The 65,675-nt window shown below is 44.4% G+C and overlaps 2 protein-coding genes and 1 non-coding gene across 9 annotated transcripts; all 3 read left to right on the top strand.

Annotated features, from left to right (window-relative positions):
• Nucleotides 1-7,758: 7,758 nt before the first annotated feature.
• On the top strand, nucleotides 7,759-7,831 carry TRNAR-CCU (transfer RNA arginine (anticodon CCU)). The gene has a single exon. It is a non-coding gene; the product is annotated as a tRNA-Arg (tRNA).
• Nucleotides 7,832-8,302: 471 nt separating this feature from the next.
• Nucleotides 8,303-12,535, top strand: FMC1 (formation of mitochondrial complex V assembly factor 1 homolog). Its single transcript, XM_012929618.2, has 2 exons — nucleotides 8,303-8,509; nucleotides 12,238-12,535. The coding sequence occupies exons 1-2, from the start codon at nucleotides 8,372-8,374 to the stop codon at nucleotides 12,439-12,441; spliced, it is 342 nt and encodes a 113-aa protein (XP_012785072.1). The 5' UTR covers nucleotides 8,303-8,371; the 3' UTR covers nucleotides 12,442-12,535.
• Nucleotides 12,536-18,425: 5,890 nt separating this feature from the next.
• Nucleotides 18,426-60,274, top strand: LUC7L2 (LUC7 like 2, pre-mRNA splicing factor). Of its 7 annotated transcripts, XM_058655070.1 has the most exons (13): nucleotides 18,426-18,849; nucleotides 21,537-21,620; nucleotides 29,403-29,479; nucleotides 31,956-32,026; nucleotides 33,560-33,654; nucleotides 38,094-38,192; nucleotides 42,186-42,296; nucleotides 46,823-46,966; nucleotides 50,993-51,169; nucleotides 51,480-51,571; nucleotides 53,744-53,773; nucleotides 55,305-55,496; nucleotides 59,035-60,274. In XM_058655070.1, exons 4-13 carry the CDS (start codon nucleotides 31,969-31,971, stop codon nucleotides 59,174-59,176), a joined length of 1,140 nt encoding a protein of 379 aa, XP_058511053.1. In that variant the 5' UTR covers nucleotides 18,426-18,849; nucleotides 21,537-21,620; nucleotides 29,403-29,479; nucleotides 31,956-31,968; the 3' UTR covers nucleotides 59,177-60,274. The 7 variants fall into 7 exon arrangements, with proteins under 7 accessions (XP_058511053.1, XP_058511055.1, XP_058511054.1 ...); XM_058655072.1 differs by lacking the exon at nucleotides 31,956-32,026; XM_058655071.1 differs by lacking the exons at nucleotides 21,537-21,620; nucleotides 29,403-29,479.
• Nucleotides 60,275-65,675: the final 5,401 nt, after the last annotated feature.

Genomic DNA, 65,675 nt, shown 5'->3' with positions numbered 1-65,675 from the left:
ACCAGTTTCTGTCACTTGGAAATACAGCCTAGTTACTCTCCCTCCACCCCCCAGATCTCTTTTAAGATCAATGTCAACGTCCTTCTTTGGACTATGTTCCTTCTGTCAGGATTTTTGGAATTCTTTGTCTTTGATGTTCTTACATTTCACTATAATTTTGTCAAAGAATAGTTTTGTTCTGCATGAGACTTTTGACATAGACTCTTTTTTTTAAGATTTTTTTTTTTTTTCGAAAGCCAGATTTACAGAGAGAGAAGGAGAAACAGAAAGACCATCCATCCACTGATTAACTCCCCCACATGGCTGCAATGACCAGAGCTGGGCCAGTCTGAAGCTAGCAGCCAGGAGCCTCTCACCTGGGTGTAGGGTCCCAAGAACTTAGGCCATCCTCTTATGCTTTCCCAGGCCATAAGCAGGGAAATGGATCAGAACTGGAGCAGCTCAGACTCCAACCAGCACCCATATGGGACATTGGTGCCACAAGAGGAAAGTTAGCTGACCATGCCATGCATTGGTCCCAACTTGGAATTCTTTTTAAGTTGAAATTTGCTCACTTGTTTCTCTTTTTCTCTCTTCTTGGGAGACTTGTGTTGTACAGTGCTGACACACTTGTATCACTTGCGTTCTTCCTATGTCTTCTTTTTTTGCCTAAAGATGATTTGTTATTATTATTCTTCTTATTATTATTTCTATTTGAAAGGCACAGTAACGGGGAAGGAGAGGAAGAGGAAGAGAGAGAAAGACAAACAGCAAACACTTCCATTTGCTGGTTTCCTCAGCAGGTGTTCACAGTATCCCAGGCTGTCCTAGGCTGAATAAGGAGGCAGGAACTCCACCCAGGACCCCACGTGGGGGCAGGATCCAAGTACTTAGACCATATTCTGGTGTCTTCTCGGGTGCAGTGGCAGGGAGGTGGATCGGAAGTGGAACAGCTAAGACTCAAACTGGTGCTCAGATGCAGTGTCGGCTTCACAGGCTGTGACTTAACTTGCCACAACACAAGCCCCATATTTTCTATGTGTATCAAATACTTTTGGATTTTCTTTATTCTCCTTATCACTTCCCAGTGTCATCCAGAAAAATTCCTTCAGCTGATCTAGACCATAATCCATTTTACAGCTCCTCCAACAATACCCACTCTTGTTTTTATCTAACCTGTTGGATTTGTTCGACTGTTAATCTCTCTTATACCTCATTTTCGATTTAGTTCAGTAAAACTTCTTGTTCCTTCATGACTTCCCTCTTCTCTCTCTAAGGATTCTGGTAATCTTATTTTAGAGTCTTACTTGGTCTCGTTCCATTCTGGTTTGTCTAGCACAGTTTGTTCAATTCTTTGTCTTTTTCTGTGATTATTCTCTTGAAATATAGTTATTTTAACCTGTGAGCTTGATTTTCCCCAGGGCTTGTCAGTTTTCAGAGCTGATGATTTTCTGCAAAAGGTTAAGGTCAAGGTCCAGGCTGCAGCCTGTGTGCTGGGAGCACCAGTGACCTTTCCCAGAGCAAAGTGCCAGGCAGCAAAACCAAACCTTGAGTCAGTCTGTGGAGCTGCTCGGGCACGTTGTTGTGTTCTACTAACCTCTATGTTCATGTGGCTTTTTTCTGTTTGTGTTTGGTGGGTTGTTATTATATATCCCTGCCTGTTGGAATCTTCACATGGAGCATTCTTTGAGGCCTACCTTTAAAATAAGTCCTTCCAAAGAGTATTGGAGTCTTCAAGATACTGCCAACCCACACCCACTTCAGACAGGATTCATTGCAGCCGCAAATCCAAGCAAATTGCAGCCACAAAGCAATAAGCTTATTACTGATGGCTGAGAACTCCTGTAAGAGGGGCCACCTACCCAAAGATTCAGTTGAGACTGAAAAATCTTATTGGCAAGGTTAGAAGTTTTACTTTCACTCCCAGGCATGAGGTCACTCTGTGGACTTGGCACTGCACCACGGCCTGTGGTGTGACCTCCTACCGTGGTGACAGGCAGCCTCCTGCACTCTGCTGGCAGCTCAGTCAAGCTGTCAGCAAGCATTTTTGTGTATTCTGAGATTTCACCCAACACTTTAAGGTATTCTTTATTGAGAGATTTTGCTACACTGTTGATTATCAATGTCAAAAACAACATGTGTTTTATTTTAAAATAATAGTGACTATGAATATGCAATACTTGCACATTAACTGTGCCTTCACACAGCCCAGTCCGTAAGTCCAAGTGTCCCCAGTGCGGTACAGTGAGTGTCCTGATGCAAGAGCAGATGTTCCCCAAGGAGAAAGTGGTAATGATGTCATTTCACTCACTAAACTGGGACTCTTTCTGTGTCAGTTTCACCAGAGACCCCAAAGGCTGAGAACAAAACCATAGGTGCCAAGTTCTTCCACAGTCTAAAGGGAGGAGGAGCTAGCTCATCCTTGCAGCCTATGCTAAGAGATGGTGAAACCCATAGCGCCAGCTCCGTGTTGGGAAGGAGTGGCTTGGCATCTGCAGCGGGGCTGTGTTGGAGCGTGTGGAAGTGCTTGTCCAGGTACTGGCTGTCTGCCCTTCTCACCAGGCAGGATGGGAGGGCAAGGATCTCTCTTCCTCTTGTTCCAAGCGAGGGGCTCCGCCTACGGACCATCTAGATGGCACTGCACATCTCCCGAAGTCTGGGAGGACCAGGGGACAGTATCTGACTTGCTCCAAATATTCCTGAATACAAGGCACAATTGCCCCACTCTCCAACCCCAGGAGCGGACAGAGGTGGACCAAGGCTGCCTATCCTTCCAGAGGCCCGGGGCCTGGTGCAGTCATTTTAAGAAGGCATACCAAGAGGGATGGGATGAGTTCTCTGAAGCAGGGAACCCCCAGAAGCTCAGGGGCTGGGCCGGAAGCCACGCATGTATCTGGAGGAGGTCTGCCCTTGTGGGATCGGCTGGTGAGAGCGTTTCACTGGTGGGCGAAGTCACAGAAACACCTGCAACAGTTCTGAGAGCGGGACAGGAACATCAGTGTCCAGCTCGGCTCCTGCAGCGACATTGGGCACCTGCTTCCCCCTGCCTCCACAGAGAGCAGGCCCAGAACTGCACCTGGCAAGTGGGGGAGACGGGACTGCAAGAACCGGAAACAGTGCTGACCCAGACCCCTTCTCCACAGAACACCCAGGCTGGAACAGGGGTGATGACTTGTCAAATTGTGTTAGGACACTGGAAAGGACTAGGAATACCTTGAAAAACAGGCTCTTCTTCAAGTAATAACAGTTATGATAATAAACCCTTGATCCTGTGTTATCTGAAAGCAATTGGAAAAGCTGTCAGGTTTCTGCGGGCCTAGAAAAGAACCTGTCCATCACAAGCAATTTGTAGGGACACTTGAGGGAACATGAAAGTCGCCTTCATCAGGTTGCTCGCTCAATGAAAGGTTGCATGGGAGAACAGGTCAGGCTGCTGCTGCCCTGACGCCCTCACAGCCCACTTGGCTGCCAGTTTGGCAATATGGAGAAGTGGAGATGAACTTGGGAATTTTAATGTGATGCAAGCTGGGCAAGTTTCAAACCAAAGACGACTGCCCTGCCATGTCCTGGACAAGCGTTGTGGGCCAGCCCTAGCTTCAGGCAGGAGAGGAAGCAGTTCCCTGAGAAAGTACCTGCTGGCACACTGAGAAGGAACCCCTGGCTATCTAGTCACATCTGGCAGGTGCAGCTTGCTTGTTCATGGTTATATTTATGTTGATCACAATATCTGCTATTTCTAGGCTATGGATGTTACCAGTGAAGCCGACTTGATTCAAAGTAAAACCTTCAAATAGTGGAGACTACTGCACAGTGGGAAGTGGCCATTAACACCTCGTATATCAGAGCTGCCAAATACGAAGGTGTTTGGATTTTCTGTATTCCTGGTGTGCAGATCTTTCCTTTGTGGGCCGGAGGACGTTGCTGCAGAGTGTTTCCGGCGCCTTTCTTTTCCCACGTCCCTCTGGGCTATTCTGAACTGCAGAGGAACTAGAATGGAAGAAGCAGCAACCTTTCCCAAATTCCCTTGCCTTCACGGCTCTTCAAGACAGGATGACGTGCTGCCAGTGTGCTCCTGCAGGTGGGGAGGAAGAAGAGGAGTTCCTTTGTGGTGACACCTAGCAAATGTGGAAGTGGGGCCTGGCAGCCCTGCTTCCATTACATTGGAGCTGTCAAGTACAGGAGTTTTCTAGATTTTCCTGACCTGAGTGGCCACTGCAGCCAGCCTCCTGTGCTCGGAGAGCACATGTATAGTGGTGGCAAGCTATGCCTGGCTCCCAGATCCCGCAGCCCTTCTGAAAGTGTTGGGAGCATCTAAGTGCCCTGTATTTTCTTTTTGATGAAAGGCCTGTGATGGTTTCCTGTATGCTTACTGGGCCCTGCCTAGCTGACGTTGAAAGACATGAACATGCTTCATAGGTCTCTTCAGTTAAAAGTATTTTTTCTTTAGCTATAAGTGACACATGAATTTCATGCTATGAAGAGAGAAATTTGAAAACTGATGTTTCGAAATCGTTATCACTATGTGATTTTGTTGCCTGAACTAAAGTGTTAAAGATTTTTTTTCATAATGGAACATATTGAGTTACATTGTTTTAAATAAAATAAACTGTTCTTTACTGAAATTAAAATTTTTTACTGTTAATAAATAAAATATTTTCAAAGCATTGTTTAGTTCCTTTTCAAAAACCTTGATTTGTATTTTGTGCATGTTTTATGATGTATGTACTAAATTGGTGTAGTGATAAATGTCTATAAATTTAAAATAAATAAAAGATATATAGGGCACAAGATTTTTACTGATATGGATACACACTCAAAGTTTGGCAGTTATATTTTAGGACACACAGCTGCAGCATGGAAGGTCATGCCGGTACACACATGCGCCTCTTTCATGGGAACTAACATATTCTGTGATTGCAGCGAGAGATTAGCTCCTACAGTGTCCGCCCCCACAGTTTCATTGGGCACAGAAAACTCATTGGGCATCAACACAGAGCTTCAAGGATGGGATAGAGGTGACCGAGGGGGATGCAGTTAGGGTCTCCCTTGTGAACAATCTGGCCATTGCCCTGCCCCATAAATCTGCTGATGCCTCAGCTCACTTGGTTGTGTGCTCACCTGTCACCTTGTCACTAGGGACCTCCTTGAACATGCTCTCCAGGGACCAGCTCCCAGCCCTGACTTTCATTTTTCACTCCCACCCCCACCCATGGCACATGTCACCATTGGACACACTAGTTCATTGCATAATTAGCTGTGTTTTCTAGCATCTAGACTTATGTCTGGCTCATAGCAGGTGCTCAGTAAAACTGAATAGTAAAATATTTGCTTTCCCAACTGCCCTTGAAGCCATGGCATGTGACCCAGGCCATGCCAATTGGACACTTCCTGCCATGGAATGTGATTCTTGGGTACTGATGTAAATGTATTCTGGCACAGCAATGTAAACAAGCCAGCCCCAGCAGGTATGTATGTCTGTACAATCCATGCCCAGTGGCCCTGGATCAGTACTGCAAGCTATGGTGACTGTGCCTGTAATATTTTCACGTTACCAGATTTATCGTAGGATTTGGGGAGAACTTCTTGGCTGTATGGCTTCCAAACTCGGTTTCTAATCTGACCAGAAAATTTGAATAGCATTTAACATTTTTAAAAAATATTTATTTTTATTAAAAAGTCAGATTTATAGTGAAGAGAGAAAGATCTTCCATCCACTGGTTCACTCCTCAACTGGCCGCAATGGCCGGGGCTGAGCTGATTTGAACCCAGGAGCTGGGAGCTTCTTTTGGGTCTCCACTTGGTTGCAAGGTTCCTTGGCAGCAGCAGGCTGGCAGGAATGCTTGGTTAGACAGTGCTGGGTTTTTGTTTAATCTTTTACTATTATTATTAATGTTGTCTACATAGTTGAGAGGAATGCAATCCATGTGGGCCGTTGGAGGGTCCAGTATAGAGAAAGGTTGGTGGGACAAATATTTTAATGTTTTTTTCCTACTGTATCTCATAGGGGAGGAAGGGGAGAAGGCTACTCCTACTTCAGCACTCAGGAATAGTGGGTGGTCCTTTAATGACGCCTGAGAGACCCCTAGCTGGGGAAGAGTGTTCCAAGGGTGTTACTTGAGCCCATGTGATGGTTCTGAGTTGTCGATCTCACTCATTGCCCCCAGGATTCAGTAAAACTTTTCAGGGTCTACTGATTGATGATGCCCACCTTACTGCCTCCACAGACCCAGACACTTGCGTCAAAGCTGGCCAGGAGAGCCACCTATCTTGTTCTGCTTTCCATCTTCTGACAAGGTACTGGGTATCCACTGCTAGCCTAGATGAGCTGGCTGTCATGTCCCCTTTGTCAATCTGGGCATGCTGTCCACTGCACAGGCCTCAAAAACTGAGGTACAGTCCAAAGTCAGACTACACTGTGGCCCAGGTTTGAGTTCAGCAGGGAATCCCACAGAAATCTCACCTTGGGGCAGGGCATGGTAGCCTAGCAGCTAAAGACCTCGCCTTGCATGCACCAGGATCCCATCTGGGTGCCGGTTCCAATCCCAGCAGCCCCGCTTCCCATCCAGCTCCCTGCTTGTGCCTGGGAAAGCAGTAGAGATGTCCTAAAGCTTTGGGACCCTGCACTCGCATGGAAGACCCGGAAGAAGGTCCTGACTTCTGGCTTCAAAATGAACTCAGCTCCAGCCAGTGCGGCCACTTGGAGAGTGAACCAGTGGACGAAAGATCTTTCGCTCCTGTTAATTTGCCTTTGCAAAAAAAAAAATCTTTAAAAAAAGAAAAAAAATGTTCTTTAAAACAAACAAACAGACAAACAAACAAAAAGCCTCTACTTGCAAAGCCAGCATCCCTTGTGGGTATTGGTTCGAGTCCCAAGTGCTGCGTTTCGGATCCGGTTCCCTATGGAGGTACCTGGGAAAGCCAAAGCTAGCCCCAGTGCTTGGGGACTGGGATGGAACTGCAAGCTCCTCGTTTTGATTTAACAAACTATATTATTAAACAAAAAAGATACAGCAAGGGTCTATTTAGGCAAAGTATGCGCTAATGTGTCTCCTGTCAACTGGGCTCCCTCCGACCCGAGGCCCCAATTCGCAATAACCACCGGAAGACTCCGGGGGGTTCCTGGCAATGCGGTCACTGGGCGCAGGGGCCAAGCCAGTCTCCCCCGCCCGCGGCTCCTCCTGGGCTGCACCTGCTGCCGGGGGGACCGGGCCACGGCTAGGGCATCCGCGCAGGTCAAGGGCGCTGACTCCCACCCTCACTCGCTCACGGCCAAATCGCAGACTCAACAAGACACGACCCCGGGGGCCCTGTGCCGGCGAGGCCGCGGAAATAGCCTCAGCATCTCCACCGGAAACAGAAGCTGACCGCCGGCGCCCCCTAGCGGAAGGTCGGAGCTCAGCCTCACTGCCAAAGCCGCACGACCGGAAGGGGCCGGCCGTTTCCGGTATGAGCTCGCCGGCGCCGGATCTCCTCGGAGGGCGAGGCTGGAGGGTCGGGACGCTCCGCCGCCACTTCGCATCCCGCCTTTGTGCGCAGGCGCAGGGCTACGCGGTTTGCCGAGCGTGCGCGTGCACGCGTCGCGGCGGCCTGTCAACGCGGCGTCGAGCAGACGCCTCAGCAGCGGTATTGTGGCCGTAGGTTTGAAAAACTACAACTCCCGGCATGCTCCCCGCTCCCGCCAGGACTGGGTGTGGTCAAACCGGATAGGGTAGATACTTGGGTGTGACGTACCAACGATAAAATAATTGAATACGATACTTCAGTACGGCACTTCTAGAAGCCCCAGTGGCCTAATGGATAAGGCATTGGCCTCCTAAGCCAGGGATTGTGGGTTCGAGTCCCATCTGGGGTGGCTTTAATTTTTGCTGTGTTAATTTCCGAAAATGCACTGACATTCTTGTGTCTTCAAGGTTGTGGATCTGTGTGGTTCTTCTAGATGTTCGACTTGCTTACGAGAATTAGCATGCTTCCTCCTAGCCGCAGGTCTCTTAAGCTTTCTTTGAAGTCGGCCATTACGATGAAATTTTGTAGGCCTTTTAGAAATCGTTAAGTATGTTCTCTGCGCGTTCCGTACCGAGCCCACAGCCCTGATGTGGGTGTTTCTCCCTGATACTCGGCGCTCGGCCCTGTAACAGCGTGTTAAGATAATAAGCTATGGAAAGGATTTTCCTGCGGCGGTTACCCTCGGCTTTCGTTTGCTTTTCTCTTTACTCGTTGGGACGCTGCTCGGCGTTCGACTCACATGGCTGCCTTCTTGAGGGAAGGCTGGTCATCGATAGGGAGAGAGCCCGCGGTGGGTCGGAACGTACCACTGGGCGGCCGGAAAAGGGGCGCGCGGAGGGTTGCGCCGGCCGAGGGACGCCCTGGCGCCGCAGGCCCAGAGGACAGGAACATGGCGGCCTTGGGGTCTCCGTCGCGCACGCTGCGAGGCCTTCTGCGGGAGTTACGTTACCTGAACGCGGCCACCGGTCGACCCTATCGCGACACCGCGGCCTATCGGTACCTACTGAAGGCTTTCCGTGCACATCGGGTACGGACGCCGCGGCCCCAAGTGCTCCACGTCCCACACAAGGACGGGGACCTGGCATCGGGGCGTTAGTTAGCCTTTTGAGGCCGGCCGTCCCCCGAGCCCCTGTCCGAACCAGACTGACAGGGTTTCTGGTGTCGGACCAGCGAGGCAGCACCGTGGCCCTGGTCCGTCGTTTCAGGCCCGCGGAGCCGTCCGGGGGCATTTCATCGGGTGGTCGGCTGCCCTCGCTGAGACGTCGGGGCAGGGAGCGGGTGCGAGGGATAGCTGGGACGACTTGCAGAAATTGGCAGGCCGACGACTGAGCTGCTGGCCAAGGGGGAACTTGTTGGAGAGCAGGAACTGCTGTGTGTGCGCTGTAGCCGTATGATAACCTGTGAGGAAGTGGCGCTGCCAGTTACATTAGCTGGGTGGGTGGCATAAATAACAGGACGTATGTGGGAGATCGGTGGTGAAATCCTTTGCCAGGGGTGTTAATATGGAGCTGTAGAACAGCTAGAAGCTGCCTCGCCAGGCTGTCGTTTAGTTATACAGTCCTCGCCCATCCACTGCTGCCTTTGGAATTCTGGAGCTGGCTTAGACAGAAAGATGGTGCAGTCTACATCAAATCGAGTAGGTTGGCAAGGCAGCCCAAGCTTTAGGGATTGGAAGTTACTATCCTTGATCAATGAAGGGAAAGGCCGCGTTTCTGAGCCTTGGAAGTTACAACGCAAAATCTTGGAACTAAAGGGCACCTAGTTTATATTTGAAATACAGCAATTCAAGAGGGAGAAACGGATCTTACATCTGCTGGTTACGTGGCCACAGTGGGGCCGTCCGGACGAGGTAGAAGCCAGCAGGCTGAGTTCCCTCTTGGTCTCCCTAATGGGGCAAAGCATGGGGCTCTCCTTGGCTGCTGGAACAAACTGAACTGGCGCCAGAGGGGACGCATGCGGGAACTGCTGGGGTGGCTTCACCTACTGCACCGTAACACCAGCCCTGGTATGTTTTTTTTTTTTAACTTGAGAGGCAGAGTTACATAAAGAGAAGCAACAGAGGCAGAGAGGTCTTGCATCTGCTGGTTCACAACATGTGCGGCTACCAGGAGCCCTGAGCTCCACTGGGGTCTCCCTGCTGATGGCAGGGACCCAAGTAAACTGGCGGTCTTCCCGCTCTCCCAGGCGCATGAGCAGGGAGCTGTGAGGAATGCTAAGGCTGGGGTGGGCAGCATTGCAAGTGGCCATAAAGCTTGAGTAAGAAGATGTGCTTGATCCTGTCTCTTAAGCTTAATCATCTGAAGGCCTGTACAGTGAAGCTCTTAGGATAAGTGCGAAGCGTATAGACAACGGGCCTGTTATGAACACGAGGTCGTCAGAGGAGGCTTTCACAAGGCGAACGTAGCTGAGACATGTGGGATCAATTGGAGTTACCGAGTAAGTGGGAGTGAGGGAAGGTGGGGATCCCCATGAAGATGCTGTCGGGCAGAAAACCCTGAGTGACAAATCTCCAACAGTGGTGTGTGGGTGGAGGAAGCGGTAGTGGTGGTAGGTAGGAATTAAACTTCAGTGGAAGTGTAGTGGAAGGTCGTGGTAAGATTTTGAAGGCAACACGATTGTAGTTGTATCTGCTGGAGTTTTTCATGGTCCTGGAGAGCATGACTGGAATTCACGGTAACAATTCCAGGAACACCACCGTGTCCGTCACCCTTGAGGACAGGAATAGTTGCTTTTCACTTCTGGCTCAGAGCTAGCTTGGAAGTGACTGCTGCATTGTATCGTCCTGTCTCCTGTCGTCTCCGGGGCCACGGCTGGCATCTCCTTTGGGAGCTGTGGTGCACAGGCTGGCCCTTTCTTGACACCTTGTGCTTCAGGCACCAGTGACGTCAGGATCACAATCCTATCTAACAGTGAATTCCTGTCTCACATCCTACAAATGTGGCCTTATCTAAATGGACGAGACCCCTCAGTAATGCTTGGCGTTCATCTCCTTTTTTTTTTAAATTTTTATTAGAAAGTCAGATATACAGGAGAAAGGAGGAGAGACAGAGAGGAAGATCTTCCGTCCACTGATTCACTCCCCAAGTGGTTGCAACAGCCAGGGCTGCACTGATCCAAAGCCAGGAGCCAGGAGCTTCTTATGGGTCTCCCACGCGAGTGCAGGGTCCCAAGGCTTTGGGCTGTCCTCAACTGCTTTCCCAGGCCACAAGCAGGGAGCTGAATGGAAAGCAGAGCCGCTGGGGTTAGAACTAGTACCCATATAGGGTCCCAGCACATACAAGGCAGGGACTTTAACCACTAGGCTACTGCACTGGGCCCTTTTTAAAATTATTATTTAAGATTTATTTGTTTGTTTGAAAGGCAAAGTTACAGAAAGAGAGAAATCTTCTATATGCTGATTCACTCCCCAAATGACCAGAGCCAGGAACCAGGAGCTTCTGGGTCTCCCACATGAGTGTAGGGACCAAAGACTTGAGCCATCCTCTGTTGCTTTCCCAGGCCATTAGCAGGGAGCTGGGTCAGAAATGGAGCCACCAGGGCTAGAACTAGTACCCATATGAGACGCTGGCATTGCAGATGGGAGCTTAATGTACCATCCCACAACACTGGCCAGTGGACATTAATTTCTCATAAATTTTCAATTATTATTTTTTAAAGATTTTGTTTTTTATTACAAAGTCAGATATTCAGAGAGGAAGATCTTCCATCCAATGATTCACTCCCCAGGTGACCACAACATCCGGTGCTGCACCGATCTGAAGCCAAGAACCAGGAGCCTCTTCCAGGTCTCCCACGCGGGTGCAGGGTCCCAAGGCTTTAGGCCATCCCTGACTGCTTTCCCAGGCCACAAGCAGGGAGCTGGATGGGAAGCGGGGCTGCTGGGATTGAACCGGCGCCCATATGGGATCCCAGTGCATTCAAGGCGAGGACTTTAGCCACTAGGCCATCGTACCTGGCCCAATTTTCAATTATTAAATAATTGTTTTTTCATTACTCAGTTGAAGGAATTACAGATAGAGAGGGGGGAGAGAGAGATCTTCTGTCCACTTGTTCACTCCCCAAATGGCTGCAGCTGCCGAGGCTGGGCCGAGCAGAAGCCGATAGCTTCGTCCAGGTCTCCCAGGTGGACACAGGGGCCCAGGCATCTGAGCTGCCCTCTGCAGCTCTCCCAGGTGCATTAGCAGGGAGGTGCACTGTACTATGAGCAGCTTGAATTGACTCCCGTACGGGGCGCTGGCACTGCTGACAGTGGCGTCACGTGCTCCTGATTGCTCAAGGTCGTTTTACTGAAACAGGTGAATTCCATTTTTGAACAGCTAACGAGTACCACTTTACATACATCATGTGCAGATCTTGGGTTTTCAGAATCTCACCCTAGACATTCAAGTAGAGAAAGGGGACTCTGTGGGCAGTCAGAGGTGCTGAGGACCTGAGCCACACTTGGATGAGGCTCCCTGGAGCGTTCAAGGCAGTGCACCTGTCAGTATCACCATCACCAGACAACAGTGTACACCTGTGAGAGTACTCTGGAAAAATTGGGATTATGAGAAAAAAAACTGGATCTCAAATTTTTTGCTTCAAAATAAGCATTTTAATTTCATTTTCGACCAATGGTTTGAAGTACCCTGGTATACATGTGTGTGTCTCCTTTGTGCGATGTGTTTCCTCCAGGGTGCTGCTTTGCTCCGTCTTTCTCGGAAGGTCTGTCTGGGTGGCCGAGGGGTTAACAGAGGGTCTGACTTTGCTGCCCTCTAGGTCACCAGCGAGAAGCTGTGCAGAGCCCAGCATCAGCTTCATTTCCAAGCCGCCACCTACCTCTGCCTGCTGCGCAGCGTCCGGGAACACGTGGCTCTGCACCAGGAGTTCCACGGCAAGGGGGAGCGCTCCGTGGAGGAGTTAGCTGGCCTGGTGGGCCTCAAGTTGCCCCAGCAGCCTGGCGGGAAGGGCTGGGAGCCGTGACCATGGAGACGCTCCTTGGATGCTGCCTTCCTGCATGGATTGAATCACCTCTATCCACATGTATTTATCACTATAAAAATAATTTTCTAAAAAAAAGTCTTTGTGATTTTGTTGACTACTTTGTTCTTGGAATGAACTGGAAAAAGTTTTATCTGAGTATGTTTCATTAGGTTGATGTTCAAGTTTTTTTTTAGAGAGGAGGAGAGACAGGAAGATCTTCCGTTCGATGATTCACTCCCCAAGTGAGTGCAACGGCCAGTGCTGCGCTGAAGCCAGGAGCCAGGAGCCAGGAACCTCCTCCAGGTCTCCCACACGGGTGCAGGGTCCCAAGGCTTTGGGCTGTCCTCGACTGCTTTCCCAGGCCACAAGCAGGAAGCTGGAGCTGCCGGCATTAGAACCGGCGTCCATATGGGATCCCGGTGCGTTCAAGGCAAGGCCTTTAGCTGCTAGGCCACAGCACTGGCCCACATTTTATTTTTGATAATATTTACATATTTGATTAGGGTGCAGAGGGTCAAGGGTTAGAGGAAAGTGGGTGAGACCATGGTTTGCACATTCTCTTTGTTTTCCTTCCTGTATCTGGGGAAGGGGAGATACAAGGGGAGAAGCCATATCCAGCCTCCCACCCATCCCAGGGTCCCCGACGTGGGGCCTGCTCTGAGGGTCCTGCTCAAGTGGTTTTGATAATTCAACAGTTCTTAATTGCTGCCAGTCTTGCCACTCTGGTCACGACGGAAGCTCCAGACTGCACTGGCTCACGGTCTACCTCCATTTGCCCAGATTTTCACTGCCAACATATAGCTGGGGTAGGTGATCAATTTCTTCTGTTCCCTGTTGTGGTACTAGGTGTCCTCTGCAGGTTTTGATGGACTGCCATATCCTCTGTGTGCATCTGGATATGCTGACCACTGCTCCATCTAAGCTACACTGAGGACGCCCAGCTCTAACATAAGCACTCCACTGTCAGAACATGGAACGTGCAATTCTCTTCATGGCCTGAATTCTAAGTCCAGCAATTCAGTTGGAAGGATTCCCAAAGAAACTTCATCTAAGGTGATCCCAGACCTGATTTTTTGTTAAAGATTTATTTTTATTTTAAAGTCAGATATGCAGAGAGGAGGAAAGATACAGAGGAAGATCCTCCATCCATTAATTCACTCCCCAAGTGACCACATCGGTCGGTGCTGCACCGATCCAAAGCCGGAAACTTCCTCTAGATCTCCCATGTGACTGCAGGGTCCCAAGGCTTTGGGCCGTCCTCAACTGTTTCCCCAGGCCACAAGCAGGCAGCCAGTTGGGAAGCGTGGCTGCTGGGATTAGAACTGACGCCCATATGGGATCCCGGCATGTTCAAGGTGAGGCCCACGCTGGGCCCAGACTTGATTCTTCTGTGTACTTGCCAATACAGGGTCCAGCACAGTCCGTCACCCAAATTGGCCTACATGCACACTGTTAATTGCAATTCCTGGGTCAGTTCTGTCTCTAGCCCTGTCTTCTATGCAAACTAATGGATGTTGCAGTCTAGCCTGATCACACACAGATATTTTATTAGAAAGTAAGAGTCAGAAGAAAGGAGAGACAAATACCTTTCTTCTGCTGGTTCACTCCTCAAGTGGACATATCGGCTGGAGCTGAGCTGATCTGAAGCCAGGAGCCAGGAGCCTCTTCTAGGTCTGCCATGCGGGTGCAGGGTCCCAAGACTGGGCTGTCCTTGACTCCTTTCCCAGGCCACAAGCAGAGACCTGGATGGGAAGTGGAGCAGCCAGGACATGAACTGGTGCCCATATGGGATCCCAGCTTAGTCTGCTACTCCAAGGGGAGCCCCTCAGTGTAGCTGTTGCTTTGGTGGGTAAGAGAAACAGGCTTTCTTTACAGCAATAGCCGATTAATAATGTCCTCAGTTTCCTAACAGAAAAATTAAATTTTCTTTGTAGGAAGTTAGCATTATATCCTAAAATTAGGGTTTATATCATTCCTATATATCTTTTTCTCAAATACATGCTCAGGAGCTTGCGTTATAGTCTAGGGTAGAGTGGCCTATGCTACTGACATCCACATGGACCCTGGTTCATATCCTGGCTGCTGTACTTCCCATGTAGCTACCTGTTCTGGCCTGGGAAAACAGCGGAGGATGGCCCAAGGCTTTAGGCTCCTGTACCTGCGGGGGAAACCTAGAGGAAGCTCCTGGCTTTAGCCTGGACCAGCCTCTCCTTCCCTCTGTAATTCTGCCTTTCAAATAAAACAAATAAACCTTTTAAAAGAATGTTCAGGGCCCAGCGTGTTGGCTGAGTGGCTAAAGTCCTTGCCTTGAACATGCTGGAATCCCATATGGGCACCGGTTTTAATCCTGGCAGCCCTGCTTCCCATCTAGCTCCCTGCTTGTGGCCTGGGAAAGCAGTCAAGGACGGCCCAAAGCCTTGAGACCCTGCACCCTGTGGGAGACCTGGAGGAGGTTCCTGTCTCCTGTCTCCTGACTCCTGCTTCTGGCGCAGCATCGGCTGTTGCGCTCACTTGGGGAGTGAATCATTGGACGGAAGATCTTCCTGCCTCTCCTCCTCTCTGTATATGACTTTGCAATAAAAATAAATAAATGTTTAAAAAAATGTTCAGTAATAAAGGTAAGTAGATACATACATATCCACGGTCACAAATGGGACCTCCTCAAACCTGAGAAAAACAGAAACTTCCCTAATCACCATGCTAGACTGGAACTGGGACACTAGACCAGATCTTTGCTTTCAAGGGGCAAAGAACAGCTAAACTTGGACATTTTATAAAGAAACCAAAATTTATAAAATGTGGTCCTGGCACGGTAGCCTAGCAGCTAATGTCCTCATCCTGCACATGCCAGGATCCCATATGGATGCAGTTCTAATCCTAGGTGTTGTTGTGGGCTGAGGAGCTGATTTACATTGCTTTAGCTGAGCACTCAGGAATCAGGCCTAAGGCAGTAGCACCTGGCCTCTGCAGACTCATTGACGTCCTATTGTCCTGTTAATGGACTTGGGGGGAAGAGGAGATAATATGTAATAAGGAGGCTTAGGAGCAGACGGCTCCCAGCACTTCTACCACCACCATGGTCTCCGTGTGCTTTTCGCTTGGACATTCGCCGTGCCTACTATACCAGCTCAGCGGAAGAATTCTAATCTGTCCAGGCATTTTTGCTACTGTGAGACTGGCTTTTTACACAATGTGAGCTTGGAGGTTAATGTCAATAATAATGTCTTACAAAAGGGCCTTCTATTATTCCTACTGTTTTGGGTGTCCCCATTGACCTTATGCTAATCAAGGGACCTGTGTTTAGGGTTTCCTCCTTTCCTTAATCTTTAGGTTCTCCTTTTTCTTTGATACAAGATTAGGTTGTAGGATAAGAATTGTAGCAGGAATTTCTATTGTTTTTGGATAAAGCAGATGGCATGGCTGTCCTTAGAAACACCCACTTGACCATGACGTGGAAAGTCTGAGCCAGAGTTTAACTGATTCTGTATAAATAAAGCGGACGGCTTTATTGCCGTGTCCACTATCATCATGGAATCCTAGTGGTCCGTCTCTTTCTTTCTGCGCCTCATCCACGCACCCTTCCCGAGTTCCGAAACCCAGGCTGGAGCTGGACTCCGGCAAGGTGTTCCACTTCCCATCCAGTTCCCTGCTTGTGGCCTGGGAAAGCAGTCGAGGACAGCCCAAAGCTTTGGGACCCTGCACTCGCATGGGAGACCCGGAAGAGGTTCCTGGCTCCTGGCTTCCGATCGGCGCAGCTCCAGCTGTCGCAGCCACTTGGAAATTAAAGCAAGAAACGGGAGATCTTCCTCTCTCTTTCCTCCTCTTGGTATACCTGACTTTGCAATGAAAATAAATCTTTAAAAAAGAAAAGCTAAGCTTATGCTGGTGCAGACTTTTTTTTTTAAAGATTTTATTTTTATTACAAAGTCAGATATATAGAGAGGAGGAGAGACATAGAGGAAGATCTTCCGTCCGATGAATCACTCCCCAAGTGAGCCGCAACGGGCTGGTGCGTGCCGATCCGATGCCGGGAACCTGGAAGCTCTTCCAGGTCTCCCACGCGGGTGCAGGGTCCCAATGCATTGGGCCGTCCTCGACTGCTTTCCCAAGCCACAAGCAGGGAGCTGGATGGGAAGTGGAGCTGCCGGGATTATTAGAACCAGCGCCCACATGGGATCCCGGGGTGTTCAAGGCGAGGACTTTAGCTGCTAGGCCATCATGCCGGGCCCTGGTGCAGACATTTTTAAAACCCATGCGCATGGTTTTCATAATTTGTATTTCCCATGTATATCTAAAATAATTCCTCATATATAAATAAGAATGATTATCACACAAGTAAACCTCAGCTGTGTGTTATTTATGTGACGCATTTCAGATGCTAGCAACAAGGTAATTAGAGTAAAAGATAACTACCTTTATTAAAATGTGTTACAATTTAGTGTATTTTTGTGTCTTCTTTTTATATTAAGGATGTATTTACTTTTATTGGAAAGGCAGATATACAGAGAGGAGGAGAGACAGAGAGGAAGATCTTCCATCTGATGGTTCACTCCCCAAGTGGCCGCAAAGGCTGGAGCTGAGCCAGTCCGAAGCCTGGAGCCCTTCCAGTTCTCCCTATGGGTGCAGGGTCCCAAGGCTTTGGTTCATACTCGACTGCTTTCCCACCAGGTCAGAAGCAGGGAGCTGGATGGGAAGTGGGGCTGCTGGGAATAGAACCAGCACCCATATGGGATCACGGCATGTGCAAGGCAAGGACTTTAACCACTACGCTATGGTGCCGGGCCTGTTATTGTTTTTCAGGAGATCCCCTATGTTTAGCAGTGCACACACCTCTAACAGATTCATTTGTACTTTTCTATTGTGAATCAGTTTTTAAAGGATGATATTGCTGGTATTTGCAGTTGTTGGGAATTTTGAGTTTTCTTAATAACTCAAGGGAAACTTTGTAATTCCCTGAATATTAAAAGGGGATGTGATTCTAAAACTACTACTGTTCATTGTGCATGTAAAAGGACCTGGAGCCATTATTGTTTTCATGTTAGTGTTTGATTTTGCGAATGTATTTTTAAGTCTCAGGATGCTGTAAAAAGAACCTAGGGAAAAAAAGACGTCTATGATTTCCTTCCAACATTCTTGCATGATCTATCTCACTGTAAAAAATTTAATATCTTATTCCTGAGAAAGTGCGTAAAAACACCATAGAAAGGTTCTGCGCTAGCAACGTTGTTCTAGCTTTTTGTCCTCACAATAGCGCTGTACAGACATGGGAAGTTAGACGTTCACTGCTTTACGACCCCAGGACGCGGCGGGCCGGCCGAGCTCGGGCAGCCACAGGCTTTCGCGTGGCCTCAGGGGTCAGGATAACGCCCTGCGGAACCCCTCCCGCGTGCCTCCAAACACCACAGGACGGGAGCGATGGCTTCACCTTAACAGCTTTCGGCTGCCGCTCCCTGAGCTCCACCCGGCCCCGACGTCAGCAGCCCAGGCCCGCTCGCGGAGAGGACGAGGCCGGGGGAAGAGCGCGTCTATGGGGTCCGGGAGGGCCCCACGGTAACACCTCAGCTCCCCACACGGCTGGCCGACCGCCGAGGTCTCCACTACTTACTGTCCACTCGGGCTCACTGTGTAATGGGGTGGGGCAGGAAGCCTACCGGCCGTCACCGCAGGCCGAGCGGTGGCCATCACCCGACGGCCAGCGTGCGCCTTGGCGCCTTGGGTGGGTGCGGGGTGGGGAGGGGGAGCGGATAGATCCGGCTCCAGAATGGCTTCCGAGAGCCTCCCTCTCGCGAGATCTGAGGGCCCGGGTCGGGAGCTGCGCGCGGGCACGCGCCGCAGAGCCGTTAGGGCGGTCCACGTCGCCGGCGGGGCGGGCCGAGCGCACACAGTTGGACGCCCGTTGGTGGAGGCTCCGCGGGAAACGGCCGTGCGCGCAGAGCGTGCGCGCTCCCGGCGCGTCGACGGTGGCGGCGAGCGGCGTCAGAGCTCGGCGTGGGGGGGGGTCGGAGGCTTCTGGCGGGTGGCTGTGTCGGAGGCGAGAGCTCGCTCGGGCCGCGTCGCCGCCGTGTCCCCCCCGAAGCGGACGGAGAGCCAGGGCGCAGCGGGGGGGGAGAGAGACAGGGCTGCCGTCTTGCACACGTTCACGTCGTCGTGAGGAGTGCAGCCCGGACTCTCCCGCAGCCTCTCTCCGGCTCCCTTTCTCGCACGCCTCGAGGCGGCGACGCCGGCGGCGGCCAGCGAGACAACATCGCACCTTCCCTTGACCCCTTTCCCGCGTCCCCCCAGACCCCAAGCCCCAGAGGGCCCAGGCAGCGCCCCACCCCCGCCCGTCCGCTCGCTCCGCCGCCGCCATGTCGGCGCAGGCCCAGATGCGCGCAATGCTGGACCAGTTGATGGGCACCTCCCGGGACGGTAAGTCTCAGCCGGAGCCCCGGGGGTGGGGGAGGGGACGGGGACGAGGCCGGGGCCGGCCCCAGGATGGGGGGTTCGGGGGCGCACCTGGGCGCGCGCGTGGGACTGAGGAAGGGGCTCCCAGATTGGTAACACGAGGTCCCCGGCTCCCGTCCAGTCCAATCAGGACCCTGCAGGCGGGCTCGGGGGGTGGTTCCCGTGCGGATTGGCGGGAACTGCTGCCAATGGGATTGAGGCGGGGCCTGAAGGCAGAAAGGAGAGTTTGTGCTGCTGCTGTTGACTTGGCTGGGGTGACGGGGCCCACGTCTTGTCTTACGCTAGTCGGGCGGCCCGCTAAGTCGCCCGTCAGGTTCCTGCAGACCACTCCCTCATCTTCACTTCTCCTTGACTTCGGACTGTGGGATCGCCCCCTCGCCGCCGTCCTTCGGGGCCCAGGGCCAAGCTTCTCCACCCCCTGTGACTAACCCCGTCCTAGAGATGCTCCTTCGAGCAGCCCCACACCAACAGCTATTTTGATGGAAGATCTGACCCAAACCATGTTTCTTGAAATGGGTGTATTTGGCCCCATTTTGTAAGGGGACTGGCCGGGGGAGGTGCTGTTATGGCTTGTTCTTTGGAGACCACCATTTTGTTAAGACAATCTGATAGAGGCTTTGTTCATTAAATATTTACCTATTTTGCATGTGCCCCACGTAGAACCATTTATCAGATTTGGCCCCAGTGAAGAAAGAGCTTTTTAATCACTTAAAACGTTAGTTTAGAATCTGTGTAGAAACCCACCAAATGCTGGGGTAACCTTTATCATAAAGAGAATTGAAAGTGACGAATTGTGATTGCTTTGGTCATAATTAGTACGCAAAGTCAGTGATATGGAGGAGAGGTATAGGTAGGGACCTTCAGGAGCAAAGCAAAACCGGGGCTTGTTTTTAATAGGCCACTTGTTTAGGCAAATAGTGGATTTCCCAAGTGCTTTTTCCTCGTAATTAAAATTGCTTGAGTTAAGAGAAAGGACAGTTCATTAGCAGTCATTCTTATAATTTACTTGAGTACTTTGCAGCACGATTTATGAATAGTTAATTGTATTCAAATTGCTAACATTTCAGTGGTTACAGTTCAGCTTTTAGCAGGCACCTCCTTAGGATGGGCGTTGTAGCTTGTGATGGCAAACTACTTGTGATTGTGTAATGTGGAGGGAAAGATTGGAAGAAAGTGAGGTTTTTGATTAGTAAACCCTTAAAAGTTAATAAATTAAAATTCCACCAGGAAAAACTTTTAATCATTTTTAATATTGAGGTGAGAAGGGTTACTTTATAACTCAAACTAACCCCGTCTTAATCTTGCTGCTTTTCCATCATGAAAGAGGTATTGGGGAGGGGATTCATCAAGGGTCTAGACCAGTCTAATTATAGAAGTCATTGAAGGCTTATGAGACATGAGCCTTTTAACCCTTGTGGAGACCATTGGTGTCTTCTGCATATGCCAGATTTCACAGTTTTCACCTAGTGTCTTAATTGGACCAAGACAAGTATCAGCTGATACAATTTCTAAATCAAGCAGCCCATCTAGTATTGTAAGGCTAAATTAAAAGGAAAACGGAATGTTCCTGTGTATGTAGTCAGCAAACCTGGGTTTCTTAAAACCCACTCTGCATGGTATGCAAATGAATAAATGTATTTATATGTCTGTTCCTGGATTTTTTTCCTTCCATACTTAGAGGATCTATGAATGAACTAATGTTTGCAAATCCACGATATTATTTAGCTGAAATGACTGGATTGTCACTGTTGTATTGGGTTAGGAGTAAGAAACATACCTCTTTTCAAGGAAAAGAATTGAATGATTTTTTTTTTTTTTTGGAAAGCCAACTTAGTTCTTTTATGTATACAAAATAGGAATTAAAGCCTTTTGCTTCTTGCCAGTATTTAATGAGTTTACATACTTCCTTTTCTGCTTCAGCACCTTTAAATAATTAGGATTGTTCTTTTTTAGAATACAGTCAACTTCAAGTTACCCAGGGACAGGGGAACATGGATACAGCCCTGAGTAGCATCATGTAATTTGAAACGAAATAATGGGAAGGCTTGTATTGGACACAAAAACAGCTTACCAGGAATGCTGTTGGGTGTCTTTGGCACTAAGAGGTGGAATTGGGGATCCAGGAAGTGGGAGAGAGATGGAGCAGGTAGGTAGGAGGCTTTTTGTGTTTTGAACCCTGGAGCCGGGCTGTCCTCACAGCGCTCTTCAGCGCTCAGGGCCACTCCTGGGTGGGAAGAGTCTCAACTGGCCCAGGAGTCCAGAGTCTGGAGGAGAAATCCTGCCCCTTCCAGAAGATTTCTTCCCTCTTTTTTTTTCCCCCAACACTTAATAGCTCCGTTTTCAACTCCTTGGAGATGTCAATCTTTTAGATACACTTACTTTGTCTTTGAATTATTTGATTCAGTAAATCATTTAGATTAGAATTCTCAGGAATAGGGATTTTGGTAGCAGGGAAATAGGTAATTTTGGGTCACTGGGCACTCAGGACAGTTGGATGAGTGGTGGAAGCGGAGGGCGGAGGGCTTTGGACAGAGGGCAGTGTGGTGGCTCTGGGAGGCCGGGTAGGGGGATTACAAGGAGGTGGGAGAGGAATGCATAAGGGAAGTGGGAGGGCCAAAGACAAACTTTGCCTTCTTTGCAATTTTGCCTAGGGCCCTGGTGGTGGCAACCGCCTGTGTGCCACTGAAAATCGTGCCGATGCCTGGCATACTGCATAAATGGAAGCAGGGTACCGCGTGAGTTGAAACATTGGTCACACTATATAAAGTTTGTATATGTGAATCAGTGTAACTCATACCCATATAACTGGGGGTCTGACTGTATTTGGCTTTTTCTGATAAGGCATCATGGGCTAAGGAAAAGATCACTGGGCTGGGACTCAGGAGACCTGGTTTCTAGCCCCAGCTGTACCTCTAATTGTATTCTTGGGTAAGTCACTTCACCTTTTTTGCCTCAAGTTAAATCTCTAATTTGTTATATGGGGAAACCAAATAATTTCCTATGTCAGTCAAATAATGTTAAAAAACATACATAAATCTTTTCAGAAAGGAGGACCCATAAGTAGATCTCAGTTATTAGTATGTTATCTAGAGATTGAATGCATTTTCTAAGTTCTTTTTTGTTAGTTCTTACTTAGTAGAAGGGGGAGTGTGTCCCATCCAGCCACTAGCAGGGGCAGCTGCACAGGAGGGTTGAAAGAGCAGTTTGAGACTCCAGGGTGATTGTAGAGGAACCCCGTGTCCTCACACAGACCATGGTTATTAGTGTTAGGTCAGATTCAAAAAGCCTTTCTGCTGCACAACAGTTCTGAGTTTATTGCCCCAGTCTCAGGAAGGGCTGAGAAGTGTGTTGAATAGCAGTTGAACGGAATCTGAGGTTGGATTTCCATCACATCCTAGTTTTAGAATTGGAGAAGTTCCAGAAGGTAGTTTGGAGGGTTCCATTTCTCTTGATTGATTAAATCTTTAAATGGGAGCAGATAACATCTCTAAAAGGTTAAATCAAACTAGGATTGCCTGCTCTCAATCAACAGGTTGTGAAATATGGCATTCTGTAGTCTTATAATTAGAAGATGTTTTGGAAAAGTTAAGCCTTCAGGTAATTAAATATTTTTTTATGATAATTATCCTAAATATATGCTCTCTCAATTAGAAGTTGTATAACTCAGTATTTCTGCTGATTAGTTTATTTAATCATAGCTGTAATAGATGAGATGTAAAAGTTGAATGGCGATTTCAGAAACTGTCAATTATGTTGAATTCTGGAAGTATAGTCTTTAGTTCAGGATGCCATTTTGCCTTGCTTCAGAACTGTTGAATCTAAGCTTGGAGTAGTGTTTCCTTCAGTGAATTTTCTTTATACTTCACTGTAATCTGTGTTCCTTAACTTGTCATTGATTGACATTGAAAGCATCTTAATTTTCTCTCACTGTTGTAATGAGCCTTATTTCTTGATTAGTTAAATCATTGTTTTGTTCTTGTTAGATTACTCATTTTTAAGTAAAGGTGGCATGACCTTTAATGTATGGGCACACACACTTGAAATAAGAATGAGATTTTAGTTCAGAGCTTGTAAATTCAGAGCTTTAATATTAAACTTTAGGAAACATAAATGGTTGTGCTTCATTTTCAGTGATTTTTAAAAACCTTATCTTGAGTTCTGCATGTGTCCAAAATCCTGGAAGTTCTGGTATTTTCATAGTGAATCAGTTTAAGAAACTGTCTTAGCTTTGTATTTTGAACTCTTGAATAAAATTTCTATCCATGTAGCAGCCTAGAAAACCATAAAATTAGCTCATGTAACCCTGCACTGTTTCTATTCTGTGTAGTTATTTAGCTCTCAAGTAATCCCGTGTGTTAGGTATTTTATGTCAGGGAAAAAATACTGAGACCAAAGAAAAAATACTTGGCTTTATCTCTTTCTAAGCTCTATAAATACCAAACAAATGCAATTTGGGTAGAATGTTGTGTAAGAAAAGGTAGTAGGAGAGCTGCAGGTTTAAGATGGGTAGCAGGAATTCAAAGGCAAGTGGGTATATTGGGTCAAGGTCAGTTTTAGCAAGGTGATGTTGAATGATAGTAACATTGAACTTTGAAGTTGGTAAGGGTTCAGGCCAGCAGACATGGAAAAGATAGGCAGTGTTGGGGCCCTGCTCAACCTCTGCCCACGGTGCCAGCCTCAGAGGAGGGTGCCCTTCCTGTCCCAGCTGCTCTGCTTCGTTCCAACTCCCTGCTACTGTGTCTGGGAAAGTGGCAGAAGATAGCCCAAGTGCCTGAGCCCTGCACCCACGTGGGAGACCCTTAAGAAGCTCCTGGCTTTCAGCTTCAGATCAGACCAGTTCTGGCCATTGTGGCCCTTGGGGAGTGAACCAGTAAACAGAAGATCTGTCTCCTCTTTCTTCTGTAAATCTGCCTTTCAAATTTAAAAAAATGACAAGTTTTTTTATAAGACTAAATAAGGAAAGCAGATTCTGTTCAAGAATGGAATTCCAGAAAGATGCATCAATCTCTATGCTCTTAAGACAGTTCTTGAGGGAACATGTACAGTTCATCCAAGAGAATGAGTCTGTTGGGGATTGTAGATGAAGAAGTTGGAGAAAGGACAGCCTGGTGGGGAAGGAAGGAATTATAAAGGGTGACTTTCTGATGGCAATCTTGTGGCTTTAGCATCTGGAGAAAAAGGTCATAGTACTTTTTTTGGTTTAAATTCTTGTTCAACAGCAGCTACTAGAAAGTAAATTGGAAGAAATGACCAAAGTAGATCAGTTATCCAATTTCATAAGATTATCGAGGTTACAGAGAAAAGTCACTCTGGAAAAGTGGAACTGTCTGTGGCTGCTTGTGCTTGCGCACTGACTTGCTTAGGCCTGTGAGAAGTTGAAAACATCAGGGAGTAAAACAGTTCAGTTAGCTGAATGGGTCACATTTTGCCACTTAGCGTAGGCCACGGAACAAATCTTTCTAGCTTGCTTTAAAAGCCATTCATTATTGACCCACGTGTTCTAATTTACTTGTGAACCGTGTACAATTGATGTTTGACCTGTTTGGCCGAACATGAAAAAGCTTTAACCAGCTGCCTTTGTTGACTCTTTGGTCATGTCTCTCTTCTTAAGACCTCAGGAACTTTTTTTCCCCCGGTTTTCTCTTTTATAGTTAACTTTCTGAAACCGCTTTTTTAATAGAAGAGATTGAATATTTATTGGCGAGTGTGTAGTTGTATACCTAGCCATTCCGTTCTGTATCCTACCCTGTTAGTTTACATGGTATATTCTGTTGCCTAAGGATATACTTTGGATTAGGAGTTGGCACTGGTGGCCTGCTTGTTTGTTTGTTTTGTTTTTGTTTTTGTTTTTTTTTAAGTAAGTTTTATTGCAACACAATACTCCTTCATAGCATGTATATGGCTGTCTTGCTTTACAGGAGGTGAATTACATGATTTCCATAAAGTCATATGGCTAGCAAACCTAAAATCTTTACAATCTGGCTCTTTTAAAGATTTATTTATTTTTATTGGAAAACCAGATTTACGGAAAGAAGGAAAAACAGATCTTCCATCCACTGGTTCACTCCCCAAGTGGCTGCAATGGCTGGGGCTGCACTGATCCGAAGCCAGGAGCCACAAGCTTGTTCCTGGTATCCCATGTGGGTGCAGGGTCCCAAGGCTTTGGGCCGTCCTCGGCTGCTTTCTCAGGCCACAAAGCAGAGAGCTGGATGGGAAATGGAGCAGCCTGGACACTGGCACCCAGATGGGATCCAGCCACCAGGCTACTGCTCCAGATGTCAAAAAAGGTTGTTGATCACTGTTACAAATCAGTGATTCTCAAAATGTGGAACTTAGACAAGCAAACTCAGCATCACCTATGAACTTGTTAGAAATGCAGATTTTCGGACTCTCCTACTGAAGAGAATCTTGGGGATGAGAATCCACAGTCTGTGTGTTAAGGCTCTGGCACAATGGCTGAATGACTCAATCCTTGCCTTTCAAGCACTGGGATCCCATATGGGTGCCACTTCCTGCTCCAGCTGTTCCACTTCCCATCCAGCTCCCTGCTGTGGCCTGGGAAAGCAGTCGAGGACGGCCCAAAGCTTTGGGACCCTGTTCTCTTGTGGGAGACCTGGAAGAAGCTCCTGGTTTCAGATCAGCTCAGCTCAGCTCTGAGTATTGTGGCCATTTGGGGAGCGAATCAGTGAATGGAAGATCTTTGTCTTTCCTCTCGGTAAATCTGATCTGCCTTTCCAATAAAAATAAATAAAAAATGTTAAAAAATTAAAACTATCTGAATATTGCGATACATAATTTAGCAAATTGAGAAACTTCTAGATAAAGGATTCCCATTTATTAATCATATTACTATTGTTAATTTTAATTAACAATTAACAGTGAATGGCATTACTATTTTTAACCTTTGTTTGGTTGTTTTTGTTTTTCTTATGTGACCTCACCAAGTTAGTCCTTTTAGAAAGCTTATATCACTATTCGAGTGAAAACAAAATGACACATAGAAAGATGGAACCTAGACACTGATATGATTTAGGGTTTCCTATGCTGAAAATTTGAGCTTGTCGGGTGTTATGGGTACTTTTTCACATGGAAACCTTTGACTTAATCATGATCAGTAACTTTTCTGTTAAATGACTGAGTGAAGTTTGAAATGTGAATTTGATGTAGCGAGTGTGGTATCTAAAGCCAGCTTTTCTACCAGTCCAGCACTTGGCACTGTTCTAGGTCTTCATATGGAAGGAAAGCTTGGTCTCTCTGCATGTTAGTAGAAGTAGAACCCTGGAGATGGAGAGCATTTATGTCTCCTGAGAGGTCTTTCTAGCCAGGGTGGGAATGACTGACGTTAGCTTTATTTCTCATCTGTCTGTGTATTCTGTTGAGTGGAGATCAACAGTTCTGTAGGATGTTACTGGTTGGTTTCACAGAGAGAGAGAGAGAGAGAGAGAGAGAAAATGCTTGGCAGTGGGAAAACTGCTTCATCAGGGAGTTCTGGAATAGCAACCCTGAAAGGTGGAGGGGAGGGAAAAGAAAGGAAGAAATGAATCAATCTAGATACCATGTATGAATAGTTTTGCAAATTCTTATGTTAAGATTTAGCTTACTTCATGCTGTTAGAAAGGACATTGCCCTCCACATAGTGACCGGTGGTCTGTCCTGGTTGACAGGCCTAGGATTAGTCATTGTTGATGGCAGGAGACACTCTGTCACTGAATTATGTGTGGCTTTAATGATTTGTTCCTTTCCTCTTTGACTCTAATGATCCACAAGTGCCCCAAAGCGGAACATTTTAATAATTATTTTTCAGTTATGCAGTCTGTGATATTGATGATAAAAATAGGCAACTGATTGAAAATTTGCAAATGACAAACACCTGTATGAATGTATAGGTTTTCTCTTTTGTATTTCATCACATTTTAAAAAACAAAGCTTTGCAAGTGAAGTCCCCATGTTCCTCACATTAGCAGTCCATTCTCCAAAATTAAGGCTTGTTTTGAATTTGGTGTGTATCCGGTGGGACAGCGTATTGCTACTGAGTTTTCAATAGTTACAAGACTCACATCTCCTTCATGATGCTCTGCATTTCAACTTTCTTTATCATTGAGTTGTCTGCCACTTCTGTTCTTTGTTCTCATTTCTTTTCCCTTATTTCCTTTGTTGATTTTAGATTTGACACGGTTGTCTGGTTGGCTGATAGCTATCGTCAACCGATGAAAACTTGTCTTACTGTTTTTTTTTTTTTTCTTTATTTGAAAGGCACATTTACCTAGGGCGTGAGAGACACCACAAGAAGAGATTTTGTCTGCTGGTTCGCTCCCCAGATGGTTGCAACTGCTGCAACTGGGCTGGTCAGAAGCCAGGAGCCTGGAGCTCCTCTGAGTCTCTTATGTGATTGTACAGGGTTCCAAGGTTTAGGGCCATCCTCCTGTGCTTTCCCAGGGAGCTGGATGGGAAGTTGAACAGCTGGGACACAAACCAGTGCCCATATGGGGTGCCAGTGCTTGTGGATGAAGGATTAGAGTATTGAGCCACTGTGCCGCCCTGTGAACTTGTCATTTTTGATAGGTAAATTTGTCATTTTTTCTTTTTTTTTTCCCCAACTATTAGCTTTTGTTTTCATAGCTTTTGTTACTTTACTTTTGTGTACAGTAAGTTCTGAATAATAAGGGGTGCCATCTACCCAGGTTGTGGGCTATTGGGTCAGAATGGCCCCTCTATGAATATGTATCCAAATTATAAAATTTGGGACAATACCATCTCATTTTGTACTGCCTGGGTTTGAAGTCCAGTATCTGGAGGCAGCAGATGATGGGTCAAGAGGGTGAGTTCCTTCTGGCTGTGTAGGAAACCTGGGTGGAGTTGGGCCTCCTACCTGTAGCCTGTCCTGTTCTGATTATTGCAGGCATTTGGGACGTAGACTAGTGGGTGGAATATCTCTCCTCCTCCCTTCCTGTGACTTGCTAATGTTTTATTTGAATCCCCAAACAGATGCTCTTTGATCTCCCCTTCCCCTGACCCACCATGTGATGGCATTGATCCCAATCAGCTGCTGAAGAATCTGCTTGTATGATAGGTGTAAAACAGCCCTCTGAGCCCTCGTAGTATCATGTAGCTACTTTGCTAATTCTGCTTTTATAGGTGCTCCATGCTTTTTCTCTTACTATCAAGTCTTCTCCAGTCTCATGCTTTATACTCTTGTTATATAGATTTTCATTAATATGTAGACTAGATGTAAAATTTTAAAAAGCAGTGTCATACACAGCAAGTATAAACTTGTTTCAGAAATTTCTAATACATTGAGCATTGCATTAAAAAATGTGAGTGTTTCATGTGGATTATGGTGGGGGTGGTAATAGTATATAGTCTAACTCTTAGAGGTTCTAGGTCACGTGACCCAGAGGACTGACAGGGATGTCCTGTTTCAGCTGTGAGGTATTATTACCATCTTTTGGAAGAAGGAGAAGCTTCTGTTACTGAGCGTGACTTTCTAAGTTCTGTTAGAAATAATTGTTACATTTCGAAAATAGACTGGGATATTTTTCTTTCCGATGCGATGTCTAGTATTTCCTTCCTTTAACATGTCATTAAAGTTTTTATAAAGCATCTATAATATTAAGATATGGTAGTGTTTTCTTTTGTAAAATGAACTCCATACTTGAACTTCTTACATATACAGTGAATTAAGCTGGGTAAATTAACTAACAAGGGAACATAGAATAAACAAGTGATGTGAAAATTGATAATTAAAAAGGTTAATTACAAGAGACTTTAGACTGAATTTTAAAGGTACACAAAGGTAGGTAGAGGTGGTTAGGGTTGATTGGAAAGTGTGAGGCAAGCGTAATAGTGCTGAGGTCAGCTTCTAAGTGTGCTAGCCATGTAGCACTAGTCCGCTTCCTTGGTCTTGGCTCTGAAGGAGCACACGGGGTTTGTGTACTGCAGAAGGTTCCTTCCTGCCCTGGACTAGACTAGAATCGGTCATGGATCTTTACATGTTTTCTGCATGTGAACATGGCAGCTTGTACTGGAAGAAACAGTAAATGGAAAGGTCATATCTCTACATATGAGGATTCAAGAGGTCAGGGAAGCAAACTTCAGTTTTTTTGATTCTACAGCTTTCTAACTCTAGCTTTTTTTTTTTCCCACGTAAGGGAGAATGGATCCTGTTTTAGAAGTTAGGGACCTGTCTTCTAGCCATTGGTGCTATGTGGCCCCTAAAAGTGGTGTGTGTGTGTGTGTGTATGTGCGCGTGGGGGCTTTCACTCCCTATTCCCATTTATAAACATGAGGATGTGCCCACTGTTTTGTATGCTGTTGTGTTTTCCCTCTGTTTTCCCTAAGCTAAACTCTATGCTAGTTCTGTACAAAAGAAATACTGGTTGCTTTTATGAATTGCTTGCCATTAATACCTAATAATATGCAGTAAAATTAGATTCTGCATATCATGAAATATGTCAAATATTACAAACGTTAAGATTCTTTTGAAATTACAATACTAAACTCAGTTCACTTTTGCTTAGCCTTCACAGTTGTTGATCACATAACATGGTCATCCACTCACAGCTTATAAAAATACAGGGAGCATCGGAGAGAATGGGTAAAGTAAAATTTTGATGTTTTTAAAATAGTACCTAAATCTGTGAAAGTTCATTTGGTTTATTGTTTGTATGGGAGGGAAAGGGTGGGCAACACAGGGGTGGGAGGGGTGGATGATTGGGAAAACAGCATGTTCCACGTGCAGTGGTGTAGGATAACCCCAGGCTAAGGTTTAAGTGTTCACACTACTAAAATTGAAGTATGTCAGTTTCAGAAGAGACAGGATCATAAAATGACAGGTGTTTTTTAAGTGGTCTGTCCAAGTGGGACTGACTGCCTCAGACTTTGTTGCCTTGGAGAAGCAAATGGCTAGGAATGTGTTCCAGTTGTGGTTATCTGCCTGTGACTCAAGTGTTCTCAAAGTTTATAATTCATGAAGAGATTGGACAAGAGGGAGGTAAGAGAATTCTTGCTTTGAAGATAAATTGATCAGTAGGAAATTACTAAAATGTTGGAGCTTCCATTCACATGAAAAATATTTTGCAGGAGTTGCAACTCAGGTTTCTGATTCTAAAAACTTGGCATTGTAGTTATGTACAAAGCCTAATTAATCACTGTAGAGGTTTAGGGCAGAGAGAGACCTGTTTTTATAGGTTGGAATTGTAACTGCTGACTTAAATAGCTTGATCTACTCTTGGCCACATTTTTAAAAACTTCTTGTGCAGGAAAGATCTGGATGGAAAAAAATAAGAAGTCAAGCTTTACCTCAAAACAAATTATTCTGACTCCAACTTTGCTACTTCCTTGCATGAAGCCATTTGCCAAACCAAATGTGATTTGTTTACTGTTCTCCAAACCTTCCTGCCTATATAAGCTCCAGTGTGGAATGTTCTTTTTCTACTTTTCTTTGCTTTGAATCCTATCTGTCCTTTTCATTTTATACTCTTTCCCAGCCTTTCCAGTGATTGTTATAGTCTTAAATCCCTGGAGCACTACCTATTTGAAAATACCCGTTTGGGACTGGGATCATGGTATCATGTATTACTGCTCATTCCTTCATTTGTATGTCCTATTTCTTTATAAAAATCATAGACTCCTTGAAGGGAGGGTGCTTGTCTCGGGTGCCTCTTTGCAACACTATTGCTTGGCACACAGAGGGCGATTGTCAGTGGGTTTGGTCCTGTGAACTCAATTCAGACAGAACACATTTTCCCCCAGTTGAGATTATTTTTATGTGACTGTATGCCCAGAAAATTCAAAATTAAAGTATTTAGATTTATAAATAGTTCTTTATATTGTTAGATTTGATTGTTACTGGTTCCCTGTTTGTGTTTTTTGTTATTTTCATGGACACTTTTATCTGAATTTTTTTTTTTTTTTTTTTTTGAAAGACATGGTTTGGGCCAGATATCTTGACAGAAACCAAAGTTATTTAAAAATTTTCTATTTAAAAATTCTTTGTTGATTGAACTGAATTTTATTTTCTGGCATAAGCCCAAGTTTTATTAGATACTGCATGGTTTGTAGCCCAGTTGTTACAAAAGTGTTAAAGTCCCTTGAGTAGAATTTTAAAAATACAATAAGCAGATACACACTTTTTAGTCCCCTTCAGAATATTTTTGTACCTTCAGTTATTAAAGGTTTTACTGTAACAGCGAGTGTTTGGTAACTGTATTTGTTGTTTTGTACAGTTATCAAAAGCTGATGGAGCACCCATTCATGTGCAGTCAGGAGTTCTCTTAGCATGCTTTGGCTCTCCCCCCCCCCCATTTATTTTTTTATCTCATCCGGGCCACTGTCTGTTAAATTCATATTTGGAATTGTTGCTGTTTTACCACAGTGTCTTCAGGACACACATATCTAATAATAGAGTCGGTGATGATTTTAATTTTCTTTTTTTAAAGCAAAAGCAATCACCCTAGGGATGAAATGTTTGGTTACTGAAGCTTGATGAATCTTGATCTTACTGAGGCCTGTTTATAGCCTTGAGCTGTCAGTCTAACAAAGCACTAAAATGATACGCTGTTGCATTACTGAAGAGTTAGATACTTGTAGCAGAGAGACTTTTAGATATAAAGTCCCCTTGACCCTGTTTAAAACATTGTATCATCTTTAGAGATTTTGACATAATTGGAGTGCAGGTTTAATATTGTATTATATGCTAGCAAGCAAAAATCTCTAATACAGCATTGCTGTTTGAGTTTATCAGAGTACCATTTTAGCAGGACCTGAAGTCCCGCTCACCAGTCCTGATGAAGTATATAGCTTTTTAAAACAAAACCCCAGTTGGCACATGGGCCCAAGGCCTACTTTCCAAGTTCCAGCTCTGGACTGTTGAGCTGTAGCCAGTGGTATTTTTCTCTGGGGTAACACTAAGTCAGCATTAAAAAAAAACAAAACCCTGATTTTGTTCACTTTTATTTTCATATACAAGAATCTGTACAGTCAACGTGTACTTCTAGATGCTGTATTGAAATTGCTGGCAGAGTTTATTCTATACAAACTGAACAATCTGGCCCCTTGTTTTATTTGTAAAGGTTCAATGTATCTATGCCTGCCTACTTCAGTCTGCAAGGGAGTGTCAGAAAGGCCCCGCATTCGCCGAGCCGTGAGTTATTGCTAACTTTTCAGATGTGTTAATGAATGTGGAAGAAAAGCAGTTGTGTTTAAAGAAAAGGACCACCAGAGTCACCTTGATCATATAGTAGCAGGCGTGGACACTAACGGTCATTCCAAGTTGTGTCAAGAACAATCTTGCTAGTGAGTAGCCCCAAGAAAACCTATTGTGGAACTGCTGTGAAGCGATCACATTAGCTGTAGTTGTCTTTGAAATGCATATCCTGGTTACAAATTAGAATGTTCTTTAAATCTTTTTAACTAAAACAAATTAGAACAAAATCTTACTGCATCAAAATATGACAGTATATAGTTGAATTTATGTGATTAAACTCTTCAGTGTAAGATCATGATGACATTAAATTTTAGCCTTTTTTGTTAAATGTGAAAACACAGAGATTTGAAGTTTCTGTGGTCTGCAGGCAGCAGGAGCAGTGGAGGGCATCACAGGCCTTCCTGCTGCCAGCAGTTTCTGCTTCAGTAATTCACCAGTAGGTTTTCATTCACTAATGATGCTTTCAGTTCAAAAGCTGAATTAAAACATCTGCATTTCTTAGGGCTTATTCTGTTTAGAAAGTGGAAACATCCTATGAGCTTTTTCTTTTGTTTTTCCAGAGATTCTAAGCAAAAATTTAACATCTGTATTTTGATACTAGAGCTAGTCGCCTTTCTTGGGTTCTTTAAACTTCTGAGTAGCTAGTCCTATTTGATGAGCAGGTTGATACTTCTGTTGCTTAGGAGCTGTAATGTTTTATATGGAGACAGACTGATAAGTGTACCCAGTTTGGCAGTGTATAGCGCAGACTGCATAAAACTTGGAGGTCTGGAGCCTTTCTAGGCGTTAAGTTAACGTTTCATTTAGGCAATGTGCCTTTGTTTTACTGGTGTGTAAGTCCTTCTTCCAGGTTTGTACACTCTTAAACACGTTATTCTACCCTCTCTAACTCCTCCCAGCAGCAAAAGGGGAGACACCTCAGCTGGAACAAAATAGTGGAAGAAATGGCGTCTGGGGTTCAGTGGGGATTCGCAGTGTGTATGCAATGTTTGCAAGATTACTTTTTATGTTTTTCAATTAATGTAAATAATTACAAAATGAATCAATGCTTATTGTCAAGAAGGGAACATTGTATACAGTAGAAACTCTTCTAGTGGGTCTGCTGCAAGTTGCTTAACCTCCCGGGGCCTCAGTTTCCTCATCCGCAATAGAAAGGAATTGGACTTGATAATGTGTAAGGTCCATTCCTGCTCTAAATCCTATGCTTTTCTCAAGTACTCTGTTTAACAGAATGCATTGCTTTTCTACCTTGACTATTGAGTTTTAAGTGCAGTACACATACTGCAACTGCATGTTGTCTAAAATAGTTTTTCTATAGGAGGTTATATAAAACACTAATCCCTGTTGAGCTGATTTATAAATAAATGTGTGTGTAACCACACATAAAGCGCTAGTAATAGTAGGGCTCTCAGATACTTAATGCTTTCCAGTTGTCTAACCTAGGATGTTGTTAACTTTCCTATATTACAGGAGATACTACTCGTCAACGAATAAAATTCAGTGATGACAGAGTATGCAAGAGCCACCTTCTCAACTGTTGTCCACATGATGTCCTTTCTGGAACTGTATGTATTTATTATATCTGATGTTTAATTAGTGATATGTACCACTTGGTAAAAATCTTCATTGTCCAATTACTAGGCGATGATTATTTTAACGCCAAGAGGAAGGATTTGTGTCCCTGTTTGTTCTATCTAGGTTGAAGAATTATATCTGCAATAATGAGGTTTTTTTTTCCATAGACGTTGATGTTTTACTATTTCCATTATTCAGAGCAATTGTTTATTTATGTGAGACAGAGATGATGAATGACGGACACACTGAGAACATGAGGGGTACTGCCACATCTGATTCATGCCCGAATGCCTGCAGTGGCTGCGCCTAGACTGACAGGCAACAGGACCCAACTACTTGAGACCTTTTGTGGTGTTGGATGAGTAGAAAGCTGTAACAGGAGCAGGGGCTTGGTAACTCAGAGTGTCTAAGCTGAACACTTGCTTTTTTTTAACAAGTATTTTGAATGCAGAGGCAGTTGTTACCATCTTATAATGAAAGGGAGTGGTAAAAAGAGCTCTGGTCCACTCATTCTCCACATGCCCACCTTGGCTGCGGCCAGGACCAGGAGAACAAGGCCTTGCACGTAATTGGCAGGAATCCAGCAACCTCAACTGAAAGTACTGTCTTGCAGGATGTGTTACCAAAAAGTTGCAGTCAGGAAATAGAGCCAAGATTTAAACCCAGGTATTCCAATGTCAGACACAGGCATGACATTTTTTTTCTTTTTCTTTTTTTTTTTTTAAGATTTATTTATTTTTATTGAAAAGTCAAATTTATAGAGAGGAGGAGAGACAGGGAGGAAGATCTCCCATCCAATGATTCACTCCCCAGATGACCGCAACGGCTGGAGCTGTGCCGATCCGAAGCCAGCAGCCAGGAACTTGTTCCAGATCTTCCACGCTGGTGCAGTGTCCCAAGGATTTGGGCCCTCCTCAACTGTTTTCCCAGGTCACACCAGGGAGCTGGATGGGAAGTGAAACTGCCAGGATTAGAACCGGCGCCCATATGGGATCCCGGGGCGTTCAAGGCAAGGACTTTAGCTGCTAGGCCACGCCGCCGGGGCCCACTATTTACATATCTTAAAAATATCTGGAGGGCCCAGCGCAGTGGCCTAGCGGCTAAAGTCCTCGCCTTGAAAGCACCGGGATCCCATATGGGCGCCGGTTCTAATCCCGGCAGCTCCACTTCCCATCCAGCTCCCTGCTTCTGGCCTGGGAAAGCAGTCGAGCACGGCCCAAAGCTTTGGGACCCTGCACCCGCGTGGGAGACCCGGAAGAGCTTCCTGGTTCCCGGCATCGGATCGGCGCACACCGGCCCATTGCGGCTCACTTGGGGAGTGAATCATCGGATGGAAGATCATCCTCTCTGTCTCTCCTCCTCTCTGTATATCCGGCTTTCCAATAATAAAATCTTTAAAAAAAAAAAGATATGTAAATAGTTCCATAAATTCAATTTTTTTTGAAAGGCAGATTTTTACAGTGACAGGAGAGACAGACAGAGGTGCTCCGTATGCTGTTTCACTCCCCAAGGCCCCATATGGCCACAAATGCCAGAGCTGAGCTGATTTGAACCTGGGAGCCAGGAGCTCCTTCGCGGCCTTTCACCTGGGTGCAGGGGTCCAAGGCCTTGTCCATCCTCAGCTGCTTTTCCAGACTGTAAGCAGGGAGTTGGCTTGGAAGTAGAGCAGCTGAGATATGAATGGGCCTTGAAGCAGCACCTATATGCACTGCTGTGCTGGCAGGCAGATGATTTGCTTGGTAATGCCAGCCTGTGGGGTGCTGTAAATTCGTCTTACCAAATCTGGGGCAACTAGTGGATTCTGGTTTCTCCGAGGTTTTTGGTTGAAAAAGGAAGGAGGGTGTTACAAACACATCATTTGTTACATGTATATCATTGAACATGCGTTAAAAGAAATACATGGTAATAAGTGAGACAGATTGTTACATTGCAAGTGATTAAGCGCAAGTATAAGACAGATTTTTAGGTCTTTTACCTTTTTTTGTTTCTAATTTAGGGCAGAGAATCCTCCTGTTTCATTTAACTCTGACCTGCTCCCTCTGGGGTCTAAATTATTAGGGAGCTAGAATCGGGAACCAGGATCCGTTATCAAGCACAGCCAGCTGGGGTGTGGGTGTCCTGGTCGTTGGGCCTAACACCTATCCTTGTTCCTGGGAATGTTTTCTTTTTGTTTGTTTGTTGTTTTCTTTTGTACTGTGTTAGATTTTACTTTCAGATTTTAAGTAGCAAGACAGATGAATTAGTATAATTAGTTCTAATTTGATGACTCTTATTGATGATTCTTATTTGATGATTTTGTGCATTGCTTACAAAGCTTAGGCTTTGATTTATGTATTCTGTATTCTGTTTGCTGTTCCTGTAAATGTCGTGTGTGTGTGTGTGTGTGTGTGTGTGTGTGTGTGTGTTAGCAGTTTGGAAGATTTTTTTACCTTCTAACTCTTCTGTAAAGTCTGAAACCTTTTTTTATTTTTTCCCACAGTTAACTTGCTTCTCATTCTTTAGATCTAGTGAAATACTACTCTTGAGATTAGTGTTCTGCTTACGTGATCCAAGTAGGAATGAGAAGCAGTATTGTTTTGTTTCGTCATCTGACTTTTTAGACTTGATATTTACTAGTTTTCTTTTAGAATTGAAACTGCAGGAATTCTCCATATCCCTAGGATCTAGCATTGGTGTTTGGTCTATAAGAGGTGACCGCCCCTCCCAGTTTTTTCTTCTTCTGTTTTTTTTTTTTTTTTTTTTTTTTTTTTTTTTTTTTTTGAGGAACCATAATGCTAAGGGAAATGAGCCAATCCCAAAAGGTTAGATAGCACATGTTTGCCTTAATTTAAGATGATATGATGTTATATAAAACACGTTATATATGTTATGTTATATGTTGTATATAAACTAAAATTGAAATGTCAGTGAGGTGGTCACAGAATGTGGTTAAGAACTCACATTTATTTTTAACATATTGGTTACTCAATACTATGTCAATTCCATAATGATGTAAATTTTTGCTCATGGTATGTTGGAGCTTTTAATTGATCGGGATGGTACTTGGTGGGCTGTGTCTTCAAACCCGAGAGGGTCTTCCTAAGAAGCCATTGAACTTGACTGGACAATAAGATGCTGGACTCTATGTTTGGTATATGCTTGCAATGGGGGAATCTCAACTGAACTTGAACTGTAGTTATGCAACAAGGTGGAGGAGTCCACCATGGGGGGAGGGTATGGGGAGGGGTGGGGAGAATCCCAGTACCTATGAAACTGTCACATAATACAATGTAAATAATGAATAAATTAAAAGGAATTAAAAAAAATTATGTTATTTGAAAAACTGAGTTTGGGGAGAAAGGGTGTTGCAGGGGTGTCTGTCATTACTCCCCAGTTGGCCATAATAGCTAGGGCTGTGCCAGAGTCCAAGTAGTTGAGCCCGCTGCTGGCTTCCTGAATTGTATTAGCAAGGAGCTGGATTGAAAGTGGAGCAGCTGGAGCCCAGCGCGGTGGCCTGGTGGCTAAAGTCCTTGCCTTGAGTGCGCTGGGATCCCATATGGGCACCGTTTCTAATCCCAGTGGTCCTGCTTGTGGCCTAGGAATGCAGTTGAGGATGGGCCAAAGCCTTGGGACCCTGCACCTGCGTGGGAGACCCCAAGGAAGTTCGTGGCTCCTGGCTTCCAAACAGCACAGCTCTGGCCATTGCAGCCACTTGGGGAGAGAATCAATGGACAAAAGATCTTCCTCTCTGTAAATCTGACTTTCCAATAAAATAAATTAAATATTATAAAAAAGTGGAGCAGTCAGCGCTCAGTGATGTGGATGCTAGCGCCAGCCGTAGAACCCAAGGACCAGGGTTATCTTTGACTGCCTTTCTAGGCTCATTAGCAAGCAGCTGCATTGAAGTGGAGTAAGGGACTCCAGGTAGCATGCTATACAAGATAATGCAAGTGGCAGCTTAACTTGCTGTACCACAGCACCAGACCTTAGGGGAAAAAAAATCTCAATTTTGCAGATACATATGAAAGTAATGGGTTTTCACGGCTTTGTGTATTATTTGAGAAGCTACATTGGTTTTGTGATTTCAGGGTGTTTTTTCATAATGCATGCTTATCATAGATGAGGTTAGATCCTTGTTTTTATAGATTTACCTCTTATTCACATGGAGTCTTGTTTGGGATCTAAGACCCTTTTCTTGATTCTGGAAGCATTTCCTTGTTCTTAATTACAGAAGTAGTCATTATTACCATCTGTTCGATTGAGCAAATTGATGGTGTTTTTCTGGTGTCAAATTGTGTACTTGTTGATGAAATTTGCAGTTAATATGGTAAAGAAGTGTCTTTATGGCATAATATGTATTGTGAAGCGGATTGTTCGTATTTAATGAATATTTGAAAGCTATATTTGTTTTTAAGTAATAAAATCTTATGTCTTTGTTTTCTCCCTACAGAGAATGGATCTTGGCGAATGCCTCAAAGTCCATGACCTGGCTTTAAGAGCAGATTATGAAATTGCATCCAAAGAACAAGATTTTTTCTTTGAGCTTGATGTATGTGGTCTTAATAAGCTTTACTGTCTGTAGGAGCAAAACAAGTTGGATGTAGATTTATTCCCATAGCCCTTTAAAGGAAAATCTTATAGCACTTTGCTACAAAATGTTATCCACTTTGCATTTATGTGAAAAGTACTAGTTAATTACAATTATGTACTTTCCTTGGCAAGACTTTAAAATATGAGATGATATTTTAACAAAATTATGTGTAAGTCTTGTAATTTATATACTCTTAAGACAATTAAAGCATAGTCTTACAGGAAAAGTGGTAGTGGTTAAAAAAATTGATTAAAGCAATTAGTTCTTAGTGCATATAGGACCCTTTCTTTAGTAACGTACTGGAATTGTACTTTCATATTCACTTGTATGTGTGTCTCTCACACACAGACACACACTGTTGGCATGGTAAGGATCTTTCAGGTATCTAAAAGGACCAAAATTGGGACTTTATCTTAATGTTTAGACAGAGAGGTGGACAGGCATGTCTTAAATGGTGGTTCACTCTTCAATTGCCCGCAACAGTTGGGAGAGGGCCTAACCAAAGCCGGGAACTAGGAATTCAATATATGTCTCTTGTGGATAATGGGGAAGGATCCCAAATATTTCAGCATCACTTGCTGCCTCCCACAGTGAGCATTAGCAGAAAGGAAGAGTGTGGACTGAAGACCCACAAAGGAACTGTGATATGATATACTGGCATCAGTTTTAAGAGTCATCTGTTGGGGCCGGCATTGTGGCATAGGGGTAAAAGCTACTGCCTGTCCTGCTAGCATACCATATAGGCACCAATTCAAGTACTGGCTGCTGCCCTCTTATTCCAGTACTTTGGTGGTATGCCTGGGAGAGTAGTGGAGCATGATCCAGGGACTTGGGTGGGCCCTTGTACCCATGTGGGAGACCCAGAGCGTAATCCTGGCTTCTGACTTTGGATTGGCCCAACTCTGGCTGTTGGGGCCATTAGGGAGTGAACCAATGAATAAAGGATCTCTTTCCCTCCCCACTCTCCCTCGTTCCCTCTGTCTGCCTTCCAAGTGAATGAGTAAACCTTTAAAAAAAAAGTCATCCTAACTACTGTGCCAGTCACGCTTCTCCATGCTTCTGTGTTTTAGCATAATTTATTTGTTTAAAAATAAGAATTACAAAGCAGGGAGAGAGACAGATTTCCCATGCACTGCTCTATTTCCTAGATGTCCTTAACCATGTGGCTAGGTTGGGTTGAAGCCAGGAGTTTTAGCCAGGTCTAACCAGTGCCAAAGGGGTGTGCCAGTATTACAAGTGAAGGCCGAACCTCTTACAGCAGGATGCCAGCCGCTATCCTCCCCTTCTTGGGGTAGTTTTATCAGTGAAATGGTACTTATATTGATTTGGGAGACAAGGAAGTACTTCATGTCTTTTAACATCTAAGCCATTTTGCTGGTGAAAATGAGAACCATTTTGTCTGCAGACATAACTTAATCCGATTGAAACAATTACAGGAATACCTTAAAGCAGTTAGATTATGATTTAATATATTGTGCATCTGTCACTTCCGGAACGCCCTGTTTTTAGGAAATTAATATTTATTTATTTATTTTAGTCTTAAAAATTTTGTTTGAAAGGCAGAATGAGAGTAAGACGTACACACACAGATCTCTGTCCGCTGGGTTCATTCCTAAATGACTGTAATGACCAAAGCTGGGCCAGGCTAGAGCCAGGAGCCTCAGCAGGGTCTCCCATATGGGTGGCAGGGCCTAAGTGCTTGGGTCATTGCCTGCTGTCCCATGAGTATTACCAGGAAGCTGGATTGGAGGTTCAACAGCTGGAGCTTGAGCCTGATACCCATATGGGAAACTAGTATCCCAGCTGGCAGCTTGCACCATAACAACTACTGCATTCTAGTTTAAAAACATGTTTTTCTTTCTTTTTTTTTTTTTTTTTTTTTTAAGATTTTATTATTATTGGAAAGCCGGATATACAGAGAGAGGAGAGACAGAGAGGATGATCTTCCATCCGATGTTTCACTCCCCATGTGAGCCGCAATGGGCCGGTACGCGCCAATCTGATGCCGGGACCAGGAAGCTCTTCCGGGTCTCCCACGCGGGTGCAGGGTCCCAAAGCTTTGGGCCGTCCTCGACTGCTTTCCCAGGCCAGAAGCAGGGAGCTGGATGGGAAGTGGAGCTGCCGGGATTAGAACCGGCACCCATATGGGATCCCGGGGCTTTCAAGGCGAGGACTTTTAGCTGCTAGGCCACGCCGCCGGGCCCTAAAAACATGTTTTTCAAAGGAGGCCAGTATAGTGAATGCACATTAGGCTAATCTGCCTGTTAGCACTGGCATATGCACTGGTTCATGTCCTGGCTGCTCCACTTCTGATCCAACTCGCTGCTGATGGCCTGGGAAAGTAGCAGAGGATGGCTCAAGTCCTTGGGCCCGTTGACTACCCGGAGCATGCTCCTTGCTCCTGATTTTGGATTGGCTGTTGTGGCCATTTGGAGATTGAATCAGCAGATAGAACATCCCTCTTCTTTTTGTAAATATGCCTTTCCAATAAGAATAAATCTTTTTTTTAAAAAAAATTTTAAATTTTTCATTTAATTTTGGAGGTACAAGACAAATAGATGTAGAAAAGTCTTCCATCTGTTTCTTTGCCTTTGGGCCAGGTTAAAGTCGAGAGACTCAAACTTAACTTACGTGTCCTGTATAGGTGGTTTGGATCCAAGTGTTTGAGCCATCACCTGCTGATAGCAGGGTGCTCGTTAGCAGAAAGCTTGTTTGGAACAGTGGAGTTAGGATTTGAATCAGCTACCCTGACAAGCGATGTGGGTTTCCTAAGCAGTGAGTTAGTTAATTGCTATGTCACTTACGGATCTGCAGTTTTGTTATTTGGGTATAGTCATTTCTAAACACTGACCATTTATGGTCCAAATGCCCAGAAATAGAAAATAAGGAATAATTTTGTGAATATATGTGTTTTTTTAAAGTTATTTTTATTAGAAAGTCAGAGGAGGGACAGAGAAGATCTTGCATCTGCTGAGTCACTCCCTAAGTGGCTGCAGTGGCCAGAGCTGAGGTGATCCAAAGACAGTTGTCAGGAGCTTCTTATCTCATATGCAGGTGCAGGGTCCCTGGGTTTGGTTTGACCTCAGCTGTTTTCCCAGGCCACAAGCAGTGAGTGGGATAGGAAGTGAGGCCTTCAGGACATGAACCGGCACCAATATGGGATCCTGGCATGTGCAAGGCCCTATAAATGTTTTTAAATTGCTTTTGAGATTTATCGGTATATATTTCTACCAGTAACGTGTAGTATTATCTATTTCCCTGTGATCATGTAATATTTAGCAATTAAAAAAATATGTGTTTGAAAGGCAGATTGATAAAGAGACACACAGATAGATTTAGCCTGCAGATTTGCGCCCAATGGTTGCTCCCTGGGCTGGCAAAATCTAGGTACCAGGAGCTGTGATCTGGGTCTCGCAAGGAACCCAGATACCTAAGCCATCATCTGCAACACATTGTGGTGTCACAGGTTAGCTTGTTGCTTGCAATGTTGGCATCCCATAGTAGAGTGCTTGTTGGAATCCTAATCTGCTGTATTTCTGATCCAGCTTCCTGTTAATGTGCTTGGGATGATAGCATAAGTACTTGGGTCCCTGCCACCCATTTGAGAAGGCCGGAAGTTATAGGCTCCTGGCTTTTGTCTGATTATTTCAGCAATTTGGGAACTGTGTGAACAATTCTAATTTTAAATTTTTTGTTAATTTCAGAAAAAAAGCATTTCATGTATTTCACTGATAACTCTATTTCTTTTCCTCCCCTGCTGCCTCCCTCAAATCCCCTCTCCTTCATTCCGTTCTTTCCCCTTTTTAACAGGTAGTATTTTGGATTTGTAATTTAACTTACTATTAATTTAATTCCATTGTGGCATCCCAAAAAACAAAATTGTTTTTGAATAATCGTCTTTCTGAGCAAATATGATTCTGTGGCATTAATTGTTCATTACTGACTTTTTAGGCCATGGATCATCTGCAGTCCTTCATTGCAGATTGTGACCGAAGAACTGAAGTGGCTAAGAAAAGATTAGCAGAAACTCAAGAAGAGATTAGTGCTGAAGTAGCTGCAAAGGTAAGATTTTCAGTGATCTTCCTTCTGCTTATTCCCTCCCTAGATGGCTGCAATGGCCAAAGCTGGGTGGGCCCAGCCGAAGCCAGAAGCCTGTTGCTTCTTCTAGGTCTCATATGTTGGTACAGAAGCTGTCTTCTGATGCTTTCCCAGGCATATTAGTTGGGAGCTGGATTAGAAGTGAGCAGCCCCTCCATGAAACTTTTCAAGACTCCTTGGACAGGGTTGGGCAGTTCGCATGGCGGCAATCATAACTTAGCATTTCTGCATTCTTTGTTGGAGTAATTGGGTTGTAGTCCTGCCTCTACTCTCAAGTTCAGCACCCTGGTAATGTGCACTATGGGAGCCACTTGGTGGGGACTTTAGTGCTTGGGTTCCTGCCACCTACCTGGTGAACCAAGAGTAAGTTTTAGTTCTTGGCTTTGACGGGTTGGTCATAGGCTTGAGCTAGTGTGGTTGTTTGGGAAATCAGTCTCTGACTTTGACTTTCAAAATAAATGTAAATACGTGTAACAATCTGTTCAAAACTTAGTGATATAAAGTGTTTATTTTAACTCAAAAGTCTGATTTGTGTTGGTCTTCACTGGACAATTTTCCCTGTCTCGGGTGGACTTAGCCAACATGTGTTGTATTTAGGTAGAGGTTTTTCAGCTATGTTCAAAGGGGTGTCCTGTTCATTTTTGCTTGATGGTAGGAGTGTTTAAAAACATAAAACCCAGTCATATAAATGATTTTCTCTTTTTTTTTTTTTTTTTTTTTTTTTTTGATTTTATTTTATTTTCATTACAAAGTCAGATATACTGAGAGGAGGAGAGAGAGAGAGGAAGTGGAGCTGCTGGGATTAGAACCAGCAGCCATATGGGATCAAGGCGAAGACCTTAGCCACTAGGCCACGCCGCCAAGCCCCATATAAATGATTTTCAACTCTTTGTTTTGCAAATCATGTTTGCTACAGTCCCCTAACCAAAGCAAGTTCATGGCCGCACTCAGTTACAGTATGATGGTTCTCAGCTACCATGATACTTGGAAAAGGCCTTGGATATAGAGAATATTGAAGAGTTTCTGGCATTAATGTGTCATTCAATGACATATTACAGAGGAAAACCAGTTCTCAAAAAGGAGGATAGTAATAACAGTTGGGAGATGTCTTTGTAGAAGGGATATCCAGATTGATTTATTTGCTTTTGCTTTTAATATTACATACTTGAGAGAGATGCTTGCCTGTGTGGCCTCTGGCTAGAGTGGACAGGGTTGGTATGGAGGAAGGTGGACGAAATAAAATTCTGTTTTTTCTGGTGTGGAGGGGGAAGGGAGGGGCTGCTCCTTGATGTCAAACTACATTAGCACCTGGGGCTGGGGGATAGTTATTTGATGAGGCCCTGGAGACCCTAGTGTGGGGAAGAATGTTCTGAAGGTTACTTGAGACATCATCGCCTTCATTGCACCACAGTTGAGAAAATGCTTCCAAGGTCCACTGGCTGACCAAGTCCACCTAAATGGAGCATATATATTGTGATTTTTCCCTGAGGCCAGGGTTTAAGGTCAACAGTCTATAAATGGGGAGTCTCCCAAGAGAGCTTACCTGGGATCACCACATATAGGGTTTTTTTTTTTAGATTTATTTATTCTTATTGGAAAGTCAGATATACAGAGAGGAGGAGACACAGAGAGGAAGATCTTCCATCCATTGATTCACTCCCCAAGTGAGCGCAACGGTTGGTGCTGTGCCTATCCGGAGCCAGAAACTTCCTCCAGGTCTCCTACACGGGTGCAGGATCCCAAAGCATTGGACTGTCCTCGACTGCTTTCCTGGCCACAAGCAGGAAGCTGGATGGGAAGTAGGGCAGCCGGGATTAGAACCGGTGCCCATATGGGATCCCGGCGCGTTCAAGGCAAGGACTTTAGCCACTAGGCCATGCCGCTGGCCCCAAGACATATAGTTTTTAAAAATAGAATAGACAACTATGCTGGCAAGCTGGTATTGTTGGGCCTGGTGCGATGACTCTGGCTAAATCTTCACCTTGCATGTGGTGGGATCCCTGGTTCATGTCCTGGTTTCCCTGCTTCCCATTGAGCTCCCTTCCTGTGGCCTGGCAAAACAGTAGAGGATGGCCCAAGGCCTTGGGACTCTGCACCCACTTACGGGAGACCCAGTAGAAGCTCCTGGCTTCAGATAAGCTAAGCATCAGGTTTTTTTTTTTTTTTTTTAAAGATTTATTTATTTTAATTACAAAGTCAGATATACAGAGAGGAGGAGAGACAGAGAGGAAGATCTTCCGTCCAATGATTCACTCCCCAAGTGAGCCACAACGGGCCGGTGTGCGCCGATCTGAAGCTGGGAACCAGGAACCTCCTCCGGGTCTCCCAAGCGGGTGCAGTGTCCCAATGCATTGAGCTGTCCTCGACTGCTTTCCCAGGCCACAAGCAGGGAGCTGGATGGGAAGTGGAGCTGCCGGGATTAGAACCAGCACCCATATGGGATCCCGGGGCTTTCAAGGCGAGGACTTTAGCTGCTAGGCCACGCCGCCGGGCCCTAAGCATCAGTTTTTGCAGCCACTTGGGGAGTGAGCCAGTGGACAGAAGACCTTTCTGTCTGTATCTCCTTCTCTCTTTAAATCTGCCTTTGCAATAAAAACAACTTTTTAAAAAATTGGTATAGTTAACACAGATTTGGCATTAATCAGGCCTAGAATGTCCACAGCTTTTGCCTTTCTCCCAGCAGTGTTACACTTGGCCTGGCTCTAAGGTAACCTAGGCAGTTGCCTTCAGCTGGGGTTTAAGGATTTATTTATTTGAAAGGCAGAGATGGAGAAAGAAATCTTGCATCTACTGGTTTGCTCTGCAAATGGCCACAGGGGCCTGGGCTGGAGCAGTCCAAAGCTAGGAGCTTTGTGTGGTTTTCCACAAAGCCCAGGACTTGGGGCATTTCCCACTGCTTGCCCAGGTATGTTTTCAAAGAGTTGGGTTGGAAGTGGAATACCTGGGTCTTGAACCAGTACCCATATGGGGAATGTGCGTTGCGGGCTGCTGCTTAACTCATTTTACCATGGTACTGGTTCTGGGGTTGATGAAATTTGAAAAATAAAGATTTTTTTTTTAAGATTTATTTATTTTTATTACAACGTCAGATATATATAGAGAGGAGGAGAGACAGAGAGGAAGATCTTCCATCCGATGATTCACTCCCCAAGTGAGCGCAATGGCTGGTGTTATGCCAATCCGAAGCCGTGAGCCAGGAACCTTTTCTGGGTCTCCCACGCAGGTGCAGGGTCCCAAAGCTTTCGGCCGTCCTTGACTGCCTTCCCAGGCCACAAGCAGGGAGCTGGATGGGAAGTGGAGCTGCCGGGATCAGAACCGGCGCCCATATGGGATCCCGGCGCATTCAAGGCGAGGACTTTAGCTGCTAGGCCACGCCGCCAGGCCTGGAAAATAAAGATTAACAGCACAGACATCTGTTGGAGTTAGATGCGTATGTCGAATTAAAACCTTATAAATGTAATTATCCTCCTAGTAGAATGAACAGTTGTATTGTAGTCAGTATAGACAGTAGATGTATCATGAGGTATTCCCAGGGTGATTGTGCTGCTGCTGCTGAGGAAAAAGAAGTGTCAGATTCTAAAGCAGCAGTTGGGGCTGGTCCTGGCTACTGCCTGGAACTGCTTCTAATTCTCCCAGATGGTTACAGGGCCCCAAGCACTTGGGCTGCCTTCCACTGCTTCCCCCCAGCGTATTAGGAAACTGGTTGGAAGTGGGGCAGCTGGAACCAGTGTCTGTATGAAATGCCAGTTCTGGAGGCAGTAGCTTCTGCTGGGCCACACGCTGGCCCCCTTGATTCCTTTCATTCACATCTTGAGCTTGTGCTGTTTTTAGGCATTGGAGATGTAAAGATGTGCTATACAAGTAGCTATCCCTCAAAGTCATATGATATGTATTAAATTATTTGGCAGTAAGCGTATAGCTCATCTCTCTCTACTTATGTGTTTAACTGGTGATGGGGTGTGATGATTCTTCAGGAATGGTTCACATAAAAGATTGTTGAATTAGATCTTAATGAGTGGGCGTTTACCATATACACAAGAGGTGAGGAAATACTATTCCAGGAAAAGGGACAGTGTAACAGTGTGAAGTCACAGCCATAGACAAAACAGGGAACTTTGGCAAACTAAATAAAATGATAGGTTATGTGGGTGAGGTAAGGATCCAACATCCAGTAAGAGGTGATTTGAGAAGATACTGGGACGGGGGCAGATCAGAGAAGAGAGAAGGTACTTTATACTTGGAGTGCACTAGCTAAAGCAGAGGCTTGAAGTAATTTACATCATACTGCCCAGGACCCCTGAGCTCAAGGCGGGCCTGCCAACATACTCAGACCCTTTAGTGTCTGGCCGGTTCATATGGTCTGTGTTCAGAGGTGTGGTATTTTCGTATTGCTTTAGGCATTTCTTTCCTGGGGATTTTAGTAATACTTGAAAATTTTGTACTCATTCTACTGTTTATTCATGATATATTTATATGTATTTTTTTCCTAGGCAGAACGTGTTCATGAATTAAATGAAGAAATTGGTAAATTGTTAGCCAAGGTGGAACAACTCGGAGCTGAAGGAAATGTGGAAGAATCCCAGAAAGTAATGGATGAAGTAGAGAAAGCCCGGGCAAAGAAAAGAGAAGCAGAGGTAAATTCTTAAGAGTAATAATAGGTAATACTTTGGTCTTTGTATTGTTTGAAGCATGTATATTTGGCTAGATCATTGAATATTTTTTATTATTAAAAGGGAATTAAAGCAAATTTTAAACATGCAAGTAATATGTACTACTGATGGATTTTGTTTCAGAATTTTACTTGGTTTTTGGCATTTATAGCCACTGATACATTGAAATTTAAACTTGTTAATGAAATTAAGCCTGCTGAACTGTTACACATACCCAACATTATGTACAAACACTGCATGTACACTTGGTTACTGTGGTTCCCTGTCTGCCCCCGGACCCCTTGTGATTAAACAGTCCTTGCTTCCTTCCGGCCTACTACCGTCTGCTAGTATTCTACCATTTGTAGTCTCCTGCCTCTGTCAGTTTTGTCCTGATTTACAGTAGCTTGCATGACTCCTATTTGCATAGATTTCCTGGGCTTACGATGCCCCATCTACAGTGTTTCTTCTCATGTCTGGATGTCTCTCCCTCTTTGTTTCCATTCACTTGATCTTAGTCAAAAGGCCGAAAAGTGATCTTTGTTTTCTTTCAAAAACTCGTGGACATGGGACCAGCATTGTGGCCTAGCATGTTAAACTACCCCTCAAAAGCAGGCATCCTTTATGTGATTAAGCAGTCCTTTCTGAATGCTGCTTCACTTCCCATCCCGCTCCTCGGCAATGGCCTGGGAGGAGCAGTGGAGGATGGCCCAGGCAGTTGGCCCTTGTTCTGGAGAAGTTGCTGGTTTCTGGCTTTGGCATGACTCAGTGCTGACTATTGGGCCCTTAATGGGAGCAACCAGTGAAATGGAAGATCTATCTCTCACACTTTTAAAAAATATTTCTCATTTTAATATTGTTTACATTGTTGAGAGGGCCCGTGTGGGCCTTTGATTAGAGTGGGGAGGGTCCATGGTTGGAGGAAGGGAGGTGGGGCATATGTTTCAGTTTTCTTTATTCTTCTGGTCTGTGGTGGGGAGGGGTGGTTATTTTACTGACGCCTTGTAGACCCTGATGTAGGGAACAGTGTTGCAAAGATGTTACTTGAATGGTTTTGATAGTTTGGAGACATTGTCCGCTTTGTTACACTAGGATTGAGATAATCTTTCCAAACTTTATTGGCTGACCAAGAGCACCTCAGTATGCATTGGTAGGCCCAGACACTTGCTACAAACTTGGCCAGGAGGGTTGACCAATTTGTTCTATTTTTCTGCTTTGCAGCCTATTTCAAGGAATTCAACATCCTTACTTCCATTATAAATAAATCTCTTTTTGTTTGTTTTGTTAATTAAAGACAGTGCAACTTGACTGTTAAGGCAAGATGAAGAACTAGAAACTTCCTGTTTTTCCTTCTCCCTTTCTGTACTTTTTATTTATTTTAAGATTTTACTTATTTTTATTGGAAAGGCAGATTTGTAGAGAGGAGGAGAGATGAAGACAAAAAATCTTCCATCCACTGGTTCACCCTTAAATGGCTGCAAAAGCCAGTGCTGAGCTGATCCTAAGCCAGGAGCTTTTTTTGGGTCTCTCATGTGGGTGCTTGGGCTGTCCTCTACTGCTTTCCCAGGCCACAAACAGGGAGTAGGATGGGAAGTGGAGTAGCCAGGTTAGAACTGGGGCCCATCGCCGGTTCTAATCCCGGCAGCCCTGTTTCCCATCCGGCTCCCTGCTTGTGGCCTGGGAAAGCAGTCGAGGACGGCCCAAAGCCTTGGACCCTGAACCCACGTTGGAGACCTGGAGGAAGTTCCTGGCTCCTGGCTTCGGATCGGCTCCAACTGTTGTGGCTGCTTGGGGAGTGAATCATTGGATGGAAGATCTTCCTCTCTGTCTGTCCTCCTCTTGGTATATCTGCCTTTCCTATAAAAATAAATAAATCTTAAAAAAAAAAAAAAGGACCTGGGTGATACTGGAGTGTACAAGGTCCAAAGACTTTACCATTGGGCTACCGCACCAGACCCAGTCTCAAGAAAAAGTCTTGTGATGCTTCTCTTCACTCTGTGTAGAAACTGTTGAGTACCTAATTTTTTATGTGTGTGTTTTATTATTTTTCTCTTTTTGTATGATTTTTTTCTTGATCCATTTAGGTAAGATATGTATTAGATTTGTAAGATTGATTTTATTTTTACTTGAAAGGCAGAGTGACAAAGAGAAGGAAAGACAGCTCTTCCATGTTCTGGTTCACTGTCCAAGTGGCTGTAGTGGTTGGAGTTGAGCTGATCTGAAGCCAGGAACTATCCGCTTCTTCCGGGCCTTCCACTCAGATGCAAGGACCCAGGGACTGCTTTTCTAGTCAGTAACCAAGGAACTGGATCAGAAGAGTAGCAGCCAAGACACGAATTGAGTCACAAACCAGTGTCCATATGGGATGGTACCCATATGGGATGCTGGTACCACTGGTAGAAGCTTGATTTACTATGTCACAGTGCTGACTCCAAACACATTTTTTTAGGGATTTATTTATTCTTTTATTGCACAGTCAGATATGTAGAGAGAGCGGAGGAGAGACAAAGAGGAAGATTTTCCATTTTGCATATTGAATCCTCAGATTCACTCCCCAAGTGACCGCAGTGGCCGGAGCAGCACCGATCCAAACCCAGGAGCCTGGAGCTTCCCTGTGTCTCCCACATCGGTGCAGGGTCCCAAGGCTTTGGGCTGTCCTCAGCTGCTTTCCCAGGCCACAAGCAGGGAGCTGGATGGGAAGCTAGGCTGCCAAGATTAGAACCGGCGCCCATATGGGATCCCGGCACGTTCAAGGCGAGGGTTTGTTTATTTGATTGTTTGTATAAAAGACATAGTTCCTGGCTTCAGAGGAAAGAGATCTTTCCTCTGCTTGTTTTCTACTGAAATGCCCCTGATAACAAGGCTCCAGGCCAGGCTGAATTCAGGAGGCCAGAACTCCCATCTAAGTTTTCCACGTAAGAGGTGAGGCCACAAGTACTTGAGCCATCATAAGTGCTTGTCCAGGTGTCAGTTGGGTGTTGGATAAGAAGCTGAGGAGCTGGGACTTGAACTAGGCATTCTAATATGGGATATGGGTGTTTGAAGTGGTGGCTTAACATGCTGTGCTACAATACCCATTCTTAAATTTGTATTTAATTTTTGAAGTCATCTCATGTTCACAGTCTTCTTGAAACTTCATACTGTAGTTGTGGCATTGCTAATAATGTGCTTGTAGCTGAACATATTTAATTAACCTGCCTTAAATTATCATCAGTTGATATTTTTTTAGAAAGGATAATACATTAAAATTTTTCTTACCCTTTGTAGATATCATTCAGCTGCACATATTAGAAAACTTGTGGGTCAGAGGAAGACTGGTTTTTTCATTAGTACTCAGGAACTCTGGGGCTGGTTCATAAATAACATGGCTCCGTGTGGCTCTGTCATGCTCTGTGTAAATAGGTGACTTCTTGCTTTACATTCAGCTGTTCCTCATGTGTTGGGTTCATCTTCCTGATTATCAGTTTGTGGCAGCGATATAGTCTAAACAGAAAATCTTCCTGGTAAGTAGCAAGCAGAAAAAGAAAGCAGCACAACGTTTGAGTTAGCTTGCCTCTTTGTGTCTGAATGTGTGGTTTTTATTTTAAAACCTTTTGCTGGTGCTGGTGTCCTGGTGTAGCAGTTCAAGCTGCTGCCTGCGACTGCAGCACTCCACGTGGGTGTGGGTCCTGTCCCAGCTGTTCCACTTGCAGTCCAGCTCCCTGCAGTGTGCCCGGGAACGGTAGCAGAAGCAGACTGCCACTCATGGGAAACCTAGGTCAAGCTTCGGCCTGGCCCAGCGCTGGTTGTTGAGCCCTCCTGAGGGTACCAGGCGCTGGAAGACTTGATTCCCTCCTCCCCCAGGGAAGAGGTGTCTGGGACACAGGAAACAGGATCTTGTCATTTTTCTTGACAAAACAGACATCCTTTTGGATATTTATTGCAAAGCATTTTTGGTGTTCTCATAGTATATTTTGCTTAGTTATGTACCTTAATGAGATTGTGATTGTTGTTGTTTTCACATTGATTTAGGAGGTTTATCGGAATTCTATGCCGGCTTCCAGTTTCCAGCAGCAGAAACTAAGAGTCTGTGAAGTCTGCTCTGCCTACTTAGGGCTTCATGACAATGACAGACGACTGGCTGACCACTTTGGGGGAAAACTGCACCTGGGATTTATTGAAATAAGAGAGAAGCTTGAAGAATTAAAGGTATATTGGCAAATTGGCGTTGCCTCACTTTACCCCATTTAACTGCTTGCTCTTTTGATTGGTGTTTTTCTACTTGACGTCCTGACTGTGATACAATAGTGCTTCGTATCCGCTAAGTGGAGTTAATTGTGGAAACTCATCATTCAATGGATGATGCCTAACAAGCAAGTTGTGTGTCACTATTCTGGGAGATAGCGGTGTTTGGTGTTAGATGCTGCAGTGGTTTGGGAAATAGATATTCTGACATTTAGGGTGAGGCATTTAAAATGAACCCAACAAATATGTTCTTCATTTATTATTTTTTTTTAAGAGAGTTGTGGCTGAGAAGCAGGAGAAAAGAAACCAGGAACGCCTAAAACGAAGAGAAGAGCGAGAAAGAGAAGAAAGGGAGAAGCTGAGAAGGTATGGGGTTGATAGACGATTGTACCTGTTAGTCAGCATGTGTTGGACCTGGGACATTACATTTTAAAGATATTACCATGCAAAGTATTGTTCATAAAGTACGCCAGTCCTTCGCCACTGGTTAGTTCTGGCTAGTTCTGCCAGGTTGTGAAAGCTTTTTTGTTTTTATGGTTTATTTTAACCTGTTCACAACAGTTTGGGTTAGATTCTATTTTATATTGAACTTTATTTTCTTTATTTTAGGAGCCATTAATGTTTTTATTTTTAAATGCTTTTAATTTAATTATAGCTAGATATGCCCAGTTCTTGGTTATATTTGTATTCATTAAGTAATAACATCTTGTAACTACTTATGGTTAGAATGTTTTGATATTCTCCTAAGTCATTCTTTAAAGTTGGCAACTAAAATCATATAGCATCATTGGTGTAGCATGTCATTGGACAACTTTAGGATAAACAGGCATATCACAAAGGATTTACCTGTAGTTCTCATTTACATTGTCTCATTATATTACAGGTTTCTGAAATGTAAATTCCTTTTCAGATTTTGCCTAATTAAAAGCCTTTTTTTTTTTTTAAGATTTTATTGTTATTGGAAGCCTGTATAGTTCGTAAACACAGTGCTAACATAATTCTGCTAAAAGAAATTTAAGTGCATTTCATTTGTTTTTATGTAACAGGTAATCTTTTAGCATCATAATGACAGTGAAAATGAGATTTAGCTAACTTCTATTTTTAGGAAGGGATTCTTTTATTTATCCTAATTGTTACCTCAGAATTTAACTCTTTGCTATTTTGTATGCATAAAGCTCTTATGGGAATATAGCCTACACATACTATTTTCAAACTGTAGCAATTTAGATAATATTGGATATCGGTTTAAGCTGCAACTGAAGTGATAGTTAAATGGGAAGCCAGTTCTTAGGGCTATACTTTTCACATTTGTGATGATTGTGTATCACATCTTAGTCCTTTTCTTGCCAAGTGGCAAGATTTTTTTTAGGATATTGATGATCAATTGCAGCCCTATTGAAAAAAGTTTTAATCTGTGACTTTGAGGAATGTGTAACTAAGTATGGAGAATGAAACTAAAAGCTAGTGTAAAATCCACTCTCACTTATTTGGTGTTTCTTATAAGGATTTTACCAGTATTAATCTCTATAACCCTTCCCTACCACCAGTGGCAGTGACACAGCACTATCCTTCTTTTGCCAATGACAGATTAAACTGAGGAAAGACAAATAACTTACCCAGGTCACACAGATGGTGAGTGGTACAATCAGAACTGAAACTTACATCTGGTTGAATCCAAAGCAGTGCTTTCAACTACTCTGTTTTTTTTTTTTTTTAAAGATTTATTTATTTTATTACAAAGTCAGATATACAGAGAGGAGGAGAGACAGAGAGGAAGATCTTCTATCCGATGTTTCACTCCCCAAGTGAGCCGCAACGGGCCAGTGCGCGCCGATCCAAAGCCGGGAACTAGGAACCTCTTCCAGGTCGCCCAAGCGGGTGCAGTGTCTCAATGCATTGGGCCCTCCTCAACTGCTTTCCCAGGCCACAGCAGGGAGCTGGATGGGAAGTGGAGCTGCCGGGATTAGAACCGGCACCCATATGGGATCCCAGGGCGTTCAAGGCGAGGACTTTAGCTGCTAGGCCATGCCGCCGGGCCCACTACTCTATTTTTAGCCACAAAACATCCTTAGTGTTTGTTGAGTATTAGCTGTGTTGGGAAATGTGAAGAGTGAATGATTATTGAGACTATCTTAGAACTTGTGAAGAAACATGTTCTGTGATTGAGCTGGGTGTTTGAACAACTACAGGATGAGGTTGTAGCTTCAAACCATATGTATTTCAGTTGATAATAATTTCACTGTTTTCCAAAAAGGGGAAAAAAGCAGTGATAGAAATATAAAAACTGGATTTTTTTTTCTAGGCTGAGAAGTAGTTTCTGGAGAATTTAGTCTCTACAGAGTATTTTTTAAGAGCCAAGTATCCTGACTGAAGGGAGCCAATATGTTCAACATGAAGAAATCTGTAATTTGTGGTATATTTTGGAAAAATTGTATGTATAAGTACATGCCTTATAAAATTAATGTAAATTTTTAAATCATTGCTAATATAATTGGAGTACATGGCACTGTGTTCTAAGAATACATGCTCTTTTTTTAGGTCCCGATCACATAGCAAGAATCCTAAAAGGTTGGTATATTACATGATGGGTATAAGTAAAATCTTTATTGTTCAAATATAGTTTTTAAAAATTACTAGTTTATTGACTGGTCCAGAGGCCTAACCCAAATGACTTCTATATTCTTCACCCATCACCCAAGTCCTTTTTTTTTTTTTTTTTTTTTTAGATTTACTTTATTTTTATTACAAAGTCAGATAGACAGAGAGGAAGACCTTCCATCCGATGATTTGCTCCCCAAGTGGCCGCAACGGCTGATGCTGTGCCAATCTGAAGCCAGGAGCCAGGAACTTCCTCCAGGTCTCCCACATGGGTGCAGAGTCCCAAGGCCTTGGGCCGTCCTCGACTGCATTCCCAGACCACAAGCAGCTGGATGGGAAGTGGAGCTCCTGGGATTAGAACCGGCACCCAAATGGGATCCCAGAGCATTCACAGCGAGGACTTTAGCCACTGGGCCACGCCACCGGGCCCCCATGTTCCTTTTTGAAAAAAGGCTGTTTGAATGTGGGAATATTTTATTTAGCTATGATCAACCTCAATTTTCAACATGAGCCTTTACTTGGCTACAGTGGTGACCAAAGCTGAAGCCTTTTAATTTTATATCATCTGAAAATAAATTCAGCTTAGAAACTGTATCATGTAAATAGTGTGATTTGAACTTTCAGGAAATTATGAGCAAATATTAACAATGGCTTCTAAAAATCTAGTTATTTTGTAAAATAATTTACATTAATGAGATGTCCATCTTACCTGCCCAGATCAGTCATTTTAGTAAGTTGTATAGCTATCACAGTTTAGCTTGGAACATTTTTTTTTTTTATCACAAAGTAGCTTTCTAAACCAAGTTGCATACCTTTTAATGCATGCCACCCTTAGCACCTACACTGTACAACACACACGTTGATCTCTGACCTAGTCAAGGCTGAAAGGAGTATCTTTCTTTATTCCTGTGTATAGTGGAAATGTTCTGGTTGTTTTTTTATAACTTGAGATTTCCAAGATGAGTTCTGCATCTCGTTCCCACCCCGCCCCCAAACTGTGTGCTACTTGAATAATACTGTTTCAGCGTAGTTTGATTGCTTTGGCTAGATTTACTCTAGGCATTCAAAATTATAAAATTTGTCCTAGCTTTTCTAATTTTTTCTTAGGCTTTATTCTTTCTCATGCATTTTCCTTCTGTTCTTTTACAGTAGGTACAGGATTTCTAAAATAAGTTAAAGCATATCGAAATCTGAGTGAAAAATCAATAAAGCAGCTGGATAATAACAATCACCAGTAGACGGTTGTGGTACTTTTTTTAAAATACTGATTTAAATTTATACAATGCTGATTGACCTCTAACAATTAGCATTATAATTTTTATTTTGAAATTTAGCGGTTATTATCATACTAGCAATTTTCTGTGGTGTAGATTTTGCTGCTTTGGCATAGAATTGGCATTAAGTAAGGCTACTGGAGTATAGCTGCTCTTTGAAGAACAGGAGGTTTGAAGCGCAGTGCTGAGGAGGCTGGATGAACATGAAGTCCAATCTCTTGCTGTAGATCCAGGTCCAGAGAGCACCGCAGGCATCGTTCTCGCTCCATGTCGCGAGAACGGAAGAGGAGGACTCGATCCAAGTCTCGGGAGAAACGCCACCGCCACAGGTCCCGCTCCAGCAGCCGCAGCCGCAGCCGCAGCCACCAGAGGAGTCGGCACAGTTCTCGAGATAGGAGCAGAGAACGATCCAAGAGGAGGTATTAATGTGCCGATCCCAGGATCCGGAGCTACCTTTATGTTAGAGCATTGTTTATGTTTACTTATGTTACCAGTTTAGATTATTGGTTTGAAACCTGCATCTGATAATATGTACACATTTGTGTGTGGGTGTATAACATTTTTTCCCTGATCGTATGGCAGTTCAAAAATATACTTATGAGCCGGAATGAGAAATTGGAACTGATGTGTGCAGAGATTACTACTCTTCTCTGCCTTTTGTGACTTTGAAAAATCATTTTATGGACAAATGTTTTCAGATTTTCTTTCTTTTTTTTTTTTTTTCCCAGTTATGTATTAGCAAAGTCTGGGCTCTGACAAATCCTTTCATTAAAAGAATTTAACTTTGTTTGACTTAACTGTTTTCTAAATGTATTTCAGCTGGTTCACTTTTTCAGACCAGACACATTGTAGTATATTCTTACTCAGTCTGCACTGGAGGTATTCATTGCTATCTACCTTTGACTTGATGGGCAGGTCCAAAATCCTATAAATGTTCCTGGAGATGACAAGAGACCTCAAAAGGTACAAGTAGGGCAGACACTAGGGCAAGGTGTGTTTAAGAACTTGGGAATCTATTGACAATGGGCACAGGACTAGAATCTGATTCAGAAAATTAGCACTCATAGTTTGTAGACCTAGCTTCAAAAACCTTACGTCATGTGATGGCCCTTAAAATGGTACTTTCTAAGGATTGTAAACAATTAAATTTTTTCTTGGCAGTTATTGAGCATATTATGTGATAAGTCTTTTGAGTGCCTAGTATCCACCAGTTCTCTATAAATTGCTCCATGTGAAGTCCAGAAACAGAATCCACAGAAAGATATTAAAATCTTTCTTCCCGCCTCCCCACCTTGGCTCTCAAATAGCCATTTCTTAAAAATTATTCAGAAGCTGAGTTGTTTAATAGGTGCTCAATCAACATTTTATTTTTTATATTCTGGTGTTGTTCCACGTATTCTTAAGGTAACTTTAAATAGTGATAATGTATATTTTCTACTCTACAAGTACAAAATAGACATCATTGACAACAATTAGCCTGGTATAAGATCATATATGTATTATAAAGTGCTAAAACTGTGTTTTAAGTAATGCAAGACTTTAGATGATAGGAACACCACCAGTAGTCAGATGGCTTCAGGTGGGAGTTCAAGTGGGTTTGATCTGCACAGGTAGAATCAAGAATATAAGGTGAGCGGAGAGTGAGCACCTGCAGTCTGCTGAAGGCCATGTGTCGGCCTCTTGGGTCACTCTCTTGAAAGAGGGCTTCGCGCTGCCCTTAGTGCAGTGTCCAGAAAAAGCATTTTTGGAAGTTCTCCATGAGTCTCAACTACACACTAAATTCTAAGAATCGTGCTGCTTGTGATAACATGCCCAGCTGTCCCTGTTCCTAGGGTTTACAAACTCTTCAATGTCTTCATTGGTAGTGGTGGTGGTGGGAAGGATGGATGTGAAGCCTCCTTATTTAAGATTGTGTTATCTTAGTAGTCTCTAATGCCTCATGCATTTATGAAACATAGGAAGATTTTCCACCGTATTATGTGTTACCAGCTGAGCTGTTCAGCATGTTCGTAGAGGCTTATTTTTGCTTCTCTTAAGCACTTCTCATTTTTGAATTTGCATTCTCTTCTCATTGTTTCTAGCAAAAATTAGCCGGTACTTGCTATTAAAATCTGTACAATTTTTACATAGAAGATTGACATCAAGCTATTGTTATTTGATTTAAATTTTTAAGACAAGTTCCAACTGAAACTCTTAGGTTTTGCTGTTCTCCTGCGCCTCCTGTGAAGTGCTGGTCTCTGGTGTGATAGATGATGTTTGTGAGCTGTCCTCAGGAAGTGAGGGAAGAGCAGTGGCTTTCAGCACAGACTTCACAGACCACTTTGATTTAGTGGGCTTGGTGGCTAACTTAATTATCCCACCTGTGTTCTCCGTCTGCTTAGTAGATAGAGATACTACGAGTATTTACTTTATGAGTATTAGTAGTTTTAGTGAAAGTAATGGAAGCAACTCGTGTGGGATATTGTAATCTCAGAAAACTTTAGATGAAACTCATCTCAGTTGTATTTCAGTTATTACTGACCTCTGGGACTTTGCAGTCATCTAGGATCCTTTCTCTTAGGGTGGCATTCTGTTCATATCTACCACTACTAAGGCTGTGGGTACAGCTGGTAGTGACTTGCAGTGACTAGACTTGTACTGTGGGGTTCCCCCACTACATGCCATGTTTTAACTGGGCTTATCAAAACCTAAAGTAGAATTTTCAAAGATATTAGTCTTTTAACTTTTTTTTAACCCTCAACTATATTTCTTAAACCAAGTACAGTATTTTCCTGAAAGTATGAATTGACTTCAGAAAGTTCATAGAAAATAGACTTGAAAGATTAGTTTGGTGCCAAAAGAAATTTTGAAATCCTTGCCTGCAGGGGATATTGAAGGAGCTGATGAAAATGTACATAATGTAAAAACTGTGCACGGATTTCCAAAATTGTTGGATCAAAACATCTTCACTTTTCTATGAACTTTTTGAAGTACCCTGTATCATTCTCATCTTGGCAGTGCCTCACATCCTAATTCTGAACATGGGTTAAATGAGATAATTTTTGTAAAAGTGCTGTCACCTGTAAAGAACCAAATAAATGTAATATATGTTACTGATTCGTTCTATATGTTGGAAGCATAGACATTTCCATATTTATTCTAACCCTACAATCTCTTGTTTCCTTCTGATTGAATCACAAGAACTTTTGGTTCGCCTTATTGAAATTGGGTGTGGGAATGGAGAAGATAGTGCTAAGAACCATTTATGGTTAGAGATCTATTATATAGTGTGATCATCTTTGTCTTTCATTATTTTTCTGTTGCTTGAATGAATGAACTAAGGAGGAATAAAACAGACTTTAAAAATAAGTGGTTATTTAAAGCTTTGTTATTGAGTAACTCATCTAAATCAAGTATTGGCAAGCTGTTGCCTGATAGGCCACATCAGCCCTTTGGACCTGGTTCTATACAGCCAGCAAGCTATGGGTGGTTTTTACACTGTGGAGGGGTTAATAGAAGAGGAGAAAGAATAGGACAAGTGACAGAGACTGTGTGACCTGCAACAATTGTCTGACCAGAGGGCAAACGAAAGTTTAGCTGACCCCTACGCTAAGTCCTTAGTTGCTATTTACTTTGGCATTGTTAAAGCATTTTTTAAAATCAGATTCGGCTTTCACTTTTCAAGGTTATGAATCTAAATAATTTTTATACTATCTTTTTTTGTGAATTGGAAACTTTATGGTTATCTTAGTGAAAATCCCTTGTTATTATTTTAGCTTATGCTTCTTGACCCTTAGCTATTTTTTACCGACCGTCTTGGTTTACTGCCCTTATCAACTAGGGGAGTGTCCTTTTCTGTCAGAAAACTGACTTCTCACAGATGTATCCTTCACTTCTCAGTAACTTTATATTTATCCTATTCTTTTATTTGGATTTTAGGCCTCCCAACATTTTGCTCCTCAAATTAATATTTTTCAGATCCTCAAAAGAAAGAGTCAGAGATCAAGACTTAGCATCACGTGACAGAGATCGAAAAGATAAGAAGAGGTCCTATGAGAGTGCTAATGGCAGATCAGAAGACAGGAGAAGCTCTGAAGAGCGTGAAGCAGGGGAGATCTAATTAGCTGTGCACACACCTTCCCTCCTCAGGCTTCCTGTGGAGCTCCTGTTGTGTAGCTGGCAGCTGTTCAGGGCGCCGCAGGGAGCAGTTCCAGAGAGCGATTCAGTTAGATGTGCAGGAGCTAACATGACCTCAACTCCACCTGTTCCCCTTCGTGAAGCCTAAAACTGCATCCATAGTTTCTGGTGAACCTGTAATACAATTCTAAAAGTACAATTTTTTATAAGACATTGATCTCTTTATTCTTTCAAGTAGGAGTGCTAGTGAATGAATTGTTGATTTGCCTTGGGACTTTTTGAACATTTGTAATATGCTGTCTTCCTTTCTAGTCCAAACAGCAGCAGCTTTGAGAATTAACTCTGATTATTTTCCTCTGACTTTTGTATTCCCCTAATACCTCCACCCTCCAACTATAGAAGAAAGAGGGTGGGAAGCAATGTAACTTCTGTTCTGAGAGTCTCTTCCCACTATTAGTTACTAGCTGCTTACAGTTCAGAGTGTTTCTACTGGAATGTGTGCTGGAGAAATTGCAAATACTGGGTTGGTTTGTTTAATGATATTTAGAGTTGGAATTTGAGCAGCTGTTGCATTACATAGTTTTGTTTTTATTGAAAATTTGAAATCAAACTTGATTTTTCTGTTCTAATGAATTACTATGTTCAGGATGTTCTAAGGGGGGTGGGGAAGGGACTGTTTAATAAGCACTTCCTGTTTTGTTTCTGTGAAGTATAAAGGCTACCCTTATGTAAAAAAAAAAAAACAATAAAATGAAACAATCACCACCACCGCCACCACCGCTGAACTGTAACTTGTCTAGTAAAGTGTCAGTAGAAATATTGCTGTGGGCATTTCCACTATTTCTGTTACAGCATTAGCAGTGCCTTATTGTGCAAGGCACCAAAGGAAATAAATATATACTTGGGAAGATTCCAGATGACTTGTTGATCCCCCTGGGCTCACTCTTCCCGATTCTGCTCTGGTTATTTCAGGCTGTTTCTGACGGCCTCTGTAGAGGGCTGCATCTGCAGAAGAAATTGGGGTATTTTTGTTGCTGTTTTCATTCAACAAGCCTAAATAAAAAATGGTATATATAATTAACATATTGAAACTATGTTTTTGCATATGTGTGTACCTGTCAGTGACTTGAGCAGTAGCTGGCAGGTATCAGTTCTAAAATACCTAAGGAAATTCATGTCCAAATATAATTAATTAAAATCACCTTTCAAGCCCCAGTGGCTCCATTTCCAGTCCACCTCCCTGCTAACAGCCTGGGGAAGCAGCAGAGTATGACCCAAGTTCTGGGACCCCTGCCATCCATGTGGAAGACCAGGAAGAAGCTCCTAGCTCCCAGCTTCGGATCAGCTCAGATCTGGCCAGTGCATCCATTCTGCAGTTGCACGAACAGATGAATGAGGGCTGTGTCTCTTCCTGTCACGTCCCAGCAGCTTCATTTTTGTGTGCAAGGTGGAGTTACAGAGAAAGATCTTCCATCTCCCTAAATGGCCACAGTGGCCATCACTGAGCCATGCCAGGAACTTTATCTGGGTCTTGGAGACCGTCTTTTGCTTCCCCAGGCACATTAGCAGGGAACTGAATCAAAGTGAATGAGCTGGCGCTGAAGCCAGTACCTGTATGTCCTCCCCATCCCCATTTGTGATTCCAGCTTCCTGCTGGGTGCAAGTTCAAGTGCTAGTTCAAGTAGTCAGTCAGGTCTCTGACACTGAATCGGATTGAGTTCCTGGCTCCCAACTTTAACTTAGGCTGTACCTGACTGTTGTGTTCATTTGGTCAGTGAATCAACAAATAGAAAATTTTTCTACCTTTCAAGTAAAATGAGAGTTTAAAAATATTTAGAAGTTGGTCAGTAGGCATAGTAGGGTAGACCTCCACTTGGAGTGCTAACATCCCACACAGGCACCGGTTCAAGTGCTCACTGTTCTACTTCCCCTCCAGCTTACTGCTTATGGCCTTGAAATCAGAGGATGGCTCAGCTGCTTGGGACCTTGCACCCACATGGGAAACCTGGAAGTAGCTTCTGGCTCCTGGTTTTTGATTTGCTCAGCTCCCATCATTGCAGCCATTTGGGGAATGGACCGAGGGATAGAAGATTCTCTCCCCGTGTCTGTAACTCTGCCTTTCAAATAACTTTTTGAACAGTGACAGATGACATGTTTGTGGTTTGAGCTTGAGGCTCCTCTGAGGTTATATGTGGCAGATCGTATGGGCTGCGAATGACGAGAAGGGAGCGACGATCTGTTTGGAGAGTGCACACGAAAGCTGGATTGAAGCGGAATAGCAGAATAGCACTGTCTTATTTCCAAAACCCTTTATTCCAGTCTGACTTTATATTAGCTCTCAAAACTGCAAACAGATGCAAAACTCGTATTTCTGGTTCAGACACGTGAGTTTAAGAGATTGTGGTTCCCTGAAAACAAATATGTTGGGGAAGTTGGACATAAATCACTCGAAAACATTGTTAAAGTTTCTTAGGTGCTTATCTACTAACTATGGTATATCATGAAGTATTTCTGCCAAAGAAGTGTTTGTGTTTGGCCAGAAGCAGTTCATATACCACACAGAATGCCTACCTGTTTCAGGGTCCCTGCCTGGGTTCAAGTCCCAGCTCTGCTTCTGATGCCAGCTTCACCCTAGGGCCCAGCACAATGGCTCACTGACTAAATCCTCGCCTTGCAAACACCAGGATCCCATGTGGGTACCAGCTCATGTCCCTTCTAGCTCCCTGCCTATGGCCTGGCCCAAAGCCTTGGGACCCTGCACCCGCATGGGAGAGCAGGAAGAGGCTCCTGGCTCTTCGTTTTGGGTCATCTCACTCTGGCCATTGCAGCCACCTGGGGAGTGAACCAGTAGGTGGAAGGTCTTTCTGTCTTCTGTAAATCTGCCTTACCAATTAAAAACAAATTAAAATATTCTATACACTGACCTGCTGCAGTGATCTGTACTTGGTGGACTGCTGGCATGAGACTCTTCAAGAAAGCTGGTCAGCAACCTAGTGTGAGATTGCCCTCTCCCACCCGATCCACGGAATCAATCTCAAGTTCTAGGGTGGACAAGCTATGTAACTAAAGGGACCCCTGCACAGGTCACATGTCCGGAGTTGCTTCCCTGGACTCGGGCTAGCCTGAGTCAGAGACTGGCCTCCAAAGTCTAGAAGAAAGCCATTGCCCAAGGAAAAACTAGATGTGGAGTGCAGACAGCAGCTGGCAGTGCCTGAGTGATGGGAAGAATGAAGAGGAGCTCCATGCAGACCAACATGCCCTGGAACAGTCCCAACTTGGCAGGATGTAGAAGGGGAGAGAGAGTGGCTTCAGAGAGGCTAAGGCTCGAGAATTGGCTTGTAGGCTGCTCAGTTTTGCAATAGGCACTGGAGCACTTCTAAAGATGACCTGTTCCCACCCCAACCTGTATACACTGGTCTTGCAGACCATCCAATTTCTATCTTTATCAAAGCAGGAGGTGAATGGTATCAAGACAACATACACACTTACTAGAGGGTGTGCAAGAACTGGAGATCAGCCCTGAGCCTCATGCTGCTTAATTGTGGCTTGCCTCCTGAATTGCATACAGAAACCAACAAATAACAAGTGCTGGTGAGAATGTGGCAAAGAAGTTATCCTAGTCCACTGTTTGTGCGAGTGCTGACTAGTGCAGCCTCCGTGGAGATCAGTATGAGGAGTACTCAGACAGCTGAGACTTGATCTACCATGTGACCCAGCTATCCCACTCCAGGTAATATAAATGAAATTTGCATAAGAGAAAGTGACTTGCAGCCCTATGATTATAGCAGCACAATTCATAGTCACGAAAACAATGGAGCAACTCAGATGTTCACCAGATAAAACAGGTGCACTGGACCCGGGGTGGTAATGGCCAGCTCCTCACCTTGCAACCACTGGGATCCCATGTGGGTGCTGGTTGGTGTCCTAGCTGCTCCACTTCCCATCCAGCTCCCTGCTTATGGCCTGGAACAGCAGTGGAGGACGGACCAAAGCCTTGGGACCCTGCATCCATGTGCAATACCCAGAAGAGGCTCCTGGCTCCTGACTTCAGATAGACTCAGCTCTGGTCGTTGTAGTCATTTGGGGAGTGAGCCAGCAGATCGAAGATATTTCTGTCTTTCCTCTCTGTATATCTGACTTTCCAATAAAAATAAATCTGCACCCAGATCTGTTTCTCATTCTGGTGGATGCCCTGGCCTGCCTGACGTGGTCCACCTCATGTTCTGAAACTTCCAAGTGAGCACCATGGCCTAGCCCAGCTGGACATGCCACCCAGTCCCAGTTTTTGAATGCACCACAGGGCCATGGACAAGGCTGTTTAGCCCAGCCCACGTCTCTCATGTGGACGGATGCCTTGGCCTGACCCACACATGCCTTCTGGTTTTTCCCCTTCAAACCACCCGTCTCGGCTCCCTTGCCTACCTGCAAGTACAGTGGCCCAAATCATGGGATACCCCAGAAGTCATTCCTTTCCTAACATGCACTCAGCCAGTCCTACTTGGATGTGTCCCCAGACCCCCTTACTCTGGGCAATCTGAAGCCGCCCCTCTGCAGGGGGCCATGGTGTCATGTCCTAGACCATGTTCTCTGCCTTCCCCAAACATATATATATATATATATATATATATATATATATATATATATATATATATATATATATATATATATTTAAAAGCAGCTTGGCTGCTTTTTCTCCCAGAAGTTTAACACTTGCCTAGATATAAGGCAATCTAGGCAGTTGCCTATTCCTGGGAGGTAACTGAATATTAAAAACAACTCGGGGCCCAACAGGGTAGCCTAGCAGCTGAAGAGCTTGCTTTGCACACGCTGGGATTTCATATGGGTGCCAGTTCTAATCCCAGTGGCCTAGCTTTCCATCCAGCTCCCTACTTACGGCCTGGGAGAGAGGTTGGGGACGGCCCAAAGCCTTGGGGCTCTGCACCGCATGGGAGACCCAGAAGTGGTTCCTGGCTCCTGGCTTCAGATTGACACAGCTCAGGTCATTGGGGCTGCTTTGGAGGTCAATCAATGGACAGAGGTTCTTCCTCTCTGTCTCTTTGTATGTCTGACTTTCCAATTAAAAAATCTTTAACAAATACAATTTAGATGGCCCCAAAGCAGTGGACATGAAGTCCTCCATCAATGCTCCTGAAAGGATTCCAGTTCCCTTGAGCCTGACGGGACGCCTGCTGACCCCTAAATGCAAACATGAAGTCACACCAAAAATGAAGCAGCCTGCGTGATGGCTCGTGTGGGCAACAGTCCTGTTGAGAAGTGTCTGAGGACAGTGGCGCTGGTGCTGACTTCATTGGGAAAGTCGGGCAGGAAGGAGGCCAAGTAGCTGCCGTCCTTCAGTCATGGAGTCCAGACTTCTCCAGAGTTGCCCAAGCAGGATGCATGCAACTGACAAAGCAAGCCAGGCGCAGCACCCGGGTACAACTGGTGTTTTTCCATTCCTTACCTAGATTCTGAAGCTTGGAAGCAATCCCAGAGAAGCAAAACCCTTGCTTCCCCACTAAGTGAGTTGGATCATGAATCAGCTTAGTAAGTACACAAAGAAGACTAGAAAATAAACACAGCTACTGCAGGGGCCCTGCCGTCATTCATGGGAATCAGGGAAGGAGAGAAGGGCATTTGAAAGTTTCAGGGGGAAGCCTTATTTCTTTTTTTAATTATTAATATTGTTTATATAGTTGGAGGATAAATCCCCATTAGGTCTCCAGTTAGAGTGAGGAGCCTCAAGTTTGGAGGTAGGACAAATGTCTCGCCTTGTTTTTCTCCTGTGTGCACGAAAGGAGATTGCTCCTTGCTGTCAAACTGCATCAGCACCCAGGGATGGGCAGCAGTCACCTTAGAGATCCCAGTGTGGGGGAGAATATTCCAATGTTACTTGAATGGTTTTGATAGTTCTGAGACATTGCTTTGTTGTACTGGGGTTGGGAAAACCTCAGGGCCACTGGCTGACCACGTCCACCTGAGTGTGCATCCATAGACCCAGACACTCGCCGCCAAGATTGGCCAGAGGAGTTGTCTGTCCTGTTCGGCCTTCCATCCTCTGATGAGGCACTTGACATGCTGTGCTGGCTGTCATGTCCCCTGTGTGCGTGTGGGCATGCTGTCGGCTACATGTGCATCAGGAGGCCTAGTCCCGTTATAGGCACTCCAAGGTTGGACCACATAACTTCTGATGTTCTCTGCGGCCAGTTGATTCCAGCTGTCTAGTTGGGGAGATCTCCAAGAAGCTTTACCTGGAGTAACCCCAGCGTGACTCATGTGTACTACCTAGTACAGGGTCAGGTTTGATCTGTAACCTGAACCAGTCAACACACATACCAGTGGATGTAGCTGCCTGGCCAGTTCTACCCCACCCCCACCCAGCTCAGTCCATTGCACCAACAGGTGCCACAGTAATACCCAATAATCCCCACCAGGTCCATCCCAGCACTGGGTTTACATGTCCTGGCATGTGTTGTAGCTTAGCC

The sequence above is a fragment of the Ochotona princeps genome, chromosome 25, assembly GCF_030435755.1.
Source record: "Ochotona princeps isolate mOchPri1 chromosome 25, mOchPri1.hap1, whole genome shotgun sequence".
Lineage (NCBI taxonomy): Eukaryota > Metazoa > Chordata > Mammalia > Lagomorpha > Ochotonidae > Ochotona > Ochotona princeps.
The sequence above is the reverse complement of the archived record's forward strand: the minus strand, read 5'-3'. Positions and strand labels throughout refer to the sequence as shown.

Excerpts from the sequence above, each read along its gene's own strand:
- FMC1 (XM_012929618.2), top strand. The coding sequence starts at position 8,372 with ATGGCGGCCTTGGGGTCTCCGTCGCGCACGCTGCGAGGCCTTCTGCGG. Across the intron at positions 8,510-12,237 it reads AGGCTTTCCGTGCACATCGG|GTCACCAGCGAGAAGCTGTG; the intron begins GTACGGACGCCG and ends GCTGCCCTCTAG.
- LUC7L2 (XM_004594364.3), top strand. The coding sequence starts at position 18,789 with ATGTCGGCGCAGGCCCAGATGCGCGCAATGCTGGACCAGTTGATGGGC. Across the intron at positions 18,850-33,559 it reads GATGGGCACCTCCCGGGACG|GAGATACTACTCGTCAACGA; the intron begins GTAAGTCTCAGC and ends CCTATATTACAG. Across the intron at positions 51,572-53,743 it reads GAAAGGGAGAAGCTGAGAAG|GTCCCGATCACATAGCAAGA; the intron begins GTATGGGGTTGA and ends CTCTTTTTTTAG.